The sequence below is a fragment of the Lemur catta genome, chromosome 5, assembly GCF_020740605.2.
Source record: "Lemur catta isolate mLemCat1 chromosome 5, mLemCat1.pri, whole genome shotgun sequence".
NCBI lineage: Eukaryota > Metazoa > Chordata > Mammalia > Primates > Lemuridae > Lemur > Lemur catta.
Window position 1 is genome coordinate 7,859,086 of NC_059132.1, and position 71,171 is coordinate 7,930,256.

At 48.4% G+C, this 71,171-nt stretch overlaps 1 protein-coding gene and 1 long non-coding RNA gene across 2 annotated transcripts; one reads left to right on the forward strand and one right to left on the reverse strand.

Annotated features, from left to right (window-relative positions):
- Positions 1 to 27,187: 27,187 nt before the first annotated feature.
- On the reverse strand, positions 27,188 to 40,211 carry SPRY4 (sprouty RTK signaling antagonist 4). Its single transcript, XM_045551091.1, has 3 exons — positions 40,203 to 40,211; positions 31,131 to 31,199; positions 27,188 to 30,946 (listed from the first exon to the last, which is right to left on the reverse strand). The coding sequence occupies exons 2-3, from the start codon at positions 31,181 to 31,183 to the stop codon at positions 29,995 to 29,997; spliced, it is 1,005 nt and encodes a 334-aa protein (XP_045407047.1). The 5' UTR covers positions 31,184 to 31,199; positions 40,203 to 40,211; the 3' UTR covers positions 27,188 to 29,994.
- Positions 40,212 to 64,806: 24,595 nt separating this feature from the next.
- Positions 64,807 to 66,997, forward strand: LOC123638854. Its single transcript, XR_006735494.1, has 3 exons — positions 64,807 to 64,973; positions 65,520 to 65,610; positions 66,235 to 66,997. It is a non-coding gene; the product is annotated as an uncharacterized LOC123638854 (long non-coding RNA).
- The last annotated feature ends 4,174 nt before the right edge of the window (positions 66,998 to 71,171 follow it).

Genomic DNA, 71,171 nt, shown 5'->3' on the forward strand with positions numbered 1-71,171 from the left:
TTCCCCTCTCTTTTTCTCCTTAAGAGTTGGTGGGGGCCGGGCGCGGTGGCTCACGCCTGTAATCCTAGCACTCTGGGAGGCCGAGGCGGGTGGATCGCTCGAGGTCAGGAGTTCAAGACCAGCCTCAGCAAGAGCGAGACTCTGTCTCTACTAAAAATAGAAAGAAATTATCTGGCCAACTAAAAAATATATATAGAAAAAAATTAGCTGGGCATGGTGGCGCATGCCTGTAGTCCCAGCTACTGGGGAGGCTGAGGCAGTAGGATTGCTTAAGCCCAGAAGTTTGAGGTTGCTGTGAGCTAGGCTGACACCACGGCACTCACTCTAGCCTGGGCAACACAGTGAGACTCTGTCTCAAAAAAAAAAAAAAAGAGTTGGTGGCTATATCTTCATGTTTTAGTTTTTGTTTTGTTTTCAATTAAAGTACCACATGCACATAGTTTAAAGTCAAATATGTCTACAAAACTAATTTTAAAACGCCAGCTTCTTTAACTTCATTTTTCATCTGCCCAGAGACAACTACCTGGAAATCTTTTAGTTCTTTCTTTTGGTGATTACCACTGTATATCTAAGTTACATGATTAGGTTGCTACTTCTCTATTTTTCAGTTTTCAGCATTAACTTTGGTTTCCTACCGTGGAAGCCGACCACATGCAGGCACACCTCAGGGACGTTGTGGGTTCTGTTCCAGACCACTGCAATAAAGCAAAATCACAATAAAGTGAGTCCCACAAATTTTTTGTTTTCCCAGTGCATATAAAAGTTATGTTTACACTATGCCATAGTCTATTAAACATGCAATAGCATTACATCTAAAAAGATAACATACATACCTTAATTTAAAAAATACTTTATTGCTAAAAATGCTAACAATCATCTGAGCCTCCAGAGAGTCGATCTTTTTGCTGGTGGAGGGTTTTTCCTCGATGTTGCTGGCTGCTGACTCATCAGGGTGGCGGTTACTGAAGGCTGGGGTGGCTGTGGCAATTCCTTAAAATAAGACAACAGTGAAGTTTACTACACTGATTGACTCTTCCTTTCATGAAAGATTTCTCTGTAGCATGTGATGCTGTATGATAGCATTTTACCCATAATAGAAATTCTTTCATAATTTCTAAGTTATGAAATCTTCTCAAATCCTACTGCTGATTTATCAGCTAAGTTTATGGAATATTCTAAATCCTTTGTTGTCATTTCAACAATGTTCATAGCATCTTCACCAGGAGTAGATTCTATCTCAAGAAACCACTTTCTTTGCTCATCCCTAAGAAGCAACTCCTCATCTGTTCAAGTTTTATCATGAGATTGCAGCAACTCAATCACATCTCTGGGCTCCACTTCTAATTCTAGTTCTCTTGCTATTTCCACCACGTCTGCAGTGACTTCCTCCACTGAGTTTCGAACCCCTCAAAGTCCTCCATGAGGGTTGAAATTAATTTCTTCCAAACTCCTGTTATATTTGTATTTTGACATCCTTTCATGAATCATAAATATTCTTAATGGCATCTAGAATAGTGAATCCTTTCCAGAAGGATTTCAATTGACTTTGCCCAGATCCATCAAAGGAATCACCATCTATGGCAGTTATAGCCTTACAAAATGTATTTCTCAAATAATAAAACTTGAAAGTGGAAATTCATGTGCTGCAGAATGGAGGTTGTGTTAGCAGGTGTGAACAACATTAATCTCCTTGTATATTTCCATCAGAGCTCTTGGGTGACCAGGTGCATTGTCAATGAGCAGTAATATTTTGAAAGGAATTTTTTTTTTTTTTTTGAGAAGTAGGTCTCAATAGTGGGCTTAAAAATACTCAGTAAACCATGCTGTAAACAGATGTGCTGTCATCCAGGCTTTGTTGTTCCGTTTATAGGGCATAGGCAGAGCAGGTTCGGCATAATTCTAAACAGCCCTGGGATTTCAGGAATGGTAAATGAGCACTGGCTTCAGCTGCAAGTCACCACCTGCGCTAGCCCCTAACAAGAAAGTCAGCCTGTCCTTTGAAGCTCTGAAGCCAGGCATTGACTTTTCCTCTCCAGGTTTGAGTCTTAGATGTCTTCTTTCAACAGGAGGCTGTTTTGTCTACATTGAAAATCTGTTGTTTAGTGTAGTCATCTTCATCAATGATCTCAGCTAGATCTTCTGGGTAACTTGTGGCAGCTTCTCCATCAGCACCTGCCGCCTCACCTTGCGCTTCTGTGTTACGGAGACGGCTTCTTGCCTTACACCTCACGAACCAACCTCCGCTAGCTTCCAACTTTTCTTCTGCAGCGTCCTCACTTCTCTCAGCCTTCACAGAATTAAAGAAAGTTAGAGACTTGCTGTAAATTAGGCTTTGGCTTAAGGGAAAGTTGTGGCTGGTTTGTTCTTCTATCCAGACCCCTAAAACTTTCTCCATATTAGCAATTAAGCTGTTTTGCTTTCTTATCATTTGTGTGTTCACTGGAGTAGCACTTTTAATTTTCTTCAATAACATTTTTTTTTGGCATTCACAACACCTGGCTAACTGTTTGGTTCAAGAGGACTAGCTTTCATCCCATCTTGGCTTTCAACATGCCTTCCTCACTAAGCGTAATCATTTCTAGCTTTTGATTTAAAGTGAGAGACATGCAACTCTTCCTCTCACCTGAACACTTAGAGGCCATTGTAGGGTTATTAATTGGCCTAATTCAGTTTCGATATTGTGTCTCAGGGAACAGGGAGGCCTAAGGAGACAGACAGAGACAGAACGGCTGGTCAGTGGAGCAGTCAGACCATACAAATTATATGTATTCTCTGACTAGGCAATCAGTATTTTCACATGGAATAAAATCAAAAGGTAAGGCCGGGCGCAGTGGCTCACACCTGTAATTCTAGCACTCTGGGAGGCTGAGGCGGGCAGATTGTTTAAGCTCAGGAGTTCGAGACCAGCCTGAGCAAGAGCGAGTCCCCGTCTCTACTAAAAATAGAAAGAAATTATATGGACAGCTAAAAATATATATAGAAAACATTAGCCAGGCATGGTGGTGCATGCCTGTAGTCCCAGCTACTCAGGAGGCTGAGGCAGGATTGCTTGAGCCCAGGAGTTTGAGGTTGCTGTGAGCTAGGCTGACGCCACGGCACTCTAGCCCGGGCAACAGAGTGAGACTCTGTCTCGAATAAAAAAAAAAAAAAGAAAAGGACTAGTCAGGACTGGTCAGGAGAGACGGCTGTGAAGGTCTCCTGGAGAGGAATGGCCTACGTGTCAGGTGCAAGGGGTCTGGAGACAGACATACCTGGCTTGAATCCCAGCTCTGTCATTTGCTGCCTGGGTGACCTCGGGCAAGTGACTTAGCCTCTCTGAGCCTGAGTCTCATCTGCAAGAATGACAGTAGGACCTACCCCCTACATCCCTAGCACTGTTGGGATAATGAAATTAGACCATACAAGTAGAGCTCTCGGTACAGAGCTCTGGGAACGGTAGCTGTTGTAATCGTCTTTAGCTCAGGAAGCAAGAGCTTCCTTACAGGGGACTCCGTCATACCCCTTTTCGAGTCTGCTGCTCATCGTCCCTCTTCATTCACAGCACAAAGAAAGAAAATATTCCTGATGTGCAGTGGGAAAAATTTAAGTTGGATCCGGGTAGCTGTGTGCTGGTAAATGTTTAACCACCAGCTCTCCAGGAAAATAGAAGCACTGAGTTGTTGTTTTTGCTGATTTCCACAGTGTAAATACTCCCACCATGGCTGATTTCAAACAGCCAATATGATGTTGCTGAACATGGAGTTGAGAAGAGATGTGTACAGTCCGCTCTTAAGAGCCAGCCAGCGCCAGCACACTGCTGGCCCCAGGGGAGGTTATCTTTAAAATGCTAGGGAGGGGGAGCGGAACAGGTGGTTCCTAAACCCTGCGGCAGCTTGTCAAAGTACTGTTGATAGGATGGGCGTGAAACCACGTTGTGCTTTGGCTTAAAGCTCTAGAACTGTCTTTAAATGATACCATTTAAACCCTCCCTCCCCTCATACAGCCAGTCAGCTCTCTGGCTCTGTCTATTTCTTCCTTAAAATATCCCCTGTATCTGTCCATCCTTTTCTCTTCCTGTTCACCACGGCCACCCTGGCCCATGGGCTCAGACTGTCAACTCTGAAGTATCGCTTCCCGCCCATTCCGTATTAGAGCGGACCAGCCGTGCCACCCCTAAGCCAGCCTTCACTGCCACGGGGCTCCAGGTGTACTGTCCCGTTCATTTTAAACACTGCTGCAGCTGTCCCAGCTTCCACCTGGCCCCACTCAGTCTGGAAGAGGTAGACTGTGAATCTCAGATCTTCCGCTTACTAGCCGTGAGCTCTTGGGCAAATTACAGAACATTGTCTGAGCCTTAACTCCCTGACTTCTAAAACGGTGATGTAAAAGAACTTTCTTAGAGTTGTTTCAAAGATTAAACAAAATAATTCCATGAAAGGCTCGGTGGACTAACTGGCTCCACTGTAAGCGCTGAATTGAGTATCGGCTCGATGATGGTGACGGTGACGATGACTATTACCACTAATGGCCAGCGTAGCTAGTGGGAGGGTGAGCTCCTTCCCACCTGGAATTCTCCCCTTTGCTATTCCAATGCCACTTTCCCTTCAGCTTTAGCTCTGTGTCTTTTGACACACTTTTTCTCTGCCCTCATTAGTTCCTTCTGCTCTGAGCTTCTGAAGCAGTTACACCCCGCGATCACTGTCGATGTCAGCCTTGTCCTCCTGGCTTGTCAATCAGCTCGCAGGGAGCAGCCTGTCTCCTTCATTTTCTCCCCTGAAGGGTCTTGGATCCTCAGCCTCAGACCAGCAGCCAAGGTGGCTGACACTGCTAATTGCACGGAGCCGTGCCTGGTGTTTTACCTGCACCACCTCCTGCTGTGTTTTTCATTCAGCCAAGATCTATTGAGCAGCAGCTCTGTGCCAGGCACCGAGGCTGCACGGTGACTAAGAGCCTCTGCCTTCCAGGAGCTCACAGAGTAGCAAGAGCCGGCCTGTGGATCGCCCACACCAGTGTCCAAAGATGGACAGTGCCAAGTGCTGTGGAGGGAAAGAAGAGGGTGTGACAGGAGATTGGAACAGGGGCTTGATCTGGATGGGGGTTGGGGTCCCGGCAGGAGCTACCTGAGGGAAGAGTACATAGGCTGGGTGCAGAGTGGTATGGCTCAGAGTGTGGGGGACCTGAGGTCAGACTGAGCCAACGGGGGTCCAAGCAGGTTGGCAAGAGCAGCCTGCAGCGACGGGCAGGCGGTAGGGCCGGGGCCGCTAGGCTTCCTAGGTAGGTTGGGTATTTTAGTCTCTATCCTAACATTGGGAAGCACTTATTAATAGTCCTCTGAGAAATCTTAGGAGGTAGCAGCTATTTTCCAGAGGAGGAAATGACAGCCCAGAGCTATTAAGTCACTTGCCTGGGGTCACACAGCTAGTCAACAGCAGAGCAAGGGCGGGTGTTGCCCAGCCCGGCCACCTGCTGAGTGATTGATGGCAGCATTGGCCACTGCAATGCCCCAGGCCTGGCCTTCCCACGGGCTGTTTGGAAAGCACCCTCTAACTGGGGCTTTTCTCCGGGGAGGGGCAGCCGGAGGCCCTCTCGGAAGCACTAAACCCGTTTGGAGGGAGCAGAGATGCCAGCGGTTCTCTTAAGTCACGGCCGGGTGTTCTCGCAGCCTGGCTCTGCCGCGACTCCGGGCCGGCGGTCCCACGGCCGCCCCACTCCCAGGCGCCGCAGAGCTAAGTGAAACTCCCTGCGTTTGGTTTGGTTTTGTTTGCTCCAGAAGTCTGGGGCCAGAGCACTAGGAAAGGGAGGAGGGTGGTTTAGGGTGAGCAGTGGGATTTTCAGGATTTAGCTGGAACTGTCCCGGCGGCGAGGCCGAGGCACAAAGCGGCCTGCGGAAGCGCCACATCCTGGTTCTCCCGGAGACAGGACGTGCTCAGGAAACTCCTCGCAGTCCCCTTCAGCCTAAGACCTCCGTCCTTTCTCGCCGTGTCCCCATGCCCCGGGGGAGATTGGGTCTGGGTCCCCTGCCTCGGGCCTCTCTCTGGCCTCGGCCTTCCCAGCCCTGAACATAGAACTTAGTTAAGACGCTAATAGGTGATAATGACGCCTCCCAGGCCGCCTTAGGGGTGGGAATTTCTGGCGCCAAATGGAAGTGGCCTTTTGGCCCCCCTCAAGCCACTCTGTGAACTGGGAGGAGATGATTCCTTTTATTTCCAGAGCCTTCTGCGGCAGGGAGCTTTCTTCCCGTCCGTCATTAAAAGCCCTGTCTGTGAGAGGACGGAGTCGAAGCTCACTGAGGCAGAGGGGCCGTAGGCCAGTGAGAGACGGGAAGAAAATGAGACAGGCAGCCCTCACCCCCTGCCCCACTTCCTGCCGGGGAAAGCCCTTTGTTCGCCCTGATCCTGGCCCCTGGGTCAGGAGGCTGCCCCCTTTATGGCCTTTTAATGGACCTTCCTTCCGGCCACTTGACCAAATGCCCCTGGGGAGGTGCAGCTCCCAGCTGGGCTGCCCAGGGACCCCACCCCACCCTGGGAGGAAACTTAGCACCTCCAGGGCTGGAAGAGGAGGACGCAGAGCACATTCGCACCTGCAGTTCTGTCTGAGGGCCGGGAAGCTTCCCTGACTCACCAGCTCAGAGGAGATGCTCCCTGGGCTTTGTCTGCGTGGTTTGTCTGTGAGTTCACAGCTTCCTTCGGTAACGCCATGCATGTTTTAGGCTCCACCATCATTTGGTCAGGACAAGTTGGCCTGCAGCTTCTCTGAGGCAGAAATGGTGTCAACGGGTTCCAGGAGTCACTACACTGGGCCCTGTACACACACACACACACACACACACACACACACACACACACAAACCCCAAACAACACCTTCGGCTCACCCTAACCCCACACCCCACCCTAACCTCTCTGCGTCCACTCGCCCTCCGTCAAGCTGTCTCTTGTATCCTTCCCAGCTGTTTCTCTCGTCTTCCGCGCACTCCAGCACAGAGCCTACTTTGGCTAATCTCTGACCTGTCCTCTGCCTCTCTAATCCATCCCATAAATGGCTAGTACGCTCATTTTCCTAGTAACAATTGCCACCTTTATTGAGGACTTAACAATTACAGCTAATATTTAGTGAGCGTCTTTGCAAGTCCCGTGTACTAGAAACTTAGATTAAGTTGTCCAGTAGTACCTCCATTTTGCAGTTGAGGAAACAGACAGGTTGACTAATTTGCCCAAAGTCACACAGTTAATAAGTGGCAGACCAGAATTTGAACAGATTCAGCCTGGATGCAGAGTCTGCACGCCTAGCCGTCGTTAACACGGAATTTAAAGGACAGTTTTTCTAAGTGTTTATAATGAGAAAAGCCCTAGGCCAGGCACTAAGAGCATTTAAACATGACCAAGATGAAATTTTTTCCCTCCTGCAATTCCGGCCTCAGGGAGTGGACAATAGCAAGGGTTGTCTGGGAAGATGACTAAGATGCGTCCAGAAATGGCCTACTGCAGGAGGGGCAGAGTACGTGCCATAGAGAACATGCACACGGCCTTTTGTACAGAGGATGGAGAAACCACATCCGGTTTGAGAGAAGCAGAAAGTCAGGAAGAATTCCAGGGAGGCAGTTGGGTGGGGGATAGTTTGGAAGGACAGATGGGTTCAGGGTCCTGAAGAAGGACCGAATGGGAGCAAAGAGGGTGGGTCTGATGCCCACCCTCATGCAGAATGAAGGGCAAGAGAATCAGAGCCAAGGTAAAAATACGTTGACCACAAGACACAGATCCCTGAGAATTGAACACGGTATTTTAAGACAACAGGCTCTGGACTGCCTGGGTTCTCATTTCTGCTCTAGCACTTACCAGCTCTATAATCAAGACAAATAACACAACTCATCACCCATGTGTCAGTTTCCTGATCTGAAAAGTGGGCATAATTCAGAGCTAGGACTAAGGGGAGGTGAGCAAGACACTTGCTGTGAGTATAAAATGCAAGAAGCACCCTAAAAAACTCAGTCATCAAGATAAATAATACTTAGATGCAATAATTTTAGAGTCAAAATCAATGCCAAAAAATCCATGATGAACAAAGTGCCAAACCTTTAAATAAAGAAGGCCAATACCAAGCCATATTGGAGCCTGAGGCAAGAGAAAAAATCAGTAATACTGATCTTGTCTTTAGTTAAGATAAAGGCACCTCATCTCACCCTGGGCCTGGCCCTGATACGAACACGAGGTCTCAGATGGCTGTAAGGATTAGACAAGATCATGCATGTTGAATGTTGAGCATGCATATGGCAGGTAGTTCCTTGTAGAGTTTGGGGTCCAAGGCCTGTGTTTTGGGGTGAGATGGAGCTGTTTGAACACCTGCTCCACAACTTCGCAGCCATGAGGCATGGGCAAGCACCTGTTCCCTCATCTATAAGTGGTGACAGCATCTCGCTCACTGGGGCTGTTGAGTAGCATGCAATGAAATGTGCAAAGTGCCTCAGGTCGTGCCTGGCACAGAGAGTCAAAGAATCATGTTTGCTGCCTATGTCTGTGTTCGCCAGCAAGCATATGTTATACCTGCACATGGAGGCTTTCTGGTTGTTCTTGGTGAATTATTATGCTTGTTGGTTTTTAAAAAAATTTTTTTTAATTGTATTAGACATTGGAGTAAGAGATTTGGCTTTATTCCCTGGTCCTAACCGCCAAGCCCTCGTGTCTCACTATATTCCTCTGTGGCATTCACCTCCCTAACCCTCTGTGGTGCTGTTCCTGACCAGAGTGCAAGGAATTCCAAGCCCCCATACTCACAGCGAGCTGGCTTCCCTGACTGGCAGCTTTGTCCACCCATACCCCTTCCCTGACCAGGCCAAGACTGAGTTCTAGGATGGATTATTTGGTGGCATTATCACTGGAATGACAGAGGCCTTTGCCTGGCCTTCAGAAGGCCCAGATAGCACTTCCTCCTGCTCCCCTCTCACCCCTTCACTCCTTTAGTGGGAACACTGCCTCCCTGCCCCATGTGCTGGCAGTTCACCTTTGATTACCTGTAGCACCTACCTATGTGGTGCAGTTGAAGGTACTCTTTGCTGGTACTTAGACTGAGCCATTGGCATGAAATGACCATTGCCATTAAAGCAATCTCTTTAAAAATCTATCCCTGCCTAAATACCAACATCATGTTTCACAGCATTAGAAAAAAACTATCCTAAAATTCATGCGGAACCAAGAAAGTGCCTGAATAACCAGAGCAATCCTAAGCAAAAAGAACAAAGCTGGAGGCATCACATTACCTAACTTCAAATTATACTGCAAGGCTATATTAGCAAAAGCAGCATGGCACTGGCATAAAAGTAGATGCATAGATCAATGGGACAGAATGAAGAACTCAGAAATAAAACCATATATCTACAGCTAACTTACCTTTGACAAAGCAGACAAAAATGTACATTGGGGAAAGGACACCCTATTCAATAAATGGTGCTGGGAAAATTGGATAGCCACATGCAAAAGAATGAAACTGGATCCCTATCTCACACCATGTACAAAAATTAAGTCCAGATAAATTTAAGACTTAAATGTAAAACCAGAAACCATAAAAATTCTAGAAGAAAACCTAGCAAAAACTCTTCTGGACATTGGTATAGGCAAAGAAGTTTTGACTAAGACCATAAAAGCAAATGCAACAAAAACAAAAATAAACAAATGGGACTTAATTAAAACACTTCTGCACAGCAAAAGAAATAATCAAAAGAGTAATAGACAGCCTAGAGAATGGGAGAAAATATTCAAAAATTATGCATCTGACAAAGGACTAATATCCAGTAGCTACAAGGAACACAAACAACTCGGCAAGAAAAAAAAAACAAATAATCCCATTAAAAAAGGGGCAAATGACATGAACATGTATTTTTCAAAAGAAGATATATAAATGGCCAAAATAACATATGAAGAGATGCTCAACATCACTAATCATCAGAGAAATTTGAATTAAAACTACAATGAGATATCATCTTACTCCAGTCAGAACGGCCATTATTAAAAAGTCAAAAAACAAAAGACGTTGGCATGGATGCAGTGAAAAGGGAACACTTATTTGCTGTTGGTGTGAATGTAAATTGGTATAACCTCTATGGAGATCAGTATGGAAATTTCTCAAAGAAATAAAAATAGATCTACCATTTGATCCTGCAATCCCACTACTGGGTATCTACTCAAAGGAAAAGAAATCATTATATCAAAATAATACCTGTACTCATATGTTTATTGAAGCACAATTTACAATCACAAAGACATGGAATCAACCTAAGTACCCATCAACTGTTGAGTAGATAAAGAAAATGTGGTGTATATATACCATGGAATACCACTCAACCATAAAAAAAGACAAAATAATGTCTTTTGCAGCAACTTGGATGGAACCGGAGACCATTATCCTAAGTGAAGTAACTCAGGAACTGAAAATCAAATACTAACATGTTCATATAAATGGGAGCTAAGCTATGGTCATATGATGCGTGGTCACACAGAGTGTTATAATGGATGTTGGAGACTCAACAGGAGGAGACTGGGAGGGGGAGGGGGATGAAAAATTACCTATGGGGTACAATGCACACTATTTGGGTGATGGGTACACTAAAAGCCCAGGCTTCACCACTATACAATACATCCATATAACAAAACTCCTCTTGTACCCACTAAATCTATTGGGAAAAAAAATCTAACCCTGCCTACAGTCAGGGGCAGATTCCAGAATACTACCTGTGGGACCAGTGGAGCCATTTCCCATTATGTAATCCTCAAGCCTTCACAGAAATGTGGCCTGGGGCCTGGACAGGAAGGTAACATGATACTTCTCCAACACTCTACAGGTTCCCAAAGGTAGGCCAGCCCGGGCCAGAATCTGGGCTTCACTTCTTACTGGTTATATAATCCTGACCAAGTGACTGAATGCTCTAGCCTCAGTTTCCCCATCTGCAAAAATGTGCTGATCTCAATTGCTTGCTGCAAGACTTAAATGAGAAGTCAATATTCACACCCATGTTAGTTATTTATATTAACTCATCTGATTAGAACATGAATTGAAGTCATTCATTCCCTCATGCAACAGAAACCTACTGGGCATGTATTGTGTGCAAGGGAATGTTGCAGGCTCTGTGACAAGGCACAGGATAAGGTATTATATAATCCCTGCACCTAAACAGTGATCAGATGGAGGGGGAAAGAAACATGAGCGAAAGACTGTGTGGCAAGATAGAACTGTGAAGTGTCTGACACTCAGTGGGCACTCAGTAAGTACTTGCTGAATGAATCAAAGAAAGAAAACAGGAGGACGTTAACATTTAGGAGATATTTCTGTAAGGCAATCAGGCAAGTCTCCATGGAAGAAGCTGAATTTAAGCTGTCAGAATAGAAACGTGGTTATTAGAATTTTTTTTCCAACGGGCACCAGAGTTACGGTAACATACATGACAGATCCTCCCCGTGCCTTCAAGGAGTTTACACTTTAAACGGGAAGACAGATAGGAGCAAATACTGCAGCGTAACTAACCTTCACATGTGCCATAAGTGATGAGGGACAGGGTGCCGGAGGACTAGGCGCTCCAGGCGACGAGAGCACTAGGTTTCTCTTTCTTTCCTGCTATATAAGCTAGATCTGAAGGACAAAATTTTTAAACTTACAAATAAATGTTAAACTTTATGTCTTTTTTGAATAGATGTTACTTGCACATGGCACAAAATCAAAAAACACAAAAAGATACAGAGTGGAAAAAGTCTCCACGCATCCCCTCTCCAGGGGCCAGTGATGTCGCATTTCCTTGTGTATCTTTCCAGACGTGGTCTCCCAGGGTCAGACAGACTCACATACAATGACATGATGAAAGTGCTCGTCCTCACTGGTTAACATCTGCTTGTTCTTAGAGATTGTTCCATGTTGGTACATCACGTCTATAATTGTACAGTACTCCACTGTCTGATTCTATCACAATTTGTTTAATTAATATCCCATTGTTGGACACATAGTGATTGTTTTTAAAGTAATAGGCTTTATTTTTCAGAGCAGTTTCAGGTTTACAGGAAGATAAGCAAAAAAGTATAGAGATTTCCCCCATACCCCTTCCCCCCATCAGTTTCTCCTAGTATTTATTAACATTTTGCACTAGTGTGGAGCATTTGTTACAGCTGATGAGCCAAGGTTGATACACTATTATTAACTGAAGTCCACAGTTAACATTAGGGTTCTTTGTGTGGTGTATGCTCTGAGTTTTGACAAAGGTATAGCGGCACATATCCACCATTACAATATCGTACGGGAGACTTTCACTGCCTCAAAGTCCCCCAAGCTCCACCTCTTCTGCCCTCCCTCCTTTTCTCCCTCCCTCCCTCCATGAAAACTCCTGATGAAATGTCATTTTTTCAAATCCAAGTTATTTGTAGTTCAGTTTTCAGAGCCTTCCGCAACCTGACTTCAAGCTTCACTTATAGCTCGTCCCCTGCCACCTGTACTCTGGCCACACCACTTGGTGCATGGTCTTTGAAACCTGCCCTGTTACTTCCCACCTTGGCAGCTGAGGCACAGCCAGGCCCTTGGCCCTCCTGTGGGGTTTTATTCCCGGCTTCAGGCCCAGCTCAAATGTCACCTTCTTTCTGGGGCTGTTCACTATCCCCACCCCCTCCCCCCAGTCCCATAACAGAGTTGAGGGCCCCTCCTGAATTGCTCCTGTGTTTGTTTACCCACTAATGCAACAAACATTTAGGTAGCACCTGCCACAGGCCAAGCAGGGTGTTGGTGCTAAGGGTCTGGTGGGGAACACGGGGCCATGAAGCCGAGCTCTCAGATGGTAGAAAGTTCCTTGAAGAAAATAAAACTAAGCAATGTGACTCAACGTGCCAGGATGTTCAGCGAGGGCTCTCAGTGGAGGTGATATTTAACAAGCAACCAGGGAGCAGAGTATTCAAGGTGGAAGAAACAGCAAGCACAAAGTCACGACATTTTTTGTAAACTTCAAGGAACACTTATCATGGCTCACATGTCCGCCTCTCCTAGTTTTTGAAGGAAAGGAACAATCCTTAGGCATGAGTTACCCCACGTGTACTCAGTGGCCAGCCCAGACCTGGCACCCAGGGGAGCCCAGGAAAACACAGTGGGACTCTCCGACCAGTGGCCCCAGCCCCTCCCTGCAAACACGTCCACCTCTCTCTTCCCAACCCCAGCTGGGCGCTGGGGGCTTTGTTTGCTGAAACATTTGAGCCCTCTGTACCAAACCCCAATTACCCAAGAGAAGGCTATTGCCTCTTTAAAGAGTTCAAAAGCCCAAGACTTTTTATAAATAGCTCGTATCCTTTCACCAGCCCTTAAGGCAGCGATTTATGGCCCACTTCCCCAGAGGCAGACAGACCTACAGACAGGTTACTGCCCCTGGAGTCCCAGTTCCTACAACTGTGGGGTGCTCCCACTTCCTTTCTGAATTTTACGACCTCCTGGCTGGCTCATCCTGAAATGGGCTGCAGGGGAAGGAGGCGAATTGTGCAATTGTGCGGGGCTGCAGCTGCCTCGGAAACCAGAGGCCACACCAGACTCAGGAAGGGGCTGGTGGGTGGGGGTGGGGGGGGCCGGCAGCCTGACCCCTTGGCCGTGGCTGGCTGTTCTGCTCTCCAGAGCCTGTCCCCAGCAAGACACCCAGAGCGGAGGCCTCGGGTGACAGGTCCACTGTGGAGTCTGCCACAGAGGGGCAGACAAGAGGCAACAAACTCCGTTCATAAGCCCGTAGCAATGCCGCAAAGTTGGTAAAAAGTCACTCATTGCACATAAACAGCACTCTTGTTTTGAGAGCTCGTGCATATTCCTTGTTGCCTTTAATTTAGTTCTTACAGAACTCCAGTGAGGTAGGTCTTATGACATCCTACGACAAATGAGGAAACTGAGGCCCAGAGACTGACCCAGGTTGCGGTGCAGCCAAGAAGTGGCAGGTCCAGACCCCGAGCCTCGCTGCAAATGCAGGGCTGGGGGAGAGGCACTCAGAGCAGCAGGAGGCAGGGAAGAGTGGCCTTTGGGACGGGTGCATCGGCTTTCGGTGGGCTGCAAGGAGCGGAAGGGCATTCTGGCCCGAGATGGCATCAGAAGAGGCAAAGCCTGTCACAGGGCCATGGTGACACTGGCCTGGCCCAGGGCTTGGGGAGACGCAAGCCTCTTCCTAATAGTCCTCACAGGTCTTTTCCATTGCACACCAGCCTCCCTCCTTTCCTGTAGCCTTCTCTATAGTTCACTATCTCCCACCCAGACGTGCGAGGCATGTCCAGGAGCACAGGCTACGAGTTCAGGTCCTTGCCAGCCACGTGACTTTGGGCAGTTGGCTTAACCGCTCTGATCCTCCTTTTCCTCGTCTCTGAAATGAGCTTTGTAGCAGTAGGATTGGGATGAGCACAGGGCCCAAGAACAGTAGTTGACATTATACTATTTCTACGATTGTTGCCACAGTTAGTTCCTGTGCCAGCGTGCCTCCAGGGTCCTCCAGCCTTGGTTTTTACCGCTGGGACCCCTTTCATCCCAACTACAATCGTGTAAAATGAGAATTACGATCCCCATTTTACAGATGAGGAAACTGAAGCAAAGAAAAGACAAAAACCGATCTAAGGTTACCGGCTTAGTGGTGTGGAGCTGGGATTTGAACGCTCGGCCGTCCCCGAAGCGCACGTTCTTCGCTTCCCTCTACCTCCTGTGTCGCCCGGTGAGCCCACCGTGGCTTCCAGACAGTTCATCTGTCACTCTTCTCTCGGCGCCCGGTTCCCAGGCCAGCAGGGCCGTTTTGGAACGACCAGACCAACTCCATTTGTTTCCAGCCCCGGACAAGCCCGAACCGCTCTGAGCGCTGGGTGCTGGCAGCGCGCGGCCGTGTGTTTCCGACAGTCCCTGAAGGGGGTTGAAACGCAGGGCAAGTGGAAACTTCCCCCAATGTGGTGTTAGGAGATGGAATTTTTTTTCTCTCTATCCGGATTTTGCAACAGTCAGGATCAAGGCTGCAGTCTGCCTGTGCTCCTCAGGGCTCGATGACTTATTCATCAGGGGGCTTTGGTGCGCGCATTCCTCCGCAGGAACTTGTTGCAGAGAGAAGTGGAGTGGCAGGGAAGCCCAGGGGGCTCAGCGCTGGCTCAGAGGTGAACAACGGCAATTCTCCAGAGGACAATGAGATCTGCACCCTCACCCCAAGCTGGGTGCCTGATGGCCAGAGATAGCATCAGGCAGCCGGAAACAATTAGCTGCCATTGTATTATTAGGCTGGAGCCAGAGGGAGGCAGGGATTGGGGTGGGAGATCTGCACGTTTATTAGCTCTCTCCTGCCCTTTTACACACAAGTGTACACTAATCCCCTTGAGCCCTGGGTTGGCTAAGCCAGCAGTAAGGTCAAGTTGATTTGCTTCATTCCTTCCTTCCTTCCTTTTAATTTGAATGCTGGCTTCAGCATTTACTATTTGGGTGGCAATTTGCTTCAGTATTGAAAGCCTCAGCTTCCTGATCTGTAAAATGGCAAAAATAATAGCCCCTCCTGGGTTTGTAGTGAAGCTTAGATGAGCTAATCCATTTCAAGTGTTTGGCAAATAAAAAGAATGCACTAAATGTAAGTGTTTACTATTACTGTTGTTGACTTAGCAAACAGCGATCGTTAACCTACTATGTGCCTGCTAGGTGCTAGTGTTGTCCTGCCTTCCAGTAATACCCAGCTAGTAGGAGAATGCCTTAGTCCATTTTTGCTGCTATAACAAAATATCTGTTATGAACAACAGAGATTTATTTCTCACAATTCTGGAGGCTGGGAGGTCCAAGATCAAGGTGGTGGCAGGTTTGACGAGGGCCTGGTTTCTGCCTCCAAGATGGTGCCTTGAACTCTGCATCCGCCAGAAGGGATGGACACTGTGTCCTCACACGGTGGAAGGAATAGAAGGGCAGAAGGGACCTAGCTAGTTCCCTCCAGCCCTCTGATAAGGTCAATAATCCCATTCAGAAGGGCTCTGCCCTCATTATTTAATCACCTCCTAAATGACCCCCCTCTAATACTGTTGCACTGGGGATTAAGTTTATTTTTATTTTTTTTAGATACAGGGTCTCACTCTGTCACCCAGGTTGAAGTGCATTGGTGTGATCATAGCTCACTGCAGCCTCCAACTCCTGGGCTCAAGCAATTCTCCTGCCTCAGCCTCTTGAGTAGCTGGGACTACAGGCATGCGCCACCACACCTGGCTAATTTTTCTTCTTTTTTGCAGAGACAGGGTCTCCTTATGTTGCCCAGCCTGGTCTTGAAGTCCTGGCCTCAAGCAATCCTCCCTCACTTTAGCCCTCCAAAGTGCTGGGATTACAGGCACGGGCCACCATGCCCAGCCAGGGATTAAGTTTTAACATGAATTTTGGCGAGGACACAAACATGCAAACCATAGCAAAGGAGATGGACCATTAAACAACCAGTTACAACACAGCCTGGTCAAATGAAATGACAGACAAAGCATAACACTAGGACGTACATGCCAGGCACTCTTCAAAGGTCGTTACTTACCTTATTTCATTTAATCTTCGAAACAGTCTCATGAAGCAGGTATTGTTATTTTCTTCCTCCTTTTAGAAGCAAAGACTAAAGGACAGGGTCGAAGTAACCTCCCCAAGGCCACCCAGCTGTCGGAGGTGGGATGAGAAGCCAGGCGGCCTATGCTAGGTGGCAGAGGGGTGACGGACCTGCCTGGAGCAGGAGAGGCTGCAGGGAAGGAAAGATGTCTGAGTTGATCTTGAAGGTCAAGTAGGCCACGAAGGCCAAGTAGGAGGGAGCAGGAGGCAGGGGATTCCAGGCCGAGGAAACAACACGTGGAAGGTTCTTTCTGCTGTGGAAGGTTCAGAGTTTGACATGGTTTCCTTTGTCTTTAAAATGGGATTCGCACTTAGTAGTGATAATGATTGTGCGGACTGAACAAATGTCTGTACAGTAGGTAAAGCGCCTTACACAGTGCCATGGTGCACGAGTACTCCATAAATCGTTCATTCATTCATTCGTTCATCCAATGCATTTTTATTAGGCACCTACTGTGAGCCAGGCACTGTCCTGGGCACTGGGAATATAGTGGTGAACGCGACAAAGTCCTCGCCCTCGTAGAGCTTACATTCTAGTGGACAAAACAGATAAGAAGTAAACAAAAAACATATATGTAATGTAAGAGCAGGTAGCGATGAAACATAGGTGAAGGGGAGGGTGCGGATGGAAGGGTGGACTGTGTTGGACGGGGAGGTCAGATAAAGCCTTCCTGAGCAGGTGATGCTTTAGAAAAGACCTCAATGAAGTGAGGGAGTGAGCCGTGGCCAAAGACCTGTGCAGACTGAGGAGCAGCAAATACAAAGGCCCTGAGACAGCGCATGCTGGAGTGATGGAAGGCCCTCAAGGAAGGCCACGTAGCAGGGGAAGTGAGTAAGAGGATGGGTGGTGGGAGGGGATACAGTCAGGGACAGATCCTGTGGAATCCTACGGGCCACAGTGACGACTGCAGATGCTGTTTTAAAGGAAAAGAGAAGCCACGGGGGTGGGGGAGGGGAGTTTGAGCAGAGGGTAACTTCTGATTTCGTGCTGGGTGTTAGGTATGAGTCTTGCCTTCCAGCAGCGTTCAGTCTAATGAGAGGCGACAAGTGTGAAAGAACCGGCGTGGTAAGTGAAACGGCAGACAGCTCCTAACACTAGACTTCCTATGTGCCAGGCACGCTTCAAAGGCCGTTACTTTTCTTGTCATCTTCACGACTGTCTCATCAGGGAGGTTCAGACGCAGAGACTGCAGACCAGAGGGGTGAAGTAACCTGCCCAAGGCCACCCCGCCCATACATGTTCTCAGTGAGTGCCCTGTGACTGCTGAGCCAGGAACTGGCTGCAGGGAGACGTGTCAGGAGTATCCAGATGACAGGGGACAGAGGGGCTTGAAGGACGGTGGCAGCGGTGGAGGGGGTGAGAACTGATGAGATTTGGGATATGTTTCGGCAGAGGTGGTGAGACTAGATCAGATTCTGGATATTTTTGAATGTTCACCTTTGATTTTCTATAGGGTTTTGCTGCTGGACCAGATAAAAGGTGGGAAATAAAAAAGAGAAGCCAAGAACGAGCCCAAAATTTTTGGCCTGAGCTGCTGGATACGCAAAGTCTTAACTGAGACGAGGAAAGCTGTAGGAAGCGCAGGCTGGGAGAGGAAGCCGAGACTCTGGCTCGTTCAGAACGTGTGAGAACACATGTTCCCCGAGCTGGCTGCCCGCCGGGCTCCCGCCCTGCCCACGCGTTTATGGCAGTCGAAGGGCATCTGCGGTTAGAATGGCTGAAAAGTGCTTTTTGGTCAAGTCCTTTTCACACACACTGCGACTCCCCCAGGTTCCAAAGAGAGAGAGAGGCTCAGGGCTGTGTGACCTTCTCACTTTGTTTTTACACCTTTCACTTTGTTTTGGCAGCTTTGACCTGAAGGGAGCAGTTTCAGCTCAACTTGTGCTCCTGGGTCAGGGCAAGGCTTCCTGCCTTGAACTCTTCCCCCTGCTCCCCTGGGCACCCCCACCCCAGGCTTTTCTTTGTATGTAGATCATGGCCCTGGTGGCCCTGGGGAAGGCGGAGGGGGGCTGGGGGCCTGCAGGGCTGAGAAGTGTGAAGTTTCTCCCGCTGTTGGAGGAAGCCGGGGTGATTGAGTGAGCTGAGGTGTGAGGGTCAGGAAGGAAAACAGCAGCAGTGGGGAGGGGAGATCTGTATCTGGGCCATTTGTCCCCAGCTCCCAGCCCATGGAAGGCCGCCCAGGGGGACGAGGCTCAGGCCTCTGCAGCGTGGGGGGTGTCTTTAGTCCTGAAAAATGGTGGGCCTGCTGGGCCAGTTCAGCTCAGTCTTGTTTCATTTGGGCAGCTCCTGCTGATTTTTCTTGAACCTCCTTTTGTAGCCTGTGAGTGTGCGTGTGCACGGGTGCGTGTGTAAGCACCAGGTCCCAGGAGGCCGGCCAGGGAAGACCTTTTCTTTATCACGAGGCTCGGACCTCAAACTTCTTGCTAGGTTTCAGCTCAGACATCACTTCCTCAGAAAGGCCTTCTCTGACCACTACCTGGGTCATTCTCTACCTTGTCACCTGAGTTAATTTCCCTGCAGCACTTTTCACTCTCGAAACTCTCGCTGGTTCCGGAGCCCCAGGGCCCAGGCCCCTGCCTGCCGGGCGGTAGTCAGCGCTCGGGAAAGGCCCGTCAGCACACACTGCCCTCGCTGCTCCTTTGGACCTCTGCTTGCGATAAGAGGACCCCAAGTTACAATTCTTCCTTTTTGGACTGAGGAACTTGTTACCTTCTATCAGCAGGCCGTGGGGGCTCTGGGTTCAACATTCAGCCCGGGTAGTAGTCAGAATTATCAACCCTGCATCAGGAAAGGAAGCCACTCTGCCCCTCTGTTTCCCCTGAAAAGCTTCCCAAATCATCCCAGCCTCTGCCCCCCACCCCCCATGCCTCTCTCCATCTGTGCTGTTTGCCCCCGTTCCCCCCCCATCTCTCTGTGGTTTTCTCTCCCCCACCTGTCCTGTGTCTCTATTTCTGTCTCCTCTCTCTCTCTCCGTCTCATTTCATGGCAAATGCTGTAGACACAGACTCTCACTGAACTTTGACAAGAGTCCATGCGAAATAGGTCATTATTATCCCCATTTTCCAGATGGGGAAACTGAGGCTCAGGGAGACTTTGTGACACGTCTGTTCACACAGCCAGTGTGCAGCCCACTGAAATTTGAACCCAGGTTCCGAGGCCCAAACTCTGTGCTGAGCCACGGTTCTCACGGAAACAAATGCGACCTTGTGAGGACATGACGATCCTAGGTGCACCGTGCCAGCAGGCTTCCTGGCAGCACAGGAGAGGACTAAGGTGAAGACGGGACCGGGCAGGCCCAGAGGGTGTCGGGATGGGTGGGCTTGGGAGGTCGCCACATGCAGTCACCCGCCGGGCACACTCTGCCTGGTGAGCCCGGAGCTCCTCTGGTCCCAGTTCAGGTGCCGCCTGCAGACCCTTCGGTCTGTTTCTAATCCCAAGGTCAGAGAAACTTCGGGAAGTCAGAGCTAGAAGGGGACAGACAGCTACGAACTGCCTCCACCAGGTCATCTGTGGCAGCAGATCCTTTTGGGGGCAAAGCTGGTGAGGAGAACAAGAATTCAACCTACCAGAAATATGAACTCTTCAGACTTGAACATGGGGGTAAAAGGGCCGGGATGAGGAGACCTAAACCATGATCTCCCGAACTGCGTCGTCAAGAGACATCTGGGGCGGCCTTGGAAACGGGTACTCCCCAGCTCGCGGGGCACGCAGGAGTCACGGTGACAGAGCAGGGGGGAAAGTGCTCCCCAGGCCTCTCGCCACTGGCCTCGCCCGCTGAATGGGCTGCCACCCACTATTTACAAGGCTGGCTTATTCATGGCCACTGAAGCTAGGAGAGGCAGGATGGAGACAGAATCTAACAAATGGGTTATTTATAGCGACATCCCAGACCTCAAAAGGAAAATTCCCATACTTAGACATTCCTAGATGGCCTGCGACACAGGATATTTAAAGTAACAATGGGCCAAATTCTTGCTCACATTTTTGGCAGGGCTCCAGGCTGAAAGTCCACAGGAGAAAAGGCTTGGGCTGCACAGCTTTGGTGGTTGGTGGGGGCGGGGGGTGCGGGGGGTGCGGGGGGTAGGGGAGGAGGAACTGTTTCTAATCTGGGACCCATTTAAGATCTGACTTCCTCCCTCCTTCCTGGAATTACAAGGAAAACATGATTTTGATTTTAGAGACAACATGCCATGGAAGATTTTAGAAGTTGTAGCTCTATGCCCTCCCCTCTGCTTGAGAAAAATGGGGTTGTTAAATAAACTAACAGGATATACTTTGAAAACCCTAGAACTCTTCCTACATTTCCTCTACCTGGGGTTGCATTTCCAGCCTGTGGACAGTCTAGTAGCCAAACTCTCTGAATGCTGCAGACGACTATATAGTGCAGGACATGGCTTTCTGCAAAACGGTCACTGACCCATCGAAGACATGACTTTGTACCATTAATTCCAAGGAACGTCTCAGAAAGGGTTTAAAAGGCAACTCACTGTACTGACACAGCTGAGGTTACAGTCAAGGTGACTTATTTTTCCAATACCTTTATTGAGGTCTGATTGATATATAAAAGGCTAAACATATTTAATATATACAGTTTGATGGGTAAGGCCAATGGGGGGGGGATTACTGACACATCATTCATGCTGACGTCACTTTTGGAGAAACTTTTGCAGGAGACACTGTAGATTGGTTCAACAATGCTTGAAAACCACAATCTCCTAGAGAGACAGAAAACCTGGCTGCTATTCCTGGCTTTGCAACTAAACCTCTGTGTGACCTTGGGCAAGCTACCTGTCCCCTTTAGGGTCTCACGTCCCCATCCATATAATGGAGGTAGGAGGACTGGATCAGTGATGCTTAACATTCTGGGAAAGTCACATGCCCCTCTGAGAATCTGGAAGGCTTCTCTTAGAAAAAAACCACAAATACACAGAAATTTATCTACAATGTCAAAAGGTTCACAAACACTCCTCCCTCTTTACCCCCCCCCCCCACACATCCTAAGCTAAGAACCACTGGTGGCCTCTATGACATCAAGTCCTTTCTGGGATTGTGACTGTGGTACCTGCACCTGAGTGACATGCCTGTACCGTGGGCATCCTTAGGAAGCCCGAAGACGGGGGCTCAGACATCATGAAGTTTTGAGTTAAACTGCCCAAAGAGGCCAATCAGACTTAACACCAGCCAGCATCAAGACAATGATTGATGCCAATTGGCACTTAGCCTGGGGCATGGGGGGCAGATTGAGGGAAATTGAGGGGCCACCCCCCACCCCCCTGTTTGGAAAGGGCAGCTGCTTTTCAGCTTCGGCCAACTGCTGTCATAGGGAGTGGGGGGCCCAGTGGGGACAGTTCCTTTTATTTTTCAAGAGAAGTTTTAGATCTGGATTTGGAAACCTCTTAATTTTCAAATGATGACACCCAATAGCTTTTGAAAACACCGTGGGCCAACAGTTTGTGACTTCTGCCTACGTGGTCCAGACCGCCAGGCTGATGATGGAGAAACTGAGGCTAAGAGGAGAGGCGAGACGAATTCTTCTATTCTTTGCTCTTCCATCTTTCAGAGATTAACGACAGTTCTCAATGGTGGGCTGAGCGCTGTGTAGTCACGATTTAATCTTCCAACAATTAAAAAACGGCAATCTCTCTTTCAAGATCACAGCTAGAGCAGGTGGCAGAGCAGGACTTGAGCAATAGACCAGGCTCTGTTCTCTTCTGCACCTCATTGTCCTAATAGGAGGAGCCTGTGGAAGTGGCAGTCACTTCTCAGAGAGCCCCAAGGCCCTGGCCATGCCCACTCTGGGAACTGGGCCTAGACAATGGTTCTCTAGTCCTGGTAGATGCGCATCTCAGAGTGCTTTAGTGATCTGGGGCTGGTTGGTGCATTGTCTGGGAAATGGTCATGGAGTAGCCTGGGAGGTTAGGGTGTTGTGTGGGGCACTGCTTATAACCTTGGGGTCCCCAATCCCTACCCCTGCTACCTTTACTCCACCCTGGCTGCTTGGGCTCCCAGGTCCCTGCCCTATCCATCTACTGCAAGGCTGGACTTTGCCCCTGGAAGAGCAGCAGTGGCTTGTACCCTTCACCCTCTGTGAGCACATCTCTCCCTGCCCACCCACAAAGCCACCAGGCCCAGACTTTTTGAATTATCTGAGGTAATTTACAGCTCCCTCTCTTTCCTGTAAGATTCTTGCCGCTTCCCCAAACGTCCCTGGCCAACACAACCCAAATCCTTCTTCCCATTGAAGAGGAAATCAGGAAGGCTGGCCAAGAGCACTGTTAAGAGGCTTGGTAGCAATGTTGTGTGGTAATAGAGGATCCTTCCTGAGATCAGTCTGAGAATGGGGTGTTGTAGTTCAGTGGTGAGACCTGGGTTCAAGGTCTATCTCGATTACACTCTATATAACATTGGTTAAAACAAACTACCTACTCTACCAACTTCTACAGAAGCACAGGTGGGAAGGAAACCTCTTCCTGGAGACACTGGAAGGCATCCCAGGGAAGATAATTGCACTGGGTCTGAAAGTTAGAATAGGGCTTTAGTGTGTGCACTGGCTTTGGAGGCAGATCCTCTGGCTTAAAATCCCAGGTCTACCACTCATCAGCTGTGTGGCCGTGGGCAAGTGACTTTATCTCTCTGAGCCTTGGTTTTTTCATCTGTAAAATGAGGCCAATTATATCAACCTAATTTGACTGTTTTCGAGACTGTAAATAATACAGCATCTGTGCTCAGAAGTGATAATTATTGTAATTATATTATTTCATAAGGCCACTTGGCCTCTCTTACCCTGAGGGCTTAATAGAAGCAACAAGTCTGCTGTATGCCAGCTACTGATTCCAATTAGAACAGCACCTAGGGCTCCATTATCTTGCCCTGTGGATGGTGGATTTTTTGTTCAGAGTCCTAAGCTACTCCCCCTCCAACACGCCCAGTGGGAGGGAAGCCAGTCAGTCAGAAGTTGACTTGAGTCTTCAGGTACAGGAGAGGAAGGGGCCAGGCCCAGGGGAAGAGGTGGTGAGAGAGGAAGAGACCAGGAAGGGTTCCAAACCTTGCAACAGTGAAATGTTAATATAGGTGTTGGCATAGGAAGTGTCTTCTAATGACAGAAGGAACCGAGGGAGTTTTTCAATCATCTCCTGCTTAACACATACAGATGTATTCATAATTATCCCTTGCCTCCGGCCTCGAGGCCCAGGTGGGCTCCGGAAGGCCTGTGCTCCTGCCAGACGAGAGTCCGTAAAGAACATCATGTAGACAACTGGAATGCCATTTATCGTACAAAGCACAATAAGACCCCGAGCTCTCTTCCTGTCTCAGAGACCCATAAATTATGAAAATTATACCTGCCCCAGGCCGTGGACATATTGTTTTATTAAAGTTTTGATGAATAAACTTAAGGCTCTTAAAAATGTTCTCTCGGCTTTCATCTGACACACACCTCCAGCATAGAGCCCGCTGTCTGGGTTCATTTGGTTAGTTCACTAACGGACTTTGGAAAGTTGAGCTCACTTGAAGCTGCAGGTTCAGCAAGGAGGAGAGGCTGGCTGGAGAGCTGCAGGAGTTGGGGCCTCCTGGCCAGATGACAAGGCAGCCTGGGGGGTTCTCCTGTCACCAGCTCTGGCCTCCCCAGGGCCCCCAGACCCTCCTTCCCAGAATGAGCACCAAGGTGTGGTGCCTTCGTAGGGGATGCTTGTTTATGGGTATGGACAAGGTCGAATTCTGCTTCTTCCCCCTTAATTTTCAATCCCATCCCTGGGGAGACTTTTATCTACTCCACTCTGGGCTGCTTCATTCTTCCCCAAATTGAGTTGCTAAATCATTCAGTTTATCTGTTTTTACCTTCTACCCTTCAGTCATGTATTGGGTATGGCAGAACTTCTCTGAATCTCAATTTCTGCATCTCCAAGAGGGAAATGACAATGGCATCTGCCTTGCATGTTCAGTACCTGGCAAAGAGAAGCTGTTCAATAAATGCTAACCATGATCATTACCCCTAAGCCGTTTTATAACTGGGAACGAAAGGAAGAGGGCCAGATGGATAAAGACAAGAGGCAAACGTGGAAATTTTTCTCTAGACACCAGTTAGCTCCAGTTTCCCCAAGAGCATCTGGGTGGGTGAGATGTTAAGCATTTGAACCCTTGTATAGGTGGTGGTGGTTGTTTTTCATCTGCAAACACTAGGGACTATGAAAGTAAAACCGGGGGGCAGGACTGCCATGTTCCCACCCATAAGGAAATCCAAGACTGAGTCAAAGTGTGGTCCACACTAATTGGGACTGTACTGATTAAAAAGACAATTAGGCCGGGTGCAGTGGCTCACATCTGTAATCCTAGCACTCTGGGAGGCCAAGGTGGGCGGATTGTTTGAGCTCAGGAGTTCGAGGCCAGTCTGAACAAGAGTGAGACCCCCGTCTCTCTACTAAAAATAGAAAGAAATTATATGGACAACTAAAAATATATATGGAAAAAATTAGCTGGGCATGGTGGCACATGCCTGTAGTCCCAGCTACTCGGGAGGCTGAAGCAGTAGGATCGCTTGAGCCCAGGAGTTTGAGGTTGCTGTGAGCTAGGGTTCCACCACGGCACTCTAGCCCGAGCAACAGAGTGAGACTCTGTCTCAAAAAAAAAAAAAAAAGATAATCATCCCTAAGTTCCAGTTACTTACCGTGGTGTCTTACTTACCCCGTCCGTGAAGGAAGACTTAGAGCACTAATTAATCTTTGTCCATCCTACGGGAAAGGGACAGGCCACATGGTCTGGCAACAGAGGACAGAGAGGGAGCCGATCTTACTTTAAAAATTTTAGAGCAAACAAGGCCACACTGAAGAGCATCCTGCGACTTCTTGGGCAGTGACCAGGGATCCTCGGCATGTGTTTGGATGTCTGCAAGACGAACTCAAGGTTTGGATTTCACAGAAGATCCTGAAGGCTATGACTGGTGATCCCCTAGAAAAACCAAGAACTGGACACATGGTTCCTGGTATCTCCCTCCACCCAGCCCCTCTTCCCCCACTCCTTGCCATTGTGGGTGTCTTCCCTCACTTACTGGTAATAGGAAAAAAAAAACCTCTTAATTATAAATTTATTTTCTAGAAAACCAAGAGGCATGTGTTCACATGTGTAGCTTTCATAGTGATTGGCGTGTGAATCAAGGTAATGAAAAGGTCCCCACAGCTACGTTAATGGAGAAGCAGCTGGGTCTCTAAGCTTGAGAGCTGTTGGTGGGCTGGGGGTGACCAAGGAACTGGAGGGAAGGTGCGTTAGGAGGTCGCTAAATGGATGGAAGGTTTGAAAGGTCAAAGGAACTGGTTTTATGCAATATCCACCAATCCAGTGAAAATAAGGAAAAGCGCCACGGGCTTTTTGGTTTGGCTTCTTGAATCATGTATGTGCATGTGCGTATGTTTGTGAAAACCTGCTCTGGGGGCCACCAAATAAAGAGAATGAAGGCAGAAGGACTGCAGAATTTTTGGAAAACGGACAGGTCAGATTACCCTTTTCCACCGCTAACTCTCCCCAGTTTGGGGGCCAGCTTGCCTGGGAAGGAGGATTTGGCAGCATCTAGCAGTATTGAGCTTCATACACTTGGTATGTATTTCCATTCCGCGCAGTGGCCGGCTGTTCTTTGACAAATCTGGGGCCTTGCTGGGTGAGGATGCCAGGGAAGTGAACACACACACACACACCAGAAACAGCAGTCCTGCGTATATTTAACAATATATATTTATATATATTTTCTAGATCAGTACATTCAGTTTTTAACTTGTTTTTTTCTTCACAAACAGAAGAACTCTTACAATAGTAGACTTTCTAAAATAAATACTATTAAAATAGAGCTTCAAAATAAATATTCTATACAAAGAAAACCTTCTGTGGTAACTTTTGTGGTGGGATGAGGGGGGTTACAGTGAAGGGGGGAGATGAAGTAGGACCGTGGAGGGGTGGGAGCCTCGAACAGCTTTTCTGTTTGTAACAGGAAACCCCACCGTGGGGCAGTGAGAAGAGAAAGCAAGAGGAGACACCAAACGCAGTCAACCACAGCAAAAAGTGGCAACTCAAGATTCGTCATGGACTGTCACAGTTAGCAGAGAGGGCGTGAAGATGCTTATCAAAGGCATGAGCCAGAAGGCTGGTGGAGCTGCAGGATGCCTAGTGAATTGTACGGTGTGAAGTTGTGCTGCTCACACCCATCACACACTTCCTGGGGCAGCACAAGAGAACACTTCAAGGTGACAGTCATCTGGGTCCCGGGCCAGACCAACGCTTTTCGCGTGTACGATCTTGGACAAGGCATTATCTAGCTGGGCCTCACCATACTCGAGGTACAACGGCGATGGCTGCAGACTTCATACGGCTGAAAGAACTAGTGATGCCCTATGAGGTCTTCCGCCTCCATCGGCTGTGAAGGGCCCACACCAACAGAAAGGACTGGTCTTCACTGGCTTCCTGCCCAGCACTCTGAGAAGCCTTGGCCGTGCCCTGCCATTTACCTGGGAGGGCTTTTCTACCCTAGACCCAGTTGCCAGGGTGCTTGCTGGAGTGCTGGCCCTCAGGTGCGGGGGGCGGTCGAGGCCCCCTGGGAGGAGTGATCTGGATCCAGGCTTGGTCCCCCACTTCCATTGAAGGCAGAACCCCACCCACCCACCCCAGGGCCAACAGGAGTGGGGACCAGCTTGGCGCTTTGCACAGAAGGTTAAGACCAGGCACAATCCAGCCAAGCCAGCCACTGGTACAAAAAACAGCCAAAAGCAGCTAGAGAAATTGGCCATGTCTCTGAGTGCATGGTCCCGCAGTGGCCCTCGACTGGCCCCAGGGGCAGGGAGGGTCCATGGATAAGCCAGCTTTTGACTTTCTTTCTTTTTTTTTTGCCAAGAAGCTGAGGGACTGCTACACAGGACAGCTGGGAGAACCAGGGAGGGTCCCCTCACTCCTTCCCTTCGCCGCTGTGCACACGAGGCGCGAGGTGGACTGTCAGGGAGAGCTGCAGACATCTCTGCAGCAGCATGAAAGCAAACCAAAGAGAACAAGCCTAAACAGGGAGAGGGCAGAGGGGAAGAAAGAAAAAAAGCAAACCAAAACCCAGAAAAAATCCGTGTTTACAACTATGTACACAAAATGTCAGGGTTCAGGAGGCCGCTTGCTGGGAAACAGGGTCTCTGTCGGTAGAGGGTCAGGGTGTGTGTGTGTGTGTGTGTGTGTATACATACACAGCTTATGTAAATCAATTCTCCACAGAATGGGTGTGTAGACCACCAAGATCACCAAAGTGCAACTTGCCACTGGGTCGTTTCCCACGGAGACGATTGGAGGGAGGGGCCTGGGAAAGTTCCGCGGCCTGCAGGAAAGAGTGCACGTGTGCGCAATCGTCTTGGGGCCACCTCGGCTGCGGAAACATCGCCAGTCCCTTCAGTACACTCCTGATACATTCAATCAGTATAAGTGGTTGGCTGAATATTTTTTTTTTTTCTACTATTCCTTCCGAAATATTCAAGAACATCCATACATCCATCACAAATGTGGCAAGGGTAGCTACGTGAATCAGCCTTAGAAAATGCAGAGGCAATATTTCACATTCGCCTTTTACAAGCTAGCAAATGTTACATAAATAAAGCCGAAAATAACATGACCCTCCCTTCCTCCAATCAATAAATACCTATGGTTACAATTAACTTATTCTAAATCATAAGGTGTTACTACTAGTCTTCAAGAAGGGAAAAAAAGGTCCCGGAGAAGCATCGGGTGCATGCCGATCACAGCTACCTGCTCATCGCCCCCTTCCTGGAGGCAGTTCTGTTCCTACAGAACAAACTGGAAGTGCGAGGCCGCTCTGCCTGACGCACTTCCGATCTCGCCTGGGGAAGCTCTTTGCGACCCCGGCCGTATCCTCTCGTGAGAGGGGAAAACAAATTACCACACAAAGCAAAAACCCCCCACCGCAGCTGGGGAGGAAGGACCAGACACACTACAGCTTTTGCATGCAACAAGTACCTACCCACTGGACGTGCTGCACTTTCTGAGTCCTTTAGCACCTTGAGAGAAAGAGTTGCTACGTCTTTGGGGGCTGTCGGGAGAGGGTGGTGTGGCTATGCACTAAAGCAGGGCTCTGTCCCCAGTGTCCCCTGGAGAATCTTTCCCCCACCCTATCTCGAGCTCTTCTGAGCTCTTCTGACACTCCCCCACACTGGGGCTTCCTAAATCTAAAATAGACTCTTTTTTCATCGACTCTCTATGTACATTAAAGATATAGACACATCACTATACACAAAAGGCTGTGACAGCAGCAGCAGAATTGGAAGAGAAGAAACCCAAACCCGGCTGGGCTCGACTGCCATTCATTCTGCCAATGGGAGGTGCTGCCTCTCTTCTTTGCTGTTAAAAATCCTCTTCTTGGTGGGGAGGGGAATTATGTTCCTTGAGGTTGCTCGCCCCCAGATTTTGAAATCAGCCCTTCCTGGGGGTGGCCCAAAAGGAAGCAAGTTGTTGTATTATTATTATTTTTTTAAAACACCGTTAGCATCTGGTTTAATTATTCTATAAAAACAGAATGACTGGATCCAGAGACCACAGCCTCAGACTCATTGGCAAAATGATATTTGGTCTCGCGTTTGTCGCCCTGGGCTTCTCTACCCGTCAAGTTTCCGGAAAGGATCTGAGTAGAGAGAACTCGGACACGCAGTGGGCAGGCGAGTCTGTGACTCGGTAAGAACCGAAGGACGGTGTGATGAACGGAACAGCCCAAGAGTTAGTGACGAAGCTGGAGGGGAGAGACGCACTGCGCGGTGGCTCCTAAATCCGTCCTGGGGCTCCGGGGAGGCAGGAGAGGAGGAACAAAGCTTGGACTCACAGGCTGTCCTCTGTCCTCAGCGGGCTCCCGAGTATGTACAGCAGGGACTGCTAGGGTGCTTACGCCTTCCCCAAAAGGTCGGGGCGAACTGGGGTGGAGCGAGGAGGGGAAGGAGAAGAAGGTACAGAAGTCAAGACTCCAAGGGTCTTCTTCAAAGGTACCCCGGCACTCAGTTATCAATTCTTCCCAGGCAGCTAGCTCCTCTCAGAGCCACAGACAATGGAAAGAGGGAGAGAGGGAGGAAGGGGGAGGAGGGGCCGGGAAGGCATTCAAGCAGCTGCAACTTCCGGAGATGTGTCCACATCTGTGTTCTGTCTTCTGAAAAAGAAAAATCCTCCCCCCCCCACAAACCACACCCTGCCCCTGCCATTGTCTGTTTGACACAAAGTTCCAAGACCCCGAAAAAACCCCAAAGGGCTTCTTCATCCTCTTGGGGAGCAGAGCAAGTGGCGGTGGTCTCCATCCTCCAAAGCCGGGGGTGGGGAGTGGACAGACTGGCAAGGCAGCCGCAGGGGGAGACAACCTCGGGCCGGCTGCAGTCTTCTCAGGCGTCAGAAGGGACCCACGTTTCCAGGGGCAGCGCTGGGGCTTCGACCCAAAGCGTCAGAAAGGCTTGTCGGGTCTGCCGGCCTTGGCGTCCCCGCCGGTGGCCTTGCAGACGACGCTGTTCGTGTGCTTGCAGCGACAGCCAGGGCGGCGCAGGCGGTCGTAGCCACGCTGGGCCAGCTTCACGCAGCCGGTGGCGGGCAGGTAGCAGAGCAGGCAGGGCAGCACCAGGGAGAGCGCGCCCATGAAGGACCAGCGGGCGCAGCAGTTTGAGTGGGAGCAGGAGCAGGGGTGGTCGGCGCAGGAGCCCTCGTCGTCCTCGTTGGTGCAGTGGTAGAAGATGCCCTGCACCAGGCACATGCACGTGCCGTAGTTGACCAGGGTCTGGGCCGAGCACAGGCACTCCTGGTTGCAGACCCAGCAGGAGGGCAACGTCCGGGGGGACGCACACTCCTTGCATTTACACTTCCCACAGGCCTCGCACAGCAAGAAGTGCTTGTCCAGCTCCGGGGGGACCGCCGGGCCCTTGAGGTCCAGAGGCTTGCAGTGGACCACCTTGGGCTGGATGCGCACAGCCCTCGGCGAGGCCTGGTCGGCCACGGGCGGTGGTGCCATGTGGTCTAAGAGCCGCTGGTCGGAGGACGTGCTGCTGCTGCTGCTCACGGAGCTGGGGCGTCCACTGAAGGAGATCCAGTGGTGCGTGACATCCTGGTCACAGCGGGCGGGTGTCGGGGCCAGCTCTGGGGCCCCACCCCGGGTCCGCTTCGGGCCGGCGGTGGGGGCCAGGCCAGGGTTGTCTATGTAGTCGTTCTCCACGTGGCTGGTCTTCATCTGGTCAATGGGCAGGATGGTGAGCGGGTGCTGGAGCCGGCTGTGGGGCATCCGGCTGTCAAGAATGGGCTGGACCATGACTGAGCTGGGAGTCAAGGGGGTGCTCTGTGGGATCGGGGGCTCCATGGAGCTGAGCTGGAGGTCCTGGACTGCAGGGAGAAACAGGCTTCTAGGGGCCCTGGGGGTGGGTGGGGAAAAGGAAGAGAGAATGGATTCCAGGTATCAGTACGTGGCCTGTCAACACCCACCCCCATCGGGTCCTTGGGAGCCCAGCTGGAATGAGAACTAAATTCCCAGCGACTCCCAAGGCTCAGTGATTAGTAATGACAACAATAGCAGTCGGTGGCAGAAATAACACTTACTGAGCCCGTAAGATGTGGAGACACTCTCCCAAGCACCATGGACATGAAGCCATTGACTTCACAATGATCCTAAAAAGGAATTACTGTTATCCCCTTTCTCTAGTTTATAGGAAACTAATGTTCACAGTCACTTGTCCAAAGTCACACAAAACGATCAGTAGCAGGACTAGGACTTGAACCTGAGCAGTCCCAGTTCATTCTTGTAAATCACTGAAACGTGCTCCTAATTTAAGATCCATAGCTCAGTGGTTACAAACAGAATCTGGAATCAGACCCAAGTTCGAATTCTCAACTTAGCCTAACAGTATTGCTATGAACAAGTTCTTTAATCTCTCTATGCCTTAGGCCTTAGTTTTGTCACCGTAAAATGGGTTCTTGTGAGGATTAAATGAGAAAATGCATATCTGGTGCCTAGCATATTGCCTGACATACAACAAGTGCTCAATAATTTATCACTGCCCCAGAGAGTAACAGTTTAGGTTTCCTGAGCACCTGGAAGCGCTCTGTGCCAAGCACTGTGCTGGGTGCTGAGGACAGTGTGGAGAAAACAGACAGTCCCTGCGTGCTCCCATGGAGTTTGTCGGGTGGACACACAAAAGCCTTCATTTCAGATATTCACAAGAGAAGGAAGGGCTGTATCTGATCCCTGCACATCCAGGATACTAACTTATTACCACCACTTCTAAGAGCAGCAACCTCCAGTGGCCGGTAACCCCTGGGTATGTGAGCTTCTGACAACTTGGATGGGAAATCCTCTCGAGACGCACTCGCATCACCCATTTCCAAGTGCTGAGCTGAACGTTCAGCCTAAATGCTATTTACTAGAATAGCTAAGCCAACCCTGGATCAGTTTCTAATTTCACCGAGAGAGTGCAATTTTAAGTTGGAATCTGGCCAGAGATTCAACTGCAGTGCCTGACACGGAACCCCAGGAAGTCACTTAAATCAAAGAGCGGAAACGGCTTGGTTCAAATTTAGAAAGTGCACATTGTTTTCTATTAGAAGTGCCATTTCCTTGCCTGCTGACCTTTACATTTGGAATTCTGCTGGAGATCAATTTAAAGAAATAGCAGCAGAAGGCCAAGACCTCTGCTCAAGGGGACACAGCTTGGAATCCAAGGGAAAGATTAAACTCTGGGAAGATTCCACCCCAGTCTTAGGAACCCCAGGGGATGGAGTGGGAGGGTAGAAGGGGAAGACAGTCTTTAAAACAACAACAACAAAAAAGACCACTGGATTACAGTGTGGTGAGGTGGGGTTTCCTTAAGTGCCTTTTCAAGATGCTGATTAGGAGAGCCGATCCTGCCCCTCTGCTGTTAGGTTCATCTGGCCTCCAAGGTGCTGCCTGAGCAGGGGACATGGACAGGTTTCCACTTCCAGTTAATCCCCCAGCCCCCAGGACTCAGGATACATTTGGCCCATCCCAATATTCCCGTCACAGGAGAATGACATCCTGGCCCCCTGGGACTCATCTGTCCTTATAACTGTCTGTAAGACCTGGAGGAAAAAAAAAACATCTGGAGCAACTCAGTATTGTACTTCCCCATGTGGAGACAAGTTTGATCAGATATAGTTAAAATTGTTGGGAAAAGAACTTCTGTGGTTCTTCCAGCACATCTAAAATAAAGAGCTAGCTCTAGATAAAAGCTTGTGAAAGGGATACAAAGGGGCTTATCCACAGGGCTGTCATCTATGTGTCATCTCCACTGCCAGATGCAAAAAGCACCCAGTCTTTTCTACAAGGGTCACTGCTCAGGGAACTGGTATTTCCCATATTTCACATAGGGCCTTAACTACTGGCTTTGCTCCCATAGTCCTGCCCACTTAAAAGATGCTGGATTTTCTGTACGCACATTTGTCCTGGCTTGGAAAAAAATCTACCTAGTAGCAGTGCCTGCCCCCATGCTCTCTTCAGACGGAACCAGAGCATCACCTTCGAATGGGAGACTTACTCAGGGCAGAGTTTGCTTTAAGTGTCTGGCAGGTCTGCCACCAAAGAGTAGTCATTTGCCAAGGCAGCCTTCAGCGGGGCCCCTGTGGTCCGGGCTGGAGAGAGGGAATGTAGGCAAGCATGTATGGAGAGGAGATTTTCTAAAGACCAGGAGGGTGACAGGGCGGGAACTCCATTCAGGGCATGCTGCCTCAGCCTGCCCACTTACTCTGCGTAGGGCTCCCAAGGCCTTGCTTCTGGAATAAATGAGTTTGGGATCAACAGACTAGGGTTAGGAGCCCCAGTTCCCAGCCCTGGGGATTTTGCCTGGAGGAAAAGTGACTTGCAGTAAGACTAGAAAATGCCACAGATCCAGGAACTCTCACCCCTGGAGAAAGACAACATGATTCCCTTATTCCAGAAACCCAGGTCGGGAATGCTCGAGGTCCTGCCAAAAAAATGTCAGTGGCAGTTTGAGGCTCACATTGCCCCATGTAGTTGGAGTTCTGTCTCCCAGGACCAGGATTAGACTGGCCACGCTGTTGGAAAGAGTAAAAGTACTCTTCTCCCTCAAGCAGATTATCCACTCTCCCTTCCCCAGTTCATTTACTGGGGACTGGGGTTCTTTAAAAACAGCCACATTTCCCACAGCTGAAGCAAAAGGAATGGGCGATGGCTCAGGGATTTTAATAGGCCCTGGAATCAGAAGGCAGATTCCTCAATCCATGGAAAAGTCCCACCAGGAAGCCAGGGTGGGAGCAGCCGCTGCAGACAATGGGGATGTTGGCATTAGCAGGCTCCCATCACCCCCCAGAGGCAGCTGTCAACATCTGAGCCTGCCGTTGAGGCCAGACGTGGGGGTGGGAGCTTGGCCCACGATGACTTGGCTCTCTTGGGATGTGCAGCATCCGATGGCTCCAGCAGGCACAATCTAAGATACATCTTCCCGATCACAACCCTGATGCAGGACTCAGCGGAAACCAATGGCTGGCTCCGAGTTCCACCGCTAGCCCCACCTCCCCATTAACAAGAACCCTCCACGGGAGGGCCCTCTAAGAGCCTCTGATGAATTTATTTGGCTGACAAAGGAAAACAACTTCCTGAGCTGCCTGTTTGATAACCCCTCAGCACAGCTAAATGATGTCTCAAAAAAAAAAAAAAAGAAAGAAAGAAAACTCTCAGTTGCTTTAGACTGATCAATCTCTACTCACTGGGACACACCCACCTTCCAGTCTGAGCACTGCTGACAATCTTAAGTGCAGTTTAATATGTACTCTCTGCTTCCCCTGCAAGGAAGGAAGAGATTTATAATATAAATAGGAGAGAGGAGGCTTTGCCTCATTTAAGCAGTTTGGAAGAGACTGATGGCCAATTTGGAAGACTCTGGACAGAGAAACAAAGCCAGCATTGCACTTAGCCAAAGGAGCACCTCTATCAAATTTTAGGTGGCACCCTTTTATGGATTAGCATGAGGGAAGGGAACTTTTACCTCCACTCAACCTTCTAATAGTAATAAATAATAATTATGGAAGCAGCTAATATTTAAGAAACATTTCTTGGTGCCAGGCTCTGTACTCAGCCCTCACTGATTTATTTTCTCACTTAATCCTCACTATACTTGGAGATAGTGCCCATTTTGCAGAGGAAGAAATGGCAGCACGAAGGGTCACAGAGCTAGCAAATGTCAGGGCAGGATTTGAACCCAGACAGCAGAAGCTCCAGAGGCTGGAACCTCAACCATGTAGACCTATGTACAGTGACTTGCAGAAACCCTCCATAGCTTCCGGGTGTTCGTGGAGAAGTAAAAGCTCCAATTACTTATACAACCATCAACTCCTCCAGCCCTCAGGGAACCTCGTCTGGCCACCCTGGGGCTCAGTAAGCCCCCAACAGGGAAGTGAAGCCAGACAGGGCTTATAGCAGTCAGGACCCCAGTTAGGGGAATTTTCAATGACGCTACAATCTGTCACTCAGGGAAGGCTCAGAGCTCTAGTCACCTTCTCTCCCAATTCAGTGCTCTTTGCCATCCCTTCGGTCACCTCACTCGCCTTTACTAAGGGTTTTCATTTGTAGTTTTCTTAAAGGTAAATGGGTCTCACTTGTAGTTCATTACCAAGTGGTCTCTCCAAGGAATGCCCTCTCCTCCCCACCTGTCAAGTTGAACTTAAGGGTCGCTAGGGCACCTTTACTGCTGGGGCTTCCTGGCCCAGGTCTCAGGAAGGGAGGAGGGGCTAGGGTAAGAAGAATAGCATCCTAGAATATGGCATCAGCGGGATGTTAAAAACCCAGAAGCGCACAACCCTGTATTTGCTGCTTGGTGGGTCTGGGATCCCAGAGCCAGCCAGTCTGACACTCAGTGCATGGGCCCCTGTGGGGAGGGGGCTGAGCACCAGCCTGCAGACCGCTCAGCACAGGCTGAAAAGAATCAAGAGGCAATCGAGGGAGATACCTGTTCCCACCTACCCACGCCCTCCCCTTGACTTACCCTAGGGAGGGGAGCTGGGAAATACTGGGAAAAGCTGACAGTTGTACTTTGAAAACTACAGGTCAGCTAATGACACACTGGCGAGAGGCTCTGAATGAATGGGCAGTTGCTGCACTGCCCCATTCAGTCTCAGCGGGATCTTTCAGTGAAGGTTGTTTAACCCTTTAACATCTCAGAATAAAGGTCCCTTAGCTGCCAGAGAGCCCGCCCACCACTATTGCTTGGTTCTTTGTGACAACATCCCAGTTTAGATAATTAAGCTACAACCAAGTGATGACTTATTGCTTTAAAAAGAATTTTTAAAGGTGAGGGGTGGTGAGGGAAGCCAGGGACTTGCCCCTCCCTACATCCCACAGAGGAAGACAATCTTTGCTGAGAATGGCCCCAGTGGGAGAATAAAGCATTTAGGCAGCTGGATTTGTCTGGGAATCCTTCCTCCTCCCCCAGCCCCCAGCACCAGCACTAAGGAGCTCACCTCTGGCCAAAATCTGTCAGAGATCACAAAAGAAAACAGTTGCTTTTCATCACTTTGTCCCATCACCAGTTATCAGTTCCCAACTCTCTTCCCTCTTCCACAACCAACCAGCTGAGCTCCAAAGCCCCAGCACAGGAATGGGTGGGAGTCTTGCTGCACTTTGGCTTTGGGCTGTTTTAATCAGCTTCAAGTTTCTGCTTCATTGTATTACCCCCTTAATTGTTGTCTGCTCAGATCCCTGTAAAGAGGGATTTGAAACCAAGAGTCAGACAAGATGGGAGCTAGAAGGAGCCTGCTAACCACTGGCACAGTTTGGGAACTACTGGCCCAAGTCAAAGTCTGGGCTGGGACCAGAACTCCAGACCCCCAGGGGAGGGCTTTCTCCCACAGACACCAAAATCATAGTATTTGTCTCGCTACCTTCCACCAAGAAATGAACTTACAGTAATAGATTTTAGCTTACTCCTGGGACAGGGGCAGGAAATGACTTCCCCTTCCCCCACCAGAAAAAGAAAGACTACCCACAAGGGAAACCACACTTCTGCAAGTGGCCACCTGCCCGAAGGGCCCCTTCCCTCTTCTGCTGGATCCAGCACATCTGTGCTCCGTCCCCAATGCCCTTGCTTCCTTCACTGACGGGGGCCTGTCCTTGGAAAGAACAATCGCGATCACAGCTGAACTGTGGAGGCTCTTAAGCCTAGCCACATGGCCTGGATGCATTCCCCAGGCTTGTCAGATGTCCGGATCTGCAGGGTGGCCCCAGACCCCAGCGAGCCAAGAATACCCCACTTCCTAACATCACCCAACACTCCACACCTCCTGTGTAGGAAGGGGCACCCTTGAAATCAGGCCCGCCTCCTAGAAGCTCAGCAATAACAATGACTGTGGCCCTCGTCCTGGCCACTCATTAGCAGCTCTGCTGGCCCCTGGCCCCTTGGGAGGAGTTTGTTCTCTATTCTGCAGATGGGTAAACTAAAGCCACACGTTGCAGGTTTGCTTAGCCACTCAACTGCTCTGCCCTGGCCCCTGGCTGGTCTGGAAGGAGCAATACAGCTTCCATATGTTGTTCTTCATCACTTTCTTTCTCTGGCTCTTCTGAAAGAGCAAACATATTCTAATGAGTCACTGCTTTCCCCTCTGGCAGGCAGATTCAGGTTGGCCATGACATGGAACCTTCTCCACTCTTGCCATTTCCCTTCCTTTAAAACTCTGCCATGTCTACATCTGAACCCCAAAGGTTTCACCGTTACCCCCAAATCCAGAGGCTTGGGCAAGAACCCTTACCCAGGATGTGGTCACAAGGGAACTTCCACCTCAGTAGGGGCCAGATGACAGGCACTCTGAATTTGAAACCAGATTAAACACTATAATTCTCAAAGAAATACTGAGCTTCTCTGAATAAAGAGGAATGCTGCTTCCTAGGCCTTCTTGGTACCAACACCCAGGCCCTACCTAACACGATGGCCAGAGTTGAGAAAAATGATGTGGGGTTCCAAATCTGTGGGCTTAAAGATATCATACCAAGGGACTGTTAGCATTGGAAAATCCCCAAACATGAACCCCCACAGCAACACACCTCAAAGGCTACTTTGGGAAGTGTTAATGGGTTTTTTTTCTCCCTTAATTTTTAAATCACTTACTTTAAGATTTTACTGTACAAGGCTACCATCATTTGTTATTCAAGAAAGTGAGCAAAAAACCTCTGGGCATATGCAATGTCAGGTTTACCAAAGTAGAGGGTCAGGGGTATGAACTGGGCAGAGGGCAGATTTCCAAAGAGCCACATCTCTCCACCGATTCTGGAAGGATGCAGACAAAAATGACATCTGTGAGTTCCAAAGCCCCACTAGCCCCAGCCTCTGCCCTGCTTTAGCCTGGAATCGTTCTGTGTTCTGTCTCTTCCACCAGCTCCAACCAAAGCTTTATTCAGTGAGATGCTGCCATTTCAGAGGGTAATCTGGAAAAGGTCATGGGGCTGGGTAGGAGGGCTAAGGGCAGGAAAGCATTTATACCCCACAAAAATGGAATGACTCCCGAGTTCAGAATTTAAAACAGAAGATAACCAACAGATGTCTTTAAAGTCTCCCTCACGGTAGCTGACCAATATCTGTCTATTGAGATCTCAGAAATCTACCAAAATGCCTCCCGTCCACCACCCCCACCCCCACCAGTGCCAGCCAGCCACACAGCTCAGTTAGTCAGTGTACGCACTGTTCAATTAGGATAAATCTAGAGCCTGCTGGCATGTGAGGACCCTCCCAAGGGATGGGAAGAGAGGGAAATGCAATTTCACTGGACATCTCTACAACTTCTTGAGACAGAGAGAGAGAGAAAGAGAGAGACCCCAATTGTAGCCCTCCCTTTCCTAGTCCCACACCCGCACTAAAGGAAAAAAAAAAAAAAAAAGCTAAAAATTTCAGATGTTTATGCTCCATTTGTGTGAAGATCCGGAGAACTCTAAACATTGTGAAATCCACCAGTGCAATACTGGATAGGGCCTTAGGCCAAACCGAGCTTATTAAGAGATTGATAAACCCACATTTCCCGACTGCTCTGGGCCTTTTACCTTCCAGCTTTGAATCCCTGAGAGCCTTGGTCAGCTAACCAGACAGACATGCGCTGGCTGCTGCCCCTCTGCAGGTTCTCTGGCCTCTAGGGTGTCTGGCCTCTCCCCAAACTGAAGAGAATCACGCCACTGATTTGGAGGCAGGAAAGGGGAATGCCACCAGGTCTGGGGGCCCTACTTAACATACACCTTATTTCCAGCACTAACCACCCTGGGGGGTGGGAGGTGGGGTTCCCAGGAGCCTTGCTGCGCCAGAAGACGGCCTCCTGCCTGCACCTAGGCCTGGCAATATGGATGCCCACCCAGCAGCTGGGGAGAGCAGCCAACAGCATTCCCCTCTGCCTACCATCCAGGGCCTCTGGCCCATTTCGCCTCTGTCGTCCATCCCTCAGCCCTTCAAGCCATGCAACAATTTTCCGTCTGTCTTGCCTCTTCTGCTCACAACCCCCCAGGCCCCAATCAAAGAGAATTGAGAAACCGTCTTCTTGTACAACAGTAGCTACTGTCTAAATGCTTTTTGATCGTCTGCATGGAGGGGGAATTGAGCATAGCCCTGGCCCCAGTGATGGAGTCAAGCTCCAGCTGCCCTGGCTGGCCCAATCCGCCCTCGCCCTGCTCACTGCCCCCGAAGCTTTGGCGATTCACAATATTTCAGAACGTACCGTCTCTATCCTCTCTTCCCGGTGATGTCAAGCCTGGTACCACCAAGGAGGAAGGAGGGAAAGTAGAAGCCTTATCTCTCCTAAGCTCGCAACCTCTTCCTCCAGCTCCCACACGCCCAGCGTTATGTAAACGCACCTTCAGCCCCTACCACAGCCCTAGCGCGGCCCGGGGGCCCCGGGGCCTGGCACACCTAGGTGCCGGGGTACAAGGAGGCGCGGGGTGGCCAGGATCCTCGGGCCCTGCAGAGCCGGGGAAGGAAAAGGCAACTGTAAGGCAGTTGCACAGCATAAAATGCAGCAGCGGAGCAAAGGTCAGACGGCTAGGAACCGCCTTGCCAAGGAGAGGGGGCAGAAATGCCCAGTCCTTGGCCGGCCCTGCGCTGACCATCGAGGGAGAGAGGCAAAAGGGGAGGAAACGCAGTCCGTCACCGCTCCAAAGGAAAAAGAAAAATCTACGTCGAGCATAGGCCGCTGCGGCGGGCTGGGGAGGTATATGGCAGAGCTGACACCGTGGGCACGGAGCCGGGGGGTGGACGACCGACCAGGGTGAGGGCGCCCCCCGACCTAAGCGGTGGCTCCTGACCAAGCCCAGAGCCACCCGTTCCAGCGCTCGAGGCGGGTGGTGGCAGGAGGAGGAAAGAGGCCAGGCCAGAGGCAAACTCCCGGGACACGCACAGGGCTTCCCGAGTCGCAGAGGGCGGGGAAGCCGGGCTTGGCAATGCCCAGGGGTCGGAAACAGCGGTGCCAGGCTGTGAACACCCCCGGCGCCGTGCCGGCCGGGCCGAGGGCGGCAGGGAGCCGCGGCGCACCGCAGCGACTCAAGGAGGCGCAGGCAGAGGGAAGGAGCACTGAGGCGCGCCTAGAAATAGCGTACCATTTACCCCAGCCCGAGGGGGAGTCGCTCGCGGCTCAGAGAGGGGCAGTTTCAGATCCCAAAACCGGCCATGGACTTACTTTGAGGAGCTGCAGAGTCACAAGCATCGCTCCACGTCTGTGTAAATCCCGGAACCCAAGCAGGTCAGCTGCTGCTGTACTCGCAGACGCCGGCCGGAGGAACCGGCGAGGCTCCCTGCGCTCCACAGCGCCAGCTCCGCGCTGTCAGCTTCGCTCGCTGCCTCGGCGGCGATGTTGCAACCACTGCCTGGGAAAATGGCTTTTTTATGAATGGGAGGGAAGGGCGCTCCATTGCGCATGCGCGCCGCCCGCGATTCTATGAATGGGTGGGCACAAGAGACCCCGCGTGCGCATGCGCTGCGCTCCTTTTTTTATGAATGGGGGGCCGGAAAAGAACTTAACCCGTGATTGCTGGGGCTGGCTCTTGTTCCTCTAGGGGCCGGCGTTCTTTTACAAAGAGGGTGGAGGTTCGAGTGGAGGTTGTTGTTGCCTTTTTTTTTTTTTTTTTCAATGAATGGAGGGCGGTGGCGATTGCTGCAGCTGGCCCAGCTGCGCGGGCTGTACTCCCTCCCAGCCTGCAAGAGGAGGTAAAGGCCACCTTCATGCCACTGCGGGCCTGGGCAGGAACTGTCAGTGACGCTGGGGGGTGGGGGGCGCTGCGGCCTCCAAATCCCGGACTGAGAGCGGGATGGGGGAGGATGCACCTAGATCTGGGCAGTCCCCGCAGGCAAAGTGGGGGATGGGGAGCGGGAGGACCCCTACTGGGGGCCTTTCTGTGTATCTCTGGACCAGTGATGCCTAGGGGCGTCGGAGGGAGGAATCTTGAAGCTACGTTTGCCAAAAATCAAGAAAATGTCCATCGTCAGAGAAAGGCTGAGTGGGGGTTGCTGAGTGAATCTGGTTCCTTTCCTGAGGCTGAGTCTCTCCTCAGTGCAAGACCACCCCTCCCCCCATTTCTTGGGTGTAGTGACAGGGCCGAGGCCTTTTCCGGCTCCAGTACTCCCCGGGGCGATTCTGGCAACTCAGCCGGAGGAGGCCTGGCCCTAGCCTCCCAGCGTTCCCCCTGCCCCCACCCCAGCGTAATGTCCGCAGTGCCCGGGGTCCGCCCGCCCTCTGCCGCCTGGCGAGGTGCCCCACTCTACCCCAGCCCTCACAGGACGCAGGCCTGAGGAACCCCGGGCTACCGAGGGCCCACAGCCCTTTGCTGCTGTAGGGGCCTTTCCGCAGCCCCCCAGCCCTCGCCAGCCCCCCTCTGGGGAAGCGGGAGCGGCCGAGAGCTGGCCAGGTGGATGGGTGGAGCCGGCCGCGCCGAGGAAGCTGTCGGGGTGGGCGCAGGATTAAATAACAACAGGCTCTTGAGCCGCAGAGGAAATGGAAATGGCTGGGGTTCCTTTCATTGCTGTTAATGAAGGGGGGGGGCGGATAGTATCAGCCCAAGCCTGTGAAAAGCCGGTGCCATTAGGCCTGACTCGGGGAAGGCAGGGTGGCCCCGCCGCAGGTCCTGCTCCGCCCTAGGACAGAGGAGGCTATGGCCTCCGGGGAGTCCGAGATAGGGGGTGGCTTGGATGCGGGGATTAGAGCAGGGCCTCGGCCTGGGCCTGAATCGCCTGTAAAGTGTGTCTTTCCACTGTACTGGCCTCACGGGAAGATTGTAAGGCAGTCTTTTTCTTCCTGCGCCACTATAGGACTGCACTTGGCTGTTGTCACAGGAACCAATGAAAGACTTCCAGCCCAGGGAGGAGGCCTGGAGCTGGGGCTGGGGTTCTTGAGACAGGCAGCTCAGACCAGAACCCAAGGTCACCGAGTCCTAGTCTAAAATGCCTTCTCACCGTTCAGACTCACCTCTCTGTGATTACTTGACCCAGCTCCTGGGAACAGAGCAGACCCTCCCCTAGGGGACCTCAGCTTTCCTTTTAGGGCCAAGAACTTCCCCTAAAGCCAAGAGAAAAACTCTTCACCAGGACAGTGGGAGGATTTTAGAGCTGCTCAGGACTTCCTACTAATGATATTGAAATTCCATATCACTGTCTCCATTTGTCAGATGTAGAAATTGAGGCCAAAGGTCTTGCACCTGGTAAATGGAAGAGCTAGTAAACTGTAGGGCTGATTTTCTAGGTCTTTACAGCCCGTTTTTTTTCTACTTTGCTACCAAGCCTGCTCAGCATCACAGACCTAAAAACCATTTTCTTGCATGTCATTTAAGCACTTTAAACAACAAAAGTTGAAGCAGTAATTTTCCAGCTAGTGCTCACCCATGGTCCTTGCTCAAACAATTAGAAGGATGGGAATAAATAAATCCCTTTTAATCTATGGCAGAAAAGGAGGGGGGAGATTGATGTTCTGCTTCTTTTATTAGAAAAATTGGCCAAGGGACAAATAGGGTTGCTTTTCATGGTTGTGGGGGTGAGGGAAAACTTCCCTTTTGCCTCAGAAGGTTTGCTGAAAGATCAACTCACAGTAAGGCAGATTAATAAGAGAAAGAGATTTACTTACCTCTTGCAGGGGGAGAATCACAGAGTGATTGCCCAGTATCCCAGTGGGGTCCAGAAATGTATATACCCTCATCTTAGAGGGGAGGGAAAGATGAGGAATACAGGTAATTTTGTTTAGAGGCAATAAATGGTTATTAGGGAGGATGAATAGATACTTGAGAGAATGAATGGACGAGGGGAAACAGATTGACTTGTAAATGATTCTCTTTGGAAATTAAATTAACCTGAGACAGGTATATTTACAATGATTTGGGCCAGGTCTGGTTGCATTCTTCATCTTCTTTCCTGCAATACATTAAGATAATGGGGAGGGGAAGGGAAGTCAATTGTTCTTTTTGATGGGTCTGGTTTTTTTTTTTTTTTAAAGGAAGAGGGAAAGCTCCTTCCAATGCCTGTTGATTTCTAAGGGTCTTTAATTCAAAATATTATTTCTACCAAGGAGCCATATTTGGGGATGAAATTTCCTGATCTCCTTCATAGTCTTTTCCTCAGCTTTCCAGAAGGAGGCAGGCGAGGAGACCCCAGCCCATGGTGAGCTGGGAAGGGGCTTCTGAAGCCTGAGTACTCTGTGGTTGGGAGTGTCTGGGAAGGCTCTGGAGGCCATCTTCTGGTTCTGCTTGGAACCTGACCTGAGGAGTGGTTTGTGGCAGCAATTATGAGAAATTCATTGGCTCATTCATCCATTCATCATTTCTGTGCTGGGGCCTGCCCTGACTCTGAGGACTCAGTGGTGAGGGACAGATAGGCCTCCCTGCCCGTAGGAACCTCACAGTCTCTGGAGGAAACAGACTATGCAATGTGAGGATACGATCTGTGCTGGGAGAGGGAAGTCAGCATGCTCTGAGGGTGTGTATGTGGAAAAGGACCTGATTTTGATTTGGGCATCAGGGAGTATCTCTCTGAGATGGGGCTTGTATTAATAGCTGTGCATGGAGACTGAAGGGAGGCTGGAAGAGACATCGCAGGCAGAGGGAGCATGGGTGGAGGCCCTGGCTGGGAAAGCCTGGCACGGTGGAGGCACTGGCAGAAGGCCTCTGTGGCCACAGCTTTATGAGCAAGGTTGGAGTGAGCCTGGTGAGAAGTTCAGATATCATCCCACTAAGGGTTTTAAGCAGGGTGTGACACACTCTGATTTGTATTTTAAACCTCTCCAGCAGCCCTGGGGTCAGTGATTGGGGGGTGAGGGGACAGAATGAAAGATGGTGGGGAATGCCAAACATTTGCTCCTTGGCAGGTCAAAGACACCACATTCATTCTTTCGGATTGGGCAGCTGGTAGGCCTGTGTTGGATTTGTTTTCCTACCTCATCTAACTGTTCATTCCAAAGCTACTCACTGTCTTCTCCGGGTATAAGTTTTCTGCTAGAGGCAAATCCTAACAGCCTTGCATTCCCACCCAGGCTAATGACAGTCTTTTCACCCCAACCCCAATATAAACGGCTTTACCCCATGAGATCCTGGCCAAGTGAGGTCAGCTCTGGACTTTGCTCTTTTATTAAGCTCCTGGCCTTGCCAGGGTGAGTTAGTGGGAGTGAGGAGAGGCAGGAATTCCAATTCAATTACAGACATTTATGGAGCGTTTACTGTGTGCAGCAGCATGTTTTTATATGTGATGTTGCTTTAGAAAGCTGTGTCCTGATCTTATCACCCGTCTTTTCCAGATAAGAAGTCCAAGGCTCCATTTTATTTATTAATTACACAAAAAATTGCTCTGTACTTCCTGTGTGTCAGGCATAGTGCCAGGTGTTAGAGTTACAGTGATAAAAGAAAGGGACAGACCCAGCTACTCGGGAGGCTGAGGCAGGAGGATCACTTGAGCCTAGGAGTTTGAGGTTGCAGTGAGCTATGATGATGCCACTGCAGAGCGAGACCCTATCTCAAAAAAAAAAAAAAAAAAAGGAAAAGAAAAGAAAAAGAAAGGGACAGACATTATTTTTGCCTTCATGGAGCTTACAGTCAGTGGTGATGCCATGAGGAGGAAATGGAGAAGGTGGGAATGGGATGTGCTTTCCCCTGTAATCTAGATCAGAACCCTCATTCATTTCTACGTTCAATTGACATTTCTCAACCTTATATCAAGTACTAAGCAGTAGAAGCAAAGCCCCACTACCCAAACATGATCTGCCCCCACCTACATAGAAATTCTGGAACTGCTGTTTCTAGTCAAGTAGGAGAGATAGACATTAAACAAATAATTGATCAAAGAAGGACTTAATTACAGTTAACGTCAATGGTGCATACAAAGTACAGCCTATTTTTGATCTTTCTATAAATGGAATTATACAGTATATACTTTGTGTGTATGAGATTCACTCATATTTTTGCATGTATTGTAATTTCTTCTTCACTGCTGTATAATATTCCATTGTCTAACTATACAGTACTACAATATATTTATCCATCCTATTGGTGGTGGACATTTAGATTGTTTCCAGTGTTTGCTTTTTAAGAATACTATTTCTGGACCGGCACGGTGGCTCACGCCTGTAATCCCAGCACTCTGGGAGGCTGAGGCGGGCGGATCACTTGAGGTCGGGAGTTTGAGACCAGCCTGAGCAAGAGTGAGACCCCATCGCTACTAAAAATAGAAAAATGAGACGGGCGTGATTGCTCATGCCTATAATCCCAGCTACTGGGGAGGCTGAGGCAGGAGAATCGCTTGAGCACAGGAGTTTGAGGTTGCTGTCAGCTAGGCTGATGCCACGGCACTCTAGCCCAGGTGACAGAGAGAGACTCTGTCTCAAAAAAAAAAAATACTATTTCTATTTCTATGAACATTTCTGTATATGGCTTTTGTTGAAACCTGTTCGTATATCTGCAGATATATGTTGAAGACTGACTCAGCGTTAGTAGGTAGTTATCCAAGGTGGTCTTACCAATTCACACTCTGCAATGTTCTATTCAGTGCCTTCTTACTGCCCCACTCTCAGGCTAGGTCCTGTGCGAGGAATGAATCTGGGAGTAGTGGCGGGTAAGGTTCATGATGTGAGCTCATGGCATGAATCTCAGCGTGTGTAGTGATGGGAAGCACAAGTCCTGCAGTCAGCTAGGCCTGGGTTTGACTCTCACTCGGCTTTTCTACCTATCTACTACCTTTGTGACTTTGGGCAGGTCACCCAACGTCACCTAGCTTCAGGTCCTTTATCTATAAAATAGTATAAGCGTAGTTGCTCTTATCTCATTGGGTATTTCACCCATCCCTTTATTTGAGAAATGTTTACGGAATGCCTGCTGGACTCTGTATTGGCCACTGAGAATTTAGGAGTAGATAAGACAGATGGGGCTTTGCCCTCACGGAATGTACATTTTAGTTAGGGAGACAGACGATAACCAAGCAAACAAATAATTAAGATAATCTGAGGTAGTGATATCTGCTATGGGGGCAATGAAGCAGAGTGCTGTGGTGGAGCAAGGGGGTACCGGTGGCAGGGGAGTCAGGGAGGTGAGCTGAGACTCATGCCCAGAAGGAGGCGGCCTGGCTTGGATCTGAAGGAAGGGCACTTCAGGCAGAGGGCTAGCTAGTGCCAAGGCCATGAGGTAGGAATCAGCTTGGAGTGTGTGAGGAGCAGGAAGAAGGTGGACTGTGCTGGAGCTAACCGACCAAGGGGGAAGGCTGTTTAAGGCAGCTGAAATAAGCAGGACAGGTCATGTAGGGCCTTGAAGGCCACAGTAAATAGTTGGGATTTTAAGATCAACGGAAAGTCATTGGATGCTTTTAGGCAGGGGACCAACATGAGTTAATTTACAGGAATATTTTGTTTTTGTTTTGTTTTTTAGATAGGGTCTCACACTGTTGCCCAGGCTGGAGTGCAATGGCATCATCATAGCTCACTGCAACCTCAAACTCCTGGGCTCAAGCGATCCTTCTGCCTCAGCCTCTCAAGTAGCTGGGACTACAGGCAAGCACCACCACGCCCAGCTAATTTTTCTCTTTTTTGTAGAGTTAGGGTCTCGCTGTTGCTCAGGCTGATCTTGAACTCCTGGCCTCAAGCGATCCTCCCTCCTCGGCCTCCTGAAGTGCTAGGCTTATAGGCTTGAGCCACCGCACTGGCTTTACATGAAGGTTTAAAAGAGATATATGTCAAGAACTTAGCACAGAGTCTGGCATATAATGATGTTCAGTGTTAGTGGCTGCTACTGTTATTATTGTTATCATCAGTGGCCTTAAAGAACCTAAAAATTTTCATCCTCTTTGAGGGTGAGGAAGCCAAGGCATAGAGCCATTACCATCCACATGTAAAGTCAATCAAATCAGAGAGCAGGATGTAGATTTTTATTAATCAGAGGAAATGCTTTTGGTCCTTTTCCCAAGGGAGAATTTTGAGGCAGAGAGTTTTCTCTATGGTTAGCAATTGTTTGGAACCAACCAAACTCAGTTCCTTCAGCACCACTTTGCCAAAATGCCTGGAGTTCAGTCACTTGGGTGCCATTGGCTGTGGCCTCAGCCACCCTTTGGGATCCTTGGAAGGCATATGATTGATTCTTCAATCCATCTGCCCTTGCTCTGGGTCTGATGGGCCAGGGGTGGGGAGGGGCTCCAGGGCTCCCTGTCCTTCACCTTGAGCGCCCACCAAGTTTGCTGAGATACCTGGCCCATCTGCCATCCCTGACTTGGAGGCTCTCCCACCACAGTCTTGGCATATAAAAGCCGAGGGGCTGTTTTTATGTCCAGGAGAGGCCTTTGAAAGAAGTTGCCCTTAATTCTCTGACACAGAGAAATGGTAAGTGAATAATTTGTAAATGAATAAATGCAAGTTGTGTAATGAAACTGGGCAAGGCTTCTTAGGGTATTTAGCAATTGTTTCTGGACAAAGTGCCCTTCACTTGGTAAGGATGGCTCATTCCCTCATTCATCAGTATTTATTGAGCTTCTTGGTGCCAGCCACTATACAGCAGTGAGCAACTGTATGTCCCACTAGATTGAAGGTTCCGGTCTAGTGGGACATACATTCATCAAACAACTGAACAAACATAAATAGAACATGACAACAGTGCTAAGTGCTCTGCAGTAAAGGTAGTAATGCCCTAAAGGTATATAATGAGGATAGGGAGTTTGGGAAAGTTCCTCTAATAAGTGACATTTCAGTTCAAAGCTAAAGGATGAGTGGTTTTAAGTGGGTTTGGAGTGTGAAGTGAGTATTCCAGGCAGAGAACAGCATAAGCAGAAGTCCTGAGGTTGGAGGGAGCATGGTGAATCCAAAGAAATAAAGGAAAGACTAGTGTGACCGAAGGGCTGAAAATGACATGGACCCTGGTCCCAGAAAGAGCTGGAGATATGGGGGAGGTAGACAGTGCTGAGGATAGATCACAGAAGGCTTTGGAGGCTGCGTTCAGGATCTGCAGTTTTATCCTTCTCAAGGACTATGGGATGCTATTAAAAGGGCTTGAAGCTGTGGATATGTGTATGAGTGTGTGTGTGTTAGGGGGTGGCAAGATCTAATTCTCGATTTTAAAAGCTTATTCTGGCCACAGTGTGAAGAATGGATTGGAGGGGCCACAGTGGATTCTGGTAACTGCCCACCTCCATGCTGCCCCTTCAGTTCTAGGAGTGATAATGGAACTTTGTTTTCCCTAGTTGCAAGGTGCTGCTCTATCCTTGTAGTCTCCTCACACTCTGCAAAGTAGGTAGGTTATGTTTGCAAATAGTTCCTTTATCAAACTGTCCTCAGATGATCAAACGTGTTGTGCTTGGCTTTATGGAGAAATCTCACTGGCTGGATAAAAGCAGGAGGAAAGTTTAGCAGTTCTGTAACTCTTTAGTTTTACTTGTGACACCCGTGCATTACTGGAGTTCGTTCTCTACGGAGTCTGACAAGCTTTGTCTTTTCAGTGCAGAGCAGTATGTTTGAGTTTGCTTGTATTAATATAACTACTAAAAATGACTGAATTAGTTAGATTTCTTTCTATCTTATTTCCTGCTATTTGTCCTGATTTTTATTTTTGTGTTTCTTCTACTTTCTCGTCCTTATGGATTGAGGGTTTTTTTTTTAAGCATCCCCATTTTTTTCTCCCGTTGATTACCTTGGAAGTTGGAGTCTCTCTGCCTATTCTTTTAGTGGATCCTCAAGATATTTAAAAGTTAATCCCAGTTCCTACCCTCCTAAACAATATAAGAACCTTAAACTGCATGAACTTCAATCTCTGCCCTCTCCCCCAGCCTCCACACATACACACATTTATATTCTGTTATCCGATGGTTTCATTCTATCCTTTTTTCTCCCCTCGGCACATTAAACATGATTATTGTTTCTTTATGCAGCCAAATGTTGCTCACATTTACCCACAGAACTACTGGTCTCTTTGTTCATTGTTCCTTTTTATAAGAGCATCCATCTGAGATTGCTTTGCTTCCGCCTTGAAATTCATCCTTTGAATTTCCCTTAGTAAAAGAGTCTGTTCATAGTAAATTCTGTCAGTTTTTAGTGGTTTGAAAATGACTTTATTTTACCCTCATATTCGAATTCTTGAATAGAATTCTTGGTTGCCAGTTATTTTGTCTCAGAACACAGAGAATAATACTGTTCTGCTGCATGCCAGCCTCCACTGTGGCTACTAAGAAGTCTACAGTAAGTCTAATTGTAGCCTCTTTGTAATTGATCTGTATTTGTCTCAGACCCTGTGCAGTTTCACTATAATATATCTAGTTGTGAATTTCTTTTTCTTTATCTTTGTTGGGATTTCTGAACCCAGAATTTGGTGTCTTCCAGCAATTTGGAAAGATTTTCAGCAGGGCCAGTACTAATATGAAATTACTGAGGCACCTGGGGGACAGAATTTAAGAAGATGTTCATTATTGAGGTTGTGCAAATGTAGGCTTGGCCCTGAGAGTGAGTGTCTAAATAAAATGTTATGCCCTGGGCACCTAACTTACCTCACTGTACTCTCTCTGTCCTGATTCTCCACAAACATAATACCTTTTCTTCCTTATTCTGTTATTTATTAAATACAATTAAATATGTATTACATTTTCTCATTCTATCTTTCAGTGTCATATAGGTTGTGCTTCATATTTTTTATCTCTTTATGTCTCTGGGTCACATTCTAGGTTTCTGCAGATCCATCTTTCAGTCAATGAGTTCTGCTTTTAACAGTGTCTAATCTGCTATTTAACCCATCCTAGTTGTTTTTGTTCTGTTTTTGTTTTCCAAATTGACTTCATTATTTTTTACAGTCTTTGACTCATATATTTAAGCCTCACATTTATTTCTTGAAATATATTAAATATATTTATTTATGTTCTTTACTTAGTAATCTCTATATCTCATATTTTTGTGGGTCTGATGATGGCTATGTGTTGTTTCTACTGGCTCTCACCCATGGTGCCTTGTTTCCTTGTTTGTTTTGTGATTCTCAACTTTAAGCTCAAGTTTCTTGGAACTTTATGGACATTCCTTGAAGCATGGGTTAAAATTGCAGTTCTCCAGAGAGGATTTGCATTGGCTTTTACCAGTTACTGGGGTTTATTCCTACCAGGAGCTCCTTAAGTTAAAATTTCTGCTTGAGGTTTTTCAAACTACATAGGGTACAGGTAGCATGAATCAGACTGCAGACTCATGGGAAGGCTGGTTTCTAGTTAGGAATTTTCAGGGATATTTTTTCTTCTTCATCTAGTATCAAGATTGGTCAAATGAATTTTTTTGATGCCCCAACTGTGCCATGGGTTTATTTCTCACTCATCCTCCCACAGAGAATGTCATACTTTGTGGATCCTTTGGCAAGTTTTCTATTAGACTCCTTACTCTGCATAGGGAGCTTTGTCTTCTGTCTGCCTTACCTCTTGCATTCATCAAAATGGAAGCTTCAAGTCATCAAGTTTTGGCAGATACCCTCAGTCTAAAGCTGTCTTGTACATTCACTTATGTTTCAGAGCTCCCCTTTTCTTTTTCTTTTTTTGGAGGGGCAAGAATCTCTGCATATTCCTTACTTTTTTTTGCCAGTTCAGCAATGCATTTTTGGAAAAAAAAAAAAAGATGTATTTTATACAGTGTTTGGGGTTTTGTTTCATTGGAAAGTTGTCCAGGGTACCACCATACTGTTAGAAACTGAACAAATTGCTTTACATTTTCAGAGAGAGAGAGAGAGAGAGAGAGAGTAGAATGATGTAGTATAAAGAGTTTTGAGGCTAGACTATACTGGGTTCAAATCCACATTTAATTCTTGCAAGAACTTTATAATGTAGGTACCATTATTATCACCATTTTATATGTCAGGAAAGCTGTGTAAAGCCACAGGAGGAAACCAAGAACCAAACTCAAGTGAGAGACACTGGAACCTGTGCTTTTAAGCTCAGTACTGTTCTATCTTTCTAACAGAACAGGCTAGTGAGGCCTAAAAAGTCAATATTTATCTAAATATAAATGTACTGTAATATTTAATCTGTGGGGAAAAACAAGTTATAATCAAAACACAAGGCAACAGACACAGTGATTTTGGAATCCCCTAGAAGTTTCTTTCTTTCTTTCTTTCTTTCTTTCTTTCTTTTTCTTTCTTTCTTTCCTTTTTTTTTTTTTTTTTTTTTTTTTTGAGACAGAGTCTCACTGTCTTGCCTGGGCTAGCGTGCTGTGGCATCAGCCTAGCTCACAGCAACCTCAAACTCCTGGGCTCAAGCGATCCTCCTGCCTCAGCCTCCCAGGTAGCTGGGACTACAGGCACGCGCCACCATGCCCGGCTAAGTTTTTCTATTTTTATTTGTTTGGCTAATTTTTTTCTATTTTTAGTAGAGACGGGGTCTCGCTCTTGCTCAGGCTGGTCTCGAACTCCTGAACTAGCCCAGAGTGCTAGGATTATGGGCGTGAGTCACCGTGCGCGGCCTCAGCCCTAGAAGTTTCTGGATTAGCTATGAGGGATGAAAGAGAGGGCAGAATTAAAGATGACTCCACACTTTTGAGTACTGACCGCAAAGATGGTGCTTGTAGGCATAGGGAAGTCAGGAAGAAAGCTGTGTTTTTTGTTTTGTAACAGTGTCCTCATCTCTAAAGCAAGGTGGTTGGGCTGACCTTCAGTGATTCTGTGGTTCTAGACCTCGGGGCTTAAGGATTGGCAAAACAGTCTGGGGGAATTGTCTGGCAGGCATTTGGAATTCGGAGCTGGAGTCTGGATCAGAATCCAGGCCTCAGGCTGGGGACATGTCGACCTGAATGGGATACTGGGGAGGGTACGGACTATAGTTGCAGCCATGGAGATAGATGGATAGAAGATGGCAGCTCCTTGGAGTAATGACTCCATTCAGGGGAGGTATTATTTGCTAGGGCTGCCATAACAAAGTACAACAGACTGGGTGGCTTACACAACAGAAATTCATTTTCTCACAGTTTTGGAGGCTAGAAGTCTGAGATCAAGGTGTTGACAGGGTTGGTTTCTTCTGAGACTTCTCTCCTTGGCTTGTAGATGGCTGTTTTCTCCCTGTGTCTTCTCGTGTTCTTCCCTCAGTCAATGTGCTAATTTTTTCTTGTTATAAGGACACTAGTCATATTGGATTAGAGCCCACCCTGCTGACCTTGTTTTAACATGATTACCTCTTTAAAGACCATATCGTCAAATGTGGTCATATTCTGAGGGGCATGTGTGGTGAAGGGTAGGGCTTCAACATGAATTTTTGGGGAACACAATTCAGCCCATAGCAGGAGACAAGAAGCAGGGACTGAGACAGGAGGTTGACAGAATAGTGCAGTCACCCAGAGAAGCTGAAGGTGCTCCTAGAGTGCAATCACGTGTTCAGCGTTGGCTGGGCGTGGTGGCTCACACCCGTAATCCTAGCACTCTGGGAGGGCAAGGTGTGAGGATAGCTTGAACTCAGGAGTTCAAGACCAGCCTGAGAGAGAGCGAGACCCCGTTTCTACTAAAAAATAGAAAAATTAGCCAGGCATTCTGGTGCATGCCTGTAGTCCCAGCTACTCAGGAGGCTGGGGCAAGGGGACTGCTTGAGCCCAGGTGTTTGAGGTTGCAGTGAGCTATGATGATGCCACTGCACTCTACCCAGGGAGACAGAGTGAGACTCTGTCTCAAAAAAAAAGTGGATCATTTGAGCTCAGGAGTTTGAGACCAGCCTGAGCAAGAGTGAGACCTCGTCTCTACTAAAAATAGAAAGAAATTATATGGACAGCTAAAAATAATATATATAGAAAAATTAGCTGGGCATGGTGGCACATGCCTATAGTCCCAGCTACTGGGGAGGCTGAGGCAGGAGGATCGCTTGAGCCCAGGAGTTTGAGGTTGCTGTAACCTAGGCTGACGCCACGGCACTCTAGCCCGGGCAACAGAGTGAGACACTCTCTCAAAAAAAAAAAAAAAAAAAAAAAAAGCCCCATGTTGTAGAGAGGTAGTGAGGGGCAAGAATGGAGGGAAGAGCACTGGCTTAGTGCAGGTGCTGCCTGAGGACTGCCTGCTCGGGAGCCATTTCAGCCGCAGGGCGGAGGCCAGGCTGCCAGGAGCTCAGGCACAGGGCAGCATGGTGAGGGTGGAGGGGCAGGGCATGACACTGGATACTCTGTACAGGTTTACTGAATGAATAAGTGAGTTTCTTTTTCTCACTCCTCTGATATTCCAAGGTCCTGGAACTGGGTTTTTCTTTAGAAACCCCGAGGTGAGTGAGGGATGCATTCTAGGACCCTGACCCTGAACTTACTCATCTTATGTGACTGGGCCCTGAGGACAAGCCAGAGAGAACAGGACATCTTTTCTGCTACGATAGGATGGACAAGGGGGGCGGGGAAAGGGAGAGGACAGACAGGGAGGAAAAGGAAAGGGGAGGAGGAGGAGGGGGAGGAAGAGGGAGAAGGAGGAGAAGCAGCAAGTAGTGAGTGAAAAGCAAACCAAACCACATTGTCACTAAGCTGCCACAACCATAAAGAAAAGAATGGGGTGACATATGACCTTGGAGAGGCCTTGGGGGCCATTTTGCAAGTTTCCTGTCTGCCCTCCAGAAAGGAAGAGGTTGTTCATTCATTTATTTAAAAAAAAAATTCTACTTAAGTACCTACTCTGAGTCGGGTACTGTGCTAGGCCAGAGGGAGACATCAGGGAAGCAGACATCAAATATTTACCGCCCGCTTATGTAACACCACGTCCCGTGTTAAGCACGCGGTGTACATCCTGCTCTCAAGGACAGTCTAAGACGCCGACTGCTGGGGTGGCGTTTCTGCCGACAGGGAAAGGGCTCACTGAAGCTCAGGATGGTTTGGAAACTCGCTGCAGGTCCCAGAGTGGCCGGTAAGCAGTGTGGACGCAGTCCACGGCCACCTCTCCAGCTTCCCCGGCCCCAGAGGCCCCCCCAGGGTCCGGTCAGTGGCTGGCTTGGGGTCGTGGATGAGTCAGGCCGAGCCTGGATAAGCAGTCCCAGTTCCTGCCATCCCTTCCTGTCCTTGGCCTGAGAAAGGACAGGCGTAGGGGACAGATGTGGGCCGGGACAATAGTGCCACGTCATTGCTGAGGAGAGGCCTGTGTTCACCTCCTCCCAGCCACCGCCCGAAGCTAGTCTCAGCTGCTGTCCTTGTCGTCACCCTTACATCCCTCTCGGCCCCACTGAAAACAGCTGGGATTGTGTCTCACGAATGAAAAACGCGTTTCCTTCCTTTTCTGGGGCTTCCTCGGGGCTACCTGAGAGCACAACTGGTTTCTGAAATTCAATTCCCAAATGCCCAGGATTTCCCGTGTGGTTCCAGAGAAAGGGGAAGCGTGGTTTTCGTGAGCTCCTTTGGGTGGGATCATGAGGAAACGGTCCAGTGACCTCTTCCTTCTGTTGTGAGCTGAGGAGGAAGGTGGCCATGCCACTGACCGCCCTGTGAGTCAGATGCAAGGACTAAACGCTGTGTAGAGGTGGAGAACTTGGGAAGGGAAACCAAATTTGAAAAATTGCTCCCGTTCTTTTCTAATTTGGCACTCAGAATCCTTAAAGGCTTAAGGAGTCCACAGAGATCTCTCTACAAGGATATTCATCATAATGTTTAGTGGTAGCAACCTGAATTTCCACCTGGAGGGGACGGATCAAGTCCAAGATGGCTGATCTCTACCAAGAAAACCAATGTTGCTATTAAACAGTGTCTCACACCTGTAATCCCAGCACATTGGGAGACCGAGGCGGGAGGGTCTCTTGAGCCCAGGAGTTGGAGACCAGCCTCAGCAATATAACGAGACCCCATCTCTACAAAAAAAATAATAAAAAAATTAGCCGAGCATGGTGGCGCACACCTGTAGTCCCAGCTACTTGGGAGGCTGAGGCAGGGAATCACTTGAGGAGTTTGAGGCTGCAGTGAGCTATGATGACACCACTGCACTCTAGGCCCGGCAAAAGAGCGAGACCCTGTCTCAAACAAACAAGTGTGTGGTGGACCTATTAGGTGTAGATACATAAAGGTGTTCAAGACCAATTGTTAAGTGAATAAAGCCGGACAAAAGACAGCACATGTGTGGGTATATGCTCCTGTGGCCGTGGACGATATTTGGAAATACACAGAAGAAACTGCTAACTGGTTACTTCCAAAGAGTAGGAATGGAGGTTTGGATGGGGAGTGAGACTTTTGCTCTTCACTTTACACTCTTCTGTATTTAAAACATTTTTCTTAATAATGAGCATCTATTGCTTTTATAATACAATGATAATAATAAGAAAGAAAGGCTTAAGAAGGTGCACAAACCAGAGATACCAGAACAATTCAGCACTGTACCCAGCAGTGCTGAGGGCAGGAGGAATGATGAGGTGTGGCTGGAAATGACCTTGCATGGTGGAATTTGTCCCTGGCCACTGCTTGCAGAGGTATGCTTTGACCAGCCAAGGGTGGACACAGAGGCAGGGACTGGCAGGAAATCAGTATTTGCGAGGTTGACTTAGTGACAGAATGAATAAAACAAAGTCAAGGCCAAAGTTCAACTCCAAGAACAGGGATTAGAATGTCTATTATGACAGTAGCTAACAGATACCGAGTACTTAACTGTGTATCAAAGCAATGCGCAAATTGCTTTCCCTAGCATTATCTCACTTAATCTTCACAACCCTATGAGGTAGCACTGTTATTATCCCAGTTTACAGACGAGGACACTGAGGCTCAGGAGGTTTAAATTACTTGCCCAAATACACACAGTAATTGGTAGGGTTGGGATTTAACCCAGATATGTCTGTTTCTGGAGGCAGCTTCCTTATCACCTGCTGAATGCTAGTATGTGTTGAACTCTCAAACATCCTATGTCTTTGCCATCAACGAGCACCCAGGCTGGTTGGGGGAAGACCACACTAACCTATGTAGACTGGATAGTGTTTTGGATAAGGCACCACCTGGATCTAATTGGGCTGCAAGGATGGTAAGTACTATTTGGATTTTAAAGTTGGGGAGAGTGAGGCCTGAAGTTGTTGATGAAGGTCTTCTGCAGGGGGAGAGATTGAGACCAGGTTTGGAAGGAGGGGTTGCATTAAGAGAGGGGTGGGGAGAACATTCCAGAGAAGAGAATGCACAAAGAGTACGCAGTGTGTTCTGTTGTTTCTGACACAGTGAAGCTCCTTGCATCACCAGAGTGAGAGCTGGGTGTTGCAGTAAGAGAGCTGGCGTGTGTAGGGAGGGAAAACAAAGAGCATTAGAAGTAATTCTGAATGCTGAAAACCAGCGGAGGAGTTGTGACAACAGGAAAGGAAATTAGGAGCCTCGGAAGGTGTTTTGGGCAGTGACGAGACGATATGAAAAGTGTAACTTCGGAGAGATGAATCTGAGAGAGGGGTCAAGGTGACCAGGACGAAGGGAGGGAGTGATGTGAAATCCTCCTGTGATGGTGGCCTTGATGGGGGCGCCAGCAGGGGGGCGCCAGCAGGAGACGTGCACGGAAGGGCCGGCGTGAAAGCTGCTCTAGAGGGAGAGGGGCACTGGGTTTGGAAAGAGACAGACGATCCCGGAGAGGGTCCAGGCCAGGTAATTCCAGGTGTCCAAAGGAGGATGTTTATGTCTGTGACGGGGAATTGGGAGAGGGTCTGGTTGGCTACTGGAAGGAGGGTGGAGTGCGAAGAGATAATGAATTGGGTTTTCATTCCAAACCTCCCTTCTTCCCAGGATGGTAAAGACAGCTTAGGGACTTTTTCTCTGTTAATTTTCTTAGTAGCATAATGCATAGGACTTTGTCTGGACCAGTTTATTCATTCAACAGCTCTTTCTTTTTTTTTTTTTTTTTTTGAGACAGAGTCTCGCTCTGTTGCCCTGGGCTAGAGTGAGTGCCATGGCGTCAGCCTAGCTCACAGCAACCTCAAACTCCTGGGCTTAAGCGATCCTCCTGCCTCAGCCTCCCGAGTAGCTGGGACTACAGGCATGCGCCACCATGCCCGGCTAATTTTTTCTCTATATATTTTTAGTTGGCCAGATAATTTCTTTCTATTTTTAGCAGAGACGGGGTCTCGTTCTTGCTTAGGCTGGTCTCAAACTCCTGACCTCGAGCGATCCACCTGCCTCGGCCTCCCAGAGTGCTAGGATTACAGGTATGAGCCACCGCGCCCGGCCCAACAGCTCTTTCTTAAGCTGTCATTTTGGTCTGGGTATTGGGAACATAGCAGTTAGCAGAGCAGACCTGGACCCTGTTCTCACAGGAAAGAGATATCAAGCAAGACATTATAAGAGTTCTTTCTGTGCTTCTAGTATCAAGGTGGCATTTTCCTTTCCCGGAGCAATCCTATTGTCTACCCCAAATCTGGAGCATGCACCAAAGGGTAAGGGCATTTGTCAAACATTTTATTATAGATTGTATCTTTTAATAAAAATATTCCATCATCATTCATCTCTTCCTCTATTCTACAAATGAGTGGCACTCTGGCTATGACTCGGACAGAGGACACAGACAAGTAAGCAGGTAGTGATCGTATGGTGTAACAAGTGTATCGGGAGGGCAGGCACCAGGTGTTGCGGGAGCTCCTAGGAGTCCTATCTTCCCAGCCTTGGAGGGGCAGGTGGCCAGGCAGGGAAATTTCCCTGATGAGAATAGTGAGGTGTTAGCTACTCAGGGCAGAGGTAAGGATGGGGTACGTGTTCCATGCAGAAAGAACTTCAAAGACCTGGACAGTAGAGAGGCCTAAGCTTGTTGGGGAGCAGAGGCAGTGATGCTGGGAAATGATTTACAATCCTAGCAAAACAATCAATTAAAATGTGAAGACAGAATAAAGTAAAGACATTTTTGGATATGCAAGGTCTGAAAAAATTAACCTCCTATGTACCTCTTCCTAGGAAGCTAGTGGAGGACGTGTACCAACAAAACCAAGGAGTAAGCCAAGAGAGTAGACAACATGAGAATAACTGCATGAGCTCAGGTAGGCAGAGGCTAGATCAAAAGGGTTGTACAGTCATGGTGAAGAGTTTGGACTTCATTATAATGCCAAAATTACTTAAAGTAATAACAGAATGATATTCTAAAATAGTGATTTCTCCCCCCAAATTTGAATCCTAGGGACCCTTTTGAGCAACTGTGTGACTGGCTTCAACTAGAAACAGTAGTTTTGATCTGTTTTTCATAGTTTGCATTCCTTTGCAAAGGGTTCTACTGCTTTTTTTTTTTTTTTAAACAGTCGTACTCTGTCACCCTGGCTAGAGTGCCGTGACATCAGTCATAGCTCACAGCAACCTCAGACTCCTGGGCTCAAGCAATCCTCCTGCCTCGGCCTTCTGAATAGCTGGGACTACAGGTGTATACAGGTCTACTGCTTTTCAAAAAGTCTGGAAGGCACTATACTAGAAAAATCTAAAAATGTGTATCATTACTACTTAAGCAGACTTGTGCAATTTGCAGGATTCCCAGAAGATCCTGAGGTCAAGAGGTTATAGGAATTTTAAGGCCTATGTTGGTGGCCATAGGGTTAAGAAGTTCCTGGAAGTAAATACACTGGGGCAAGGGGGAGGGGAGTATAGGAAGGTGAAATGGCCCAAGCTACTGAATTTCAGCAACACTTATTGGTCATTCTTCCTTCAGCAGCAAAGATGATCCCTAGACTATTTCTACTAGAACAGCTCTACTTACCACTTAAGTACTGAAGCTGCCTTTCCCAGGGACTTCCAGACTTCCAGCAAATAAATTTTACAAATGCAACATGGGGTGGAGGAAACACAGTATGGCCAAAGCTCCTCTCCTGCCAGATTTTGCCACAGCTGGAATAAGGCAGTATGTGTATGACTCGTGTGTGTGTGTGTGTGTGTGTGTGTGTGTGTGTGTGTGTTTTCAGTGAGCTCAGAAGAAATTTATGAGTATATTATATTTTAGCAAATCATGATTGAATCCAGAGCAAGGATCCAGGTGTTCCCTAAATCTGAAGCCAAAGAGAACTTTTTATTTATGGTTTTAGGAGACAGACATTTTCTTTCCAAAATCTGCATTTCAAGTACAAGGCTAAAAGATCTGCATACAAACCAAGCCCCATGTTACGATGTTTACTGGTTTTGCTAGCCATAAAAAAGGGCGTTCTCCAGTTCCCCATCAGCTGGGAGAAATCCTTCCCCACCCTCTCCTGACCAACCTCTTTCCCTCCCCCTAAACAAGTGAATTTTGAATACTACTCTAAAGTTGTTGGCTGGTGACCTGGAAAATTCCTTTTGCTTTGTTATGCTGTTAATGGCCCATCAGTTTAAACCTCCCATCCTCAGAAACTTTCTCTTAACTAGATTGGAGAAGGAGGAAGCAGAACTAAAAAAAACTATGAAAGAAAGGATTGCTATTGCAAAGGGTGTAGGGAAGATTCAATGGTGGTGCTGGGAAAACTAGACATTCCTAGGCAGAAAAATGAAACTAGACCCGTTTCTCACGATATACAAAAATCAACTAAAATGGATTAAAGACAAACCTGAAGAAAACGCTTCCAGACATTGGTCTGGGTAAAGATTTTATGCATTAGACCTCAAAAGGAAAGCAACAAAAGCAAAAATAGACAAATGGGATTATATCAAACTAAAAAGCTTCTGCACAGCAAAGGAAACAATCAACAAAGTGAACAGACAACCCACAGAATGGGAGAAAATATTTGCATTCATCTGACAAGGGGTTAATATTCAGAATATACAAGGAACTCAACAGCAAAAATACAAATAATCCAATTAAAATGAGCAAATAATTTGAATAAACATTTCTCAAAAGAAGACATACAGATGGCCAATAGGTATATGAAAAAATGCTGAACATCACTAATCATCAGGGAAATGCAAATCAAAAGCACAATGAAATAGCATCTCACCCCAATTCAAATGGCTATCATCAAAAAGACAAAAAATAACAAAGCTGGGTGCACTGGTGTGCACCTGTAGTTCTAGCTATATGAGAAGCTGAGGCAGGAGGGTTACCTGAGCCCAGAAGTTGGAGGCCAGCGTGACCACAAGCAAGACCCTGTCTCTAAACTGCTCCTCACAATACACAAATGCTGGCTAGGATGGAAGGTGGCGAGAACTCTTACACACAGTTGGTAAGAATGCAAATTAGTACAACCACTATGGAAAACAGTATGGAGGTTCCTCAAAAAACTGCAAATAGAACTACCATACGATGCAGCAATCCCACTACTGGGTATGTATCCACAGGAAAGGAAATCAGTATGTTGAAGAGATACCTGTGCCCCCATGTTTATTGCAGCACCATTCACAATAGCCAAGATACCAAATCAACTCAACTGTCCATTAACAGATGAATGGATAAAGAAAACGTGGTATACATACACAATGGAATATTTTCAGCCATAGAAAAGAACGAAATCCTATCATTCCTTGCAACATGGATGAGCCTGGAGCATATTATGTTAAGTGAAATAAGTCAGGCACAGAAATGTAAATACCACATATTCTCTCTCATATGTAGGAGCTCATAGAAATAGAAAGCAGAATAGTGGTTACTAGAGGCTGGGAAGAGGAGGGAGGAGGGGTGATAGGGAGAGGTTAGTTAATGGATACAAAATTATAGTGAGATGGGAGAAATGAGTTCTAGTGTTCTACGGTTAACAATAATATATAGTATATTTTTAAATAGTCAGAAGAGAGGATTTTGATTGTTCTCAACACGAAGAAATGATAAATGTTGGAGGTTATGGGCATGCTAATTACCCTGATTTGATCATTACACATCGTATACATGTATCAAAATATATGATACACCATAAGTATGTACAATTATTATGTGTCAATTAAAAATAAACTTTTAAAAAAGAATTCAGTGAAGGAAATGGTTCTGTAAATACCAATGCAGAAATATTAAACAAAATAGATTACAAATCAAATTTATTACAAAATAACTTTGATTTGCTAAGTTTTGATGAGACTAGAACTTGGAATACTGAATTGCACTCTCAATAATACAACTCTATTTTGTCATAGAAAAAATACCCGAAACAGTAATAGATAAAGAATAACAGCTCTATCTTCTCTTTCATCTCCGCTTGAAGACAAAATCCAAGGAAAACAGTCTACATGTTACTTCTAGAAAATGTTTCCATACAAATTATTGTTACTGAAGCATCAATTTTCTGTTTTATGGTCATTTTGTATACATTGGAAAGCATGTAGTATATGATGAAATTGCCCCAATAGTTTGAATGATGATAAAAAAATGTTTTACAGAGGTGGCTAGGCTCCAGATGAATGAAAGGAAGGAATTTCATATCTGTCTGTTACAGAAGCTAGCACAAGGACATATATAAGTAGGGCCTTATTGGATGATTTTAGATGAAGCAATAGCTCAAACATGTAAGATTTTGGTGGACACAGGTCTTCTGGAAGACCTCTAATTTCAGAGGCCAAGATTCATATTGATGTTTAAGGTGTGCAAGCTCATAGGTATATGAATGTCTGTCGATGGGCTACTTAGACGCCTACCTCTCTTATTCTCATTTGTAAGGTATAGTAAACAACTTCCTTCAATCTTTATTGTTAATTATGAAACTAACAATTACCACTTATTGTGTGTGCCAGGCACAGGGGTAAGGACTTTTCCTGTATTAGCTCATTTAATTCTCACCAACACCTCTATAAGGTAAGTTCTATTCTGATTCCCATTATAGAGAAGAGGAAACTGAGGCTTGGAGCAGACGATGGAGCTGGGAATCCCACCTGGGTCCTCTGTCTTCTTAGCTTATGCTCTTAACCATGACATTATGCTGTTTATAAACAACAAAGATCTAAGAAAACATAGATAAGAGGAAGCAGAGAGTGGCCAATTACTTCCTAGAGCATGACATTTCACCTTCTGCCGGTCACTTGGGTCATGTATTTGCTGAGTTATCAGGTCCTAACTGGAGGGAACAGTTCTGCAAATAATGTCATAAGCAGACCCCCTACCCCTAGGCTTTTGGATTTCTGGAGTAAGGTTCTGCCCACAAAGCTCTATTGTTTCTTTTCAGAGCTTGGACTGTCAGGTTCCATTTCTCAGCTTCCAGAAGAACAACACACAGACACAAAGGGAAGTCAGAGCCTTTGAACGCCAATGCCACCCCGTCACCCACCTCCACCACTGACAGCACCAAGCAGCACCCATGACAATTTTTCCATCTCACATGAGCTTTGTCATCTCTTACATCAATTGGAGCAGGTCTCAAATCCATCTTCTGTAACCCAGAAATTTCGTGGGACACTCGATGACTGCAGGGGAGCTGACTGACCAGGTAAGAGACTGTCACTGGAATGGCAGGCTCAGGAGAAAACAGCTGTGGGAGCACGATGGAACCGTTGACAGCAGCGGGGGAAAAAGTTGAAGGATGGCATTACCAGGTGTCTACCTTGGACAGGATTCCCAGGGCCCAGCATGGCTTTTTATTTTTATTATTTGTATATAGAAGTATCTTTATCGTTAAAAAATGAATACATGATTGTTGTCAACAATTTAAATAATACAGAGATTAATGCAGAGACAGTGAAAGTATGCCCTGAACACAACACCCCTGCTTTGGGTCCTTCTCTCCCCACGCATCTGCCCTGTCATCACTATTAGCAGCTTGGAATCTGTCCTTCCAGATGGTTTGGGGGCGGTGAGGGGAGTACACGTGTGCGTGCGTGTGGTGTGTTCATAAATATGAGTGAGAAGATCCCACTCTGTACCTTGCATGTTACGGGCATCTTTCTGGTCTATCCATACAGCTGTCTTCTTTTTAACAGCAGCGCCGTATTCCACTGTAACAACAAACTGTCTTCCTTTTCTTCTAATCTCTGCTTTAATAGATCTTTTACTTCCCTGGGGAACCTGTCCCAGCCTACACTTTTACCACGGCCTCCTCAGGGAACTGCACAAATGGGACGGTGGCCAAAAGGTGGAAAGGGCAGAGGCAGGTCCCCAGATGGGAGAGTGTGGAAGGCAGTGGGGGGGGGTGTATCCTATCCTGGCCATTACTGGGGTGCACAGGAAGTTCTTTCTTCTCCTCGCCTTGCCAGATGGTTCCTCAGTGTGGCTAAGGCGAAACCTCATGATTTATGGGAATCATTTCTGAAAATGACCAAGAGGATCAGTGCAGAGAAACGGAAAAGGCTGTTTTCTTAGGGTTACACTCTTACCTTTCAAGACCTCCACTCTGGGCACCTAGGCCAGTCCCCTGCCTCCATCCAAGATGTGTGAGCACCCCGTGCTCTTCTCTTGGTAGCTTCCCTGTGTGATTAACAACCCCATAGAAATTTGCTCCTGTCACTGGAAAGGCACTCCAGCTTAGAGGATGCAGGCTAGACCACTTATTAGTTGTGTGCCCGTGACCAAGTTCTGCATCCTTTCTATACCTCAGTTTCCTCATCTACAAAATGGGCATAATAATAATGCTTAATTTATTTGGTGGAGGTTTTCTTTGCAACTTAAATTAGAAAAAATATATATGTAGTATACTTAGAGTATTACATGGTAGATGCTAAGCACTCAAGGAATGAGTACATCATGAATCCCAATAGCTCTCACTGCACTTTGGACCCAAGCTTTAGAGATCGTCTAGGTCAGCGGCTCTTAATCCTGGCTATATACTAAACTCACCCCAGGAACCTTACAACAGTGTCAGGGCTTAGGCCCCAATACCAAATTCTGATTCCCTTGGTCTGCGGTCAGGAAGGGTCAGTGTTTTGAAACTCTCCCTGGGAATTCTCATTTGCACCGAGGTTGAGAGCTGACTCTAGTTCAGTGCTCTCCTTTTCCAGATAGAGATCTCTCTACAGAAAGCCGCTGTTCTAGAATATGGCTTTTTTTTAAATCATAGCACTACAGATGTGCAATAATCCTGTTAACTCCTTCATTCATTTTTGAGAATCTAAGCCCCCTGGGGGCAGGGACGGTGTCTGTCTTGTTCCTGCCGTGCCAGGCCTAGAGTGGTGACCAGCACTTAGTAAAAAATACTCATTAAATGACTGAATGAACGAAGTCCCACGAGGGCAGTTGAGTATTTATTTTTTATTTTTCTGGTCCTAGCCATCTGATTCTCATTACTCCTGCAGCTCGGGAAGTCTCTCTCTCTCTGCTTTGGCGTTTTATAAACCTCGTGTGCGTACGTCGACATCTTAACCATAAATCCACAGAGTTTTAGAGCTGGAAAATTCGAGGCAAGTGGGTTGGGGGAAGGGGATAAAAACTACCCGGAGGTCCGAGGCCCCGGCGGAGCAGCCCTAGCGGTTTGGGGGAGGGAGGGGAACCGGCGGGCGGACGCCCCTCTGCCCCCTGCCCGCCCCCTCGGTGGGAGATGGCCCCGGCCCGCGACATCCAGCCGAGGGGCGCGCAGCCGCCGCCGCCGCCTCCTCCCGTCTGGAGCTGGGGGGGCCGCGGGGGAGACGACGCGATCCGGGTCGTGGCCTGGGGGCAGCTCGGGCAGCAGCCCCCGCATGGCGGCCCCGCGCCCCCGGAGGTGGCGCCGTGGGGAGGCTGCATTTTTTTTTTTTTTTGAGCCGCGGGAGGTGGTGGGGGAGGGGGCCTGTGTGTGTGTCCCTTTAAGAGCCGGAGCGCTGCCCCCGCCTCGCAGGCGCCCGGAGCCTCACAAAAGAACAGGATGTTGTTGATTTGTCACCAAACCACAGAGAGGAAATGATTGTAAATTTCCTTTAAACATCCCCGCCGCGCTCCGGCCGCCCCCGCTTCCGCCTCCGCCGCCCCCGCCCGGCCGGGCGCAGCGGGGCCTCGGCGCTCCCGCGGGGCGCCCGCTCCGGCTCCCAGCTCCCGCGGCCTCCCCGGCCCGCCCCGCGCTCCGGCGGCTTTGCGCGTGGGCATCTTCGCAGCGGCGGCGGCGGCGGAGGAAGAACCCGGCCGCCGCGGCCCGCGCGCCGCCCCTCGCTCCCCGAGCGAACGGGATCCGCGCGCGGGGCGCTCCGCCTTCGCGTCCCGTCCCCTTGTAGCCCCGCAACCCCCCGAGGGCAGAGGCAGCAATCAGCACCTGGGTTTCGGGGGAAACTGAGGCCCGGGTAAGTTACGTGAGCCGAAGGTCACCAGCTCCTGGAACCCCCTGGGGGCTCTGGGAATACCCCACCCAGGTTTAGGTCGTCCCACAGTTTATGTTTGTAATCACTGAGCCATAGGGCCACAGGAACATTCGAGAATTCCCAAGTCGTCACGAGTGGCAGTTTCCATTCATTGCCAAGTCCAAAGCGATAATTCCTCAGTCCAAGTTATTTCATGGGGACCATCACCCACCGCTTCCAGCGGGCACCTCCTTTTCCGGAGCTGTTTGGGTCTCAGTTCCACCTGTTCCTTTCTGCATGCTAACTCCTCCGGCCTGCCCTTCCCCCGCCCCCATCTGCTTTGCAAGATTTCTGGAAGCTTCTGTTGGAGTAAATGTTTGCTCCCAACCTGTGGCCCATGGCGGAGTGGTCTGGTCTGTGGTCTGTACGCAGTGTTCTTTGGGAGCAGTTAATGCTTAGTCCGAGATTGGCTGGGCCTTTTGTGTTAAAAACAGCAGCTAATATCTCAGGCACTGTGCTGAGCCGAATTCTCTCATTTAATCCTTTCAGTAGCTCCATGAGGTAGACGGTGCCGTTCTCTTTGTACAGATGAGGAAATTGAGGTTCAGAGAGGTTGAGAAACTGGACCAGCTCACACAGTGTAAGTAGAAGACATAGCACTCAGTTACCCCATTCTGATTACTGGTCATATCCTTCTCTAATACTTTAAATCTGGTTATTTGGTTGGGAAGTGATGAATAGAACACAGGAATTTTTGTTGGTTTTTTTATCACCTCAACCTCCAGGGAGCTCTGGGCCAGACCCCAATTTCTGGGAATAGAGACTTGGGTGGCTGATGCTGTCAGACTGGAATCTTCTCTTTTCTGGCCACACGAGATCCTGAGTGGCTTGGGGTCTGCTGTGGAGTCTGAGTACTTTTCACTGTACTCAAATGGGAAAATGGGGTCCTTTAAACAATTATCTGGATTCCTAAAGCTGAATAGTCCCCGTCCTCTGCATGACCCTGTATTCAGATTCCCAGCTCTAAGGGACGATGGTAAGAACTGGGGAGGTGTGAGGGGGTGTGGGGATGGGGGTTCTGTTTTGAATGTTAGCAGTGTCATTTATAACAGTTCATGTTACCGTGTGCCTGCTGTGTGCGATGCGCTGTGCCAGGTTCTGTACATACATGTTTTCCCACTGGATCCTAAGAGATGAAAAATTGGTACCCAAAGAGGTTGTGCACCTAGGAATGTGGAATCAGGGTTGGTGTTTCTCCCCACAGGGTCCCCTGTATCTGTGCAAGAGGAAGTCATCCAGGAGCCCCAGAAATGAGACTGCAGTTGCTTGCCTTCAATCAGTGCAGAGAGCCAAGAGGGTCCTTGGTGCCGGTGGATTTTGAGAGAGAAAAGCAATGGCCTTTGTCTGCCTTGTGCTGCAGCTGTCTGCAGTTCCTCAACTCTGAGCACATTTGTTGATGGATTTCCAGAGCGGGCCTCTGTATCTCCACCTGTCCTTTTGTTTTTATACAATGCCAGTCACTGGGGCACCCACATCCCAGCACTTGGAGGGAGAGCCATTTGCTTGTTTCCGTTCTTCAGATGAGGAGCACAGGGTACCTACCTGCTAGGTCATTCGTCTGTGGGCACTGAGTGGGCTGGCTCAAGGTAGAGCAAAACCACTGCAATCAGGGTTCCCAGCCTCTGCCCACTTAGTTCTGGGGAAGCAGGAACCAGAGGTCAGGGCATCTGATGTCTCCTAGTCTCAATTTCCTGGCCTGTGAAGAACTCTGGCCTATGTGGTCTCTGATGGCCCTTCCAGGCATCACTGGAAAAATAGCTTCTGTTTATTTATTCAGCTAATCTTTATCAAAATCCATCACCTGCCAGGCACCACTGTTACAGGTGGTGGAGATACAGCAGTCGACAAAACAAAAGCTCTGCCTTCTTGGAGTTTACCTTTTAGATGAAGACGACGCTCACAATTAAATGAATTAAATGTATATATATTTATATATATGTAAATATATGTATATATGTATATGTATATATATGTTTATATGTGTGTATATATGTGTGTACAGTCGTGTTCATCGTAATGACATGTAGTGTCAACTATGGACCACATATAGGACAGTGGTTCCATGCGATTATAATAGAGCTGAAAAATTTCTGTGGCCTAGAGATGTGGTAGCCATCCCAATGTGTTAGTGCAATGTATTAAGTTTTCTATGTTTAGAAATGTTTAGGTACACAAATACTTGTGTTCCACTTGTCTACAGCTGCAGTCCCCAGGCTGCAGTCCCCAAGCCCCGGTCCGTGGCCCGGTGCCAATCTTCGGCCTGTCAGGAACTGGGCTTCACATCACCACCTGAACTCCGCCCCACCCGCCCCCACTCGTGCCCCCCACCCCTGCCTCCCCTCCGCATCCGAGATTCGTGGAAAAATTGTCTTCTATGAAACCGGTCCCTGGTGCCAAAATGTGGGGGACCACTGGCCTACAGTAGTCAGTACAGTAAACTGCTGTACGGGTTCATAGCCTGGGAGGAATAGGCCATACCATCTAGACTTGTGTAAGTACACTCTAATGTTCCCACAATGATGAAACCACATAAGGATGGGGATAGGTTTTTCAGAACATATCCCAGTCATTAAGTGACACATGACTCTATGTGTATATATGTAAAATATCAGGTAGTACTTTGTGTTATGGACAAAAATGAAGAGCGTAAGGGAAAATACAGTGTGTGTGTGTGTGTGTGTGTGTGTGTGTGTGTGTGTGGATGAAAGGGCCACTCTGTTATTTAGGGTAGTGAGGAAGTCTCACTGATAAAGTGGAAGGGAAGGAGTGGACCACAGTTTCCTGGAAGAAGCTTGCTATAGGCATTTGCAATGGCACAGATAAGGCCTTGGAGATGGAAGTGTGTTGGGAAGCACTTACTATGTCTTAGGCATTGTTAGATGCTTTATGTTATGTATTTAATCCTGTTATATATTTTTGGAAATACGAGACTCAGAGAGGTTAAGTGATTTGCCCAAGGCCACACAGCTAGTAGGTGGTGGAGGTGATATTCAAATGCAACTTTTAATCATCATGCTGCTTCCCACTGGGGACTCTCCTTTTGGAGTTGGAGCTAGTGTTTAATTCATGACCTGCTTCTTTTGATTTCTTGGGGATTAAACATCAGTAGTGGCCAAGATGACTCCTGGCCCTGGAGTTGCATGGTTGGCAAGAGCTCAGGGCCTGAAGTTCCTTTTTGTGAGTGGAGGAAAGTAATATGTTTGATGCTGGAAAACCCCATGTTGTGTTTATGGCAGAAGGGGGAAAAAACACCTTCAGATTATTGTAAACAAGAGAAATGGGAGAACAGGGTAGCCTGAATCCCTCCGCCCTCCTCCTTCGTTTTAATTTCCCCGTGATAGGCCCAACACAGCATGTTGTATTATACAGCGATAATTAAAACACTTGGATTAGTGAACTGAGATTTATAGGGCAAACAGGAGCCAGAGGAAAAAACGACAGTCATCTCTTTTATTTGCAGGCAGATACCCAAATTGCCACTTGCTTGCTTTTTCTTCCCGACACCATCACCTACTCTGTTTAATTAGATCCTTTCTTTTCCATATCATTTCCAAGCGCCAGCTCTGCCTGCTGCTCAGCAGAGTTTGTGAAGCCACATACTGAATGCCTTCCCGCAGCAGCCGGGGGAAGATAGATGTGAGTCAGAAACGCGACAGCAAACAGGAGGGAAGGAGGGGACCTTTGCATCGGGCGTCTAGCCGGCCTGTCCATCCGCAGCGTCATGGAGCAGGACAGGAGGAGCTGGACCCAGGGGCAAGATGCAGAAGTGCTGTCAGCCTTCCTGAGACAGTTTGCCACTAAGTGCCTGTTTTTTGTGGGGAGTGGAGAGGAGAGTGAGTGCCCCAAACAGTAGAGCACCCGCAAAGCAAATTCCAAAACCAAATATTTTACTATGTTCGAAGTGTCATTCTAGAGGCTCTGGGAGGTGAGGGGTTGGGGAGCCTGAGATGAAGAAAATGCTGTCAAATCCATAATCTAGTAGAAGGGACAATCAAACATGGCTGGTGAGGATTTTTGGCCAAATTTATTTGTTTTGGCCAAAATATTTGTTGAGTACCTGCTGTGTGTCAGACATCGTTCTAGGCACAGAGGGGATAAGCCAGTGGCCAAACACCAAAAAGTCCTTGCCCACGTGGATCTACATTCTAGCTGTAGGGGAGGGGAGTGGCAGGAATTCCTTACTAAAGAGCATAGAAACTGGGCAGAAAATGAGGTGGGGAAGTGGCTGGCGAGTGCTGGGGCTTGTGGTTTTCAAATGAAGTAAGTGGAGACTGTAAAGCCTGGAGGCTGACAGATCCCATCTGGAATCTGGGCTTTGACACCTATGAGCTGTGTGACCTCTGAGCTTCTGTAATCAACTGGTCTGAACCTTTACTTTTCTCATCTGTAATGTGGGGCTAGTAATAAACACTCGTACAGGGATAAAATGGAAAAGGCAATATAACGTACATGTCTAATCAGAGTTTCATGAGTGTTAGCCCTTATGAGTATTAAGTGCCTATAACCGGATGGCTGAGCTGAAGGAGTGACTGATTACAGTTGGGAAAAGGTTATTGTCCCTGTCGCCTTTCTTTTTTCTAGTAATTCTAGTTTGATTGTGCACCAAGAAGGCGACAGGAGCGTAGGTGATCTCTTGCAGGCTGAGCTAGGACTAGGGAAGGCTTGGATACCGATTTGGTCTGTGGACATAGGTTGGAAGTAGGGAATTGTCAGTATTTTGCATTCTGTTTTTAACATTATTTTCAGCATGCTTTGTGTTCATCCAGATAGTCCACAGCAGGCCTGGCGGGGAGGCCGGGACTGCCCACTTGACAAACGGGAAAACAGGCACAGGATGTGAGTGCCCAGCCAAGGTCACCTCCAGTCTCCAGAGGAGATCTCCTGCCGGCCTGGCGATGAGTCATGCTGGCGTGTTGCTCCCGGGGTGAAATCACAAAGGAAGGAAGGCTTGGATTTATTGCAAGCAGCACAGGAAGTTTCCTGTTCTTGAGAAATCTTAGAAAAGGTAAACTCCTCCACCTGAGGGGCCTCACTGCATAGCACCCAAACCCCTAAAAGGTACAATGCCTGATCTGAGATGAGGGAGAGGCTTTGGCACGTGCAGAGAAGCAGTAAGCAAAGGAGACAGCAGGGAGAAGAAAAGAGGAAGAGAGTAGTGGTTGAGAGGGTCAGTAGACCTGGGCTTGGTGGCTCAGCTTGGTCAGATCATGTAACCTCTCTGAGCCTCAATTTCCTCACCTGTCAGATGGGACCATAACAGTGCCTACCTGACAGGGCTGTTGGGAGAGTGAAATAAAAGGCTTGTGCCAGTGCCTTGCACGCAGCCAACCCTTAATGCCATTGGCTGTTGTTGGTGGAGAGGAAAAGGGCAGAGGAATGGGGAAGACCCGAGGGCCCAGGGAGCTCTGCAGCCCCTGATGCTGCACCGTTCAGATGGGGTCGTGATGAAGCTCCGTCCACCTGAGACGTTTAGAGTCCATCACACAGGAGATGTGATCTTGGCCCTCTAGGAGTTTATGCTGGGTCCAGCAGAGCAGGCCAGACAAGCATCCGACGTCCTTCCGTCCTCGCTCACCCTCCCTGGCCTCATGGTTCAGTGGGCACGGTGGGCCTAGGAGGGGCCCCTCTTCCCCCCTCCCCCCACCTTAACCTTTGCCTCTCTGGCTGAGACCCATTATGCCTCCCATCTCTGTTGACTCCATATAATGAAAATAATTGCGCCTGTCTCCACCGATAACTGTCTAGAAACAGTCAGGCCCCACCCCAGTCATCTGCCTGTTACTGAACACACCCGGCCTGCTGCAGTCGGGCCTGCGGAGCCAGGTTCCTGAATCCGAGCAGTGAGAACCCACAGGCTAGATTCACGTTTCTCAGTGAATACACGAACCATCCAGGTGGCTGATGCCCTAGTGGACAGCCTTGAGGTTTGCTGAAGGGTGTCAAATGGTTCTGGGACTGAGGTGCAGAAACTGTGACAGCACCTCCAAGCAAAACGGTAATGATCATGTTTTTGAATCTTGAATCTGCCTTGCATTGTCAGCCTGCCTTCCTCAACACTCCCTGCCCCCATTTCACGTGGAAGATTTCATTATGAAAACAGATATCGGTCAGGGCTTAAGAGTTGCATGTGCTTGGAGAAGG

Excerpts from the sequence above, each read along its gene's own strand:
- SPRY4 (XM_045551091.1), bottom strand. The coding sequence starts at position 31,183 with ATGGCTTCATGTCCATGGTGCTTGGGAGAGTGTCTCCACATCTTACGG. Across the intron at positions 30,947-31,130 it reads CTCCACATCTTACGGGCTCA|GGCCCCTAGAAGCCTGTTTC; the intron begins GTAAGTGTTATT and ends ACCCACCCCCAG.